At 41.0% G+C, this 70,394-nt stretch overlaps 3 protein-coding genes across 6 annotated transcripts in view; 2 read left to right on the top strand and 1 right to left on the bottom strand.

Moving 5' to 3' along the window:
- Nucleotides 1-11,466: 11,466 nt before the first annotated feature.
- tmem107l (transmembrane protein 107 like) lies at nt 11,467-14,388 on the bottom strand. 2 transcript variants are annotated; one of them, XM_057319688.1, is made up of 6 exons: nt 14,339-14,388; nt 12,769-12,860; nt 12,627-12,694; nt 12,400-12,500; nt 12,155-12,251; nt 11,467-11,884 (listed from the first exon to the last, which is right to left on the bottom strand). In XM_057319688.1, exons 1-6 carry the CDS (start codon nt 14,361-14,363, stop codon nt 11,815-11,817), a joined length of 453 nt encoding a protein of 150 aa, XP_057175671.1. In that variant the 5' UTR covers nt 14,364-14,388; the 3' UTR covers nt 11,467-11,814. The 2 variants fall into 2 exon arrangements, with proteins under 2 accessions (XP_057175671.1, XP_057175672.1); XM_057319689.1 differs by lacking the exon at nt 14,339-14,388 and adding an exon at nt 12,970-13,572.
- Nucleotides 14,389-17,193: 2,805 nt separating this feature from the next.
- Nucleotides 17,194-56,068, top strand: huwe1 (HECT, UBA and WWE domain containing E3 ubiquitin protein ligase 1). Its single transcript, XM_057363197.1, has 82 exons — nt 17,194-17,285; nt 18,729-18,778; nt 19,058-19,127; nt 19,220-19,318; nt 19,700-19,906; nt 20,014-20,166; nt 20,554-20,616; nt 20,858-20,935; nt 21,070-21,117; nt 21,236-21,404; nt 21,540-21,640; nt 24,450-24,600; nt 24,690-24,817; nt 24,931-25,071; nt 25,190-25,295; nt 25,466-25,573; nt 25,657-25,758; nt 25,867-25,947; nt 26,158-26,264; nt 26,568-26,745; nt 26,827-26,918; nt 27,024-27,226; nt 27,400-27,457; nt 27,581-27,757; nt 27,914-28,159; nt 28,384-28,517; nt 28,736-28,839; nt 29,022-29,228; nt 29,318-29,534; nt 29,659-29,781; nt 30,529-30,766; nt 30,840-31,184; nt 31,497-31,619; nt 33,503-33,598; nt 33,758-34,027; nt 34,203-34,355; nt 34,483-34,610; nt 35,101-35,182; nt 35,264-35,440; nt 35,734-35,887; nt 36,130-36,527; nt 36,643-36,838; nt 36,923-37,090; nt 37,220-37,368; nt 38,232-38,298; nt 38,420-38,643; nt 38,828-39,039; nt 39,114-39,296; nt 39,429-39,601; nt 39,686-39,825; nt 39,917-39,992; nt 40,083-40,181; nt 41,717-41,844; nt 41,936-42,095; nt 42,241-42,469; nt 42,589-42,767; nt 42,841-42,930; nt 43,022-43,182; nt 43,359-43,404; nt 44,126-44,482; nt 44,738-44,948; nt 45,073-45,197; nt 45,280-45,503; nt 45,714-46,108; nt 46,234-46,888; nt 47,040-47,715; nt 47,973-48,067; nt 48,157-48,313; nt 48,582-48,714; nt 48,954-49,159; nt 49,334-49,596; nt 50,556-50,658; nt 51,004-51,153; nt 51,228-51,473; nt 51,589-51,706; nt 52,232-52,372; nt 52,725-53,012; nt 53,226-53,331; nt 53,454-53,571; nt 53,668-53,849; nt 54,139-54,329; nt 55,200-56,068. Exons 3-82 carry the CDS (start codon nt 19,083-19,085, stop codon nt 55,300-55,302), a joined length of 13,713 nt encoding a protein of 4,570 aa, XP_057219180.1. The 5' UTR covers nt 17,194-17,285; nt 18,729-18,778; nt 19,058-19,082; the 3' UTR covers nt 55,303-56,068.
- A 6,145-nt stretch (nt 56,069-62,213) lies between these two features.
- The window catches only part of l1cama (L1 cell adhesion molecule, paralog a), a 35,245-nt gene continuing 27,064 nt past the window's right edge, over nt 62,214-70,394 (top strand). For 2 of the 3 annotated variants that reach the window (XM_057320014.1, XM_057320013.1), the window contains exon 1: nt 62,214-62,412. The gene's annotated coding sequence lies outside the window, so the exon portion shown is untranslated. The remainder of the gene's footprint in view (nt 62,413-70,394) is intronic. The other variant, XM_057320015.1, reaches the window with a different exon arrangement.

Genomic DNA, 70,394 nt, shown 5'->3' with positions numbered 1-70,394 from the left:
TCACTAGCTTGTGATTCACTTTTAATTCACGACCCGATCGCAGTGGCATGAATATCTACGTGTATTTATCTGTTGATTTGTTTGAGTTTGCTTGTCTGTACCGACCTCTTATTTTTAGAGATTTAGGTGAAGAAAATCAACCATCATTCTTATCATATAATAATCCTATTTACTCTAGGAAGAAATATTTTGAACGGTTGCGCATTTGACGAAGCGTGCACATTTTTGTAGAATATGACATAGCCCGACAATTTTTTTTATGGCAAAATGATTAGCGCAGCAGATGTAAAACATTTGTTGAATGATACACATAATGGATTAGTTCATTAGTCTTAAAAAATGGTTTAGGGAAGGTGGATAGCTCCGGCATAATTAACATTCTTTGTTGCATAATATTTCTAATTCAGTAATCTGGCATCAGGATGGTGCTTGGTTTTGTGTAAATGGTGTCTGAATTATTCATCCCGTGCCGTCAGTATGAGAATGGTTGAGAGATGGGATGGCTAAGGCCTCAGGCCATGAATAATTGATCATATCTGATTAAAGTTTGCCATTGATTAGTCCTTACCTCCAAGTTGATAAAAAGACACACCTGTGTTTGCTTTGCGTTTGCTTTAGCGCAGTCATCTTCGCCTTTCCATCACCTCTGGAAATACGATGAAGCATATTTTTATTTAAAGCAGAGCATTTTCAATTGTGTCAGTTTTGATTATGGCAAAGCATGACATTTTCTGCTATAATACAATGGCTTGATTCTCCATCAAATTGCAACATAACCCTCTTTACACTTTTTGACCTGATAAGTACAATTTTAAAGGTGAAGTGTGTCATTTTCGTACCACCTGCATCACCAAACTGAATTGGATTATTAATTTAGCAAACATTTTTCAGTCAACCTCTGAATAACTTATATCTATAAAGATCTAACATAAAAATGACACACATCACCTTTAAACAAAACCTACTCTGCTGAAAAAAAATGAAAGAAACCATTACAGAAAATCTAATGGTTTCCATTAAAATACCATTATGAACCATTAACTTTTTCCATCAAAACCATTATAAAATTCCATTTTGTAGTGTGTTTTGGGCATTATTCCAATAGGATTAATCTGCCGGATAACACCCCACATAGTTTTGGGTGAACTATCCCTTTAAAACCAACACAATACCCATAATAACAATTAAATTTTCTATTGTGTTTTGGGCAGGGTTCTATTGTTTTTTTTTAGCAGGGATAGTTACAGATCCCAAATGAGTTTTCAACTAACGACCATATGATTTTTATCACTGCTACTTGGTATACAAATCGAATAAGACAGGTACGTCGTTCCCGCTGGTTAACTCCAGCTGGTTCTCCCACTGTCACTAACCTGTCAGCTCACCCTAAAATAGTGGCCTGGATGCAAATAGGAGCCTAACGCTAAGTGACACGCTGATGGATAACCGCGTTAATTCGTAGCCACAGAATAACTGTCACTTACATGGGAACATTTAGCCACCCCCTGTTCCACCCAATGTTTCACTGTCTCTCATTGGACTCTGCTGTGAGATCACCCCTATCCGCTTGTAACCTTCAAAGCACAACTAAGGACGGCACTTTGATCTGTTTTCTGGAGCTTAGGAATGAAATGCATGACAGAGAGGCGGTGGAAGAGCGAGAGAACGAGGGAGGCAGTGAGAGTGACAGGTAATGACAGTGGCTACACGCACTGACCTTTAGAGCGATCACAGAAGCATGACGGCGAAGCTGAAGGTGACAGAATGAGGAGGGAATTCGGGGTGGCCAGAAGTTTGGGGACGAGCTGGGAGCGATCGGCTGGGGTGAAGGTGCATTGTGGGATGTCGGGGGTGTGGTTGCCGGTGGAGTTATGGATAAAAAAAATTTGACAGTGTGGAAACATTAGCTCAGATCCCAAATCTAGTGAACTGTCTAGACAGTAGGCAGCATAATTACGACTCTCGTTTGAAAACTCAATCCCCCAATTGCAATGCAACAAGATGAAACTGAAAAAGAAAACGGCAGACGAGTTGATGTATTTTACACACTCTCATCATTTTCAGCTATTCAATCATTTGTGTAGACATATAAATAGTGCTTGTGTTTACATTCCTTCGCTTTGTGTAAAAAAGCAGTATAACACACTATAAAAATCTATTTCAACTTAATTCACCTATTTAAACTTTGACTTACATTTTTAAGCTTTACAAGTCATTTGAACTTAAAATATATTCAACTGTTTAAAAAAAAATTCTAGTTATATGTTGAATAACTTCAAGTTATGTGAAATACAACTAGATATCAATTAAGTTCAAATGTCTTGTAAAGCCATTGTAACTTAAAATATAACTTATAAATTTACTTACAAACTTTTGAACTACAGTTTTTAAGTTGAAGTTTATTTTTACAGTGCAGGAACAAGGCAAGACTGCTTACTATTTCTTAGTCTTGGATGAAAAGATGACAGAAAACACCAAACCAATGTAATCTATCTGTTAACATCTTAAAAGCATGCGTTCATTGCTTTCATGAGGAGAGTCAGGGTGGATAAGTGTGTTCGGTCATGAACAAGAAACGGGTTCACAGGTAAAAGTGAGAAAAGATACAAAAGCAAGCGAGATGCAGGAAAGGAGACGGCTTGTCCAGCTGAAGTCCCCAATGAGGGTTTAAATCGCTTGGCCTGCTGTCACTTCTGACAGCCTCAAGCAAACACGCCCTCCCTTCCCCTTATCCCCTTCGTAAATCCCACCACCCCGCTGCTCTCCCGCTTGGCCCAGACCTCAACAGCAGCCCAGTTGTCTGACCGAGCCCATAGAGGCTTCACAGGAGGACGGCAAGAATACTAAAAGAGCGAGCATAGATTTTCTGCTGAAATGAGGGGGGTTGGGATGAGGGGAGATAGAGCTTGGCTACCCACATCAAACTCTCCTCTTCTTTTTGCTCTCCTTCTTCATCCGCCTGCGCTCTAGAGGGACCCTCTGTTTGTCAGCCAACCAGTCGAGCGTCTCCCCTTAACCCCCTCTTCTCTTTCCTTCTTTCTCTTTCTCTCTGTATCTCAGCTTTAATCTGCCTTCACTCTTGTTACGGTTATTAGAGGAAACAGCCTGTTGATAAAGGCAGTAAAGGAGAGGGAGTGATAGGAGCTGCTTTGAGAGACGTGATGGAAGCTAAAGGCTCCTTAACAGACTGGGCAGCTTTACTTCTTTGCTGTGTATAGTAGAAACAGAAACGGGCAAAACTAATTGCACCAAAGAGATGTTCCTAATAAGACAGACAAAGAGTGCGCAGAATTCCAATGAGATGGGTGATAGAGAGCGTGTTAGAAATGAGCAAGGGGAGGAGAAAATAAATAGGAGGGCCGTGATTTGGTGGATAATAAATACGCCAGCTATGCTGGGGTACATTAGAGGAGTACTAGAAAAAGAGCATGTCAACATTAAACAAGTACAATGTACTTCGGTAATGTGCCGTATTTCCATGTGAAATTATACAATAAGAAAAAATTGCAGGATGGGATTTAATCCATCAGAAACTGATTGATAGGATTGTGAAAAGTGGGCAGTACACACCACAATTGAATCAGGTGGTCGGAGGGGATGATTTGAAATTTAGGAGGTCTTGGCGATGTCTGTCAGCCAAGGAAAGAAAATAAAAGCGAATATAAACTGATTCAAAATAAGCTAAAGAACATAGAAAATATATAGAAAATATAAAAAATAAGAATACTTAAAAATTTCACAGTGGGTGTGAATTTCTTCTTCATGGATCAAATGAGTATTGGGTATCTGTAGCACCTCTCCAATCCCTTCTCTTCCCCTGAGAGTAAATGTGAATACCAGTGCATCGATACATACACATGCTAGTGAATTATGGATCTGCACGGCTCTAAGAATCTGAAGTAATGCTTCAATGCCACTCCTCATTTATCTCTAATCAATTAATACATACTGGGAATCAAGCCTTCTGGTTTGTTTTGAGCATTCTGAAGTTTAAAGATTTACTACCTTGTGTATAAAGGTAAATGTTAACTCTGCATATTAAAAAGTTGGAGCGTTCATCCAACATTCATTGCAATCGAAACCAGGATACATGAGTGATGTTACAGATGCTTAGACCAAAAACACACGCTACACATGAATTTAACTGCGTGAGCTACCTGAGCTCGTTCTTGTCCAAAAAGTGTCCGATTGTAGTTTGTACCACAACCCAAACACAGGTTGCACTTTTAGAGTTTCTTCAAGAGGCCATTTAGAAGACATCATCATAAACTGTCTCTTTCTAAGATGGATTTCTCTTTCAGGTAAACTGCCTGTTACGTCCCTGGAAGTAAAGCAAAAGAACAAAAATCACCTATAATTTAAAGCAGCCAATAAAGAACTACTGTAAAACTTTGCTGTAGTTTTGCAGCAGGTTTGCCAGTAACTTACTGTAGATTTAATTACTGCTTAATACTACTTTCATTAGTACTGTTTTAATCAAAGTTAAAACACTTTGACTTATGAAATTCAAAATTAGCAAGAAGAGACTAGCATTAGCAAAGCAACACTTAAATTACGATACATTAACATAACAAGAAAAGTGACCTTATATTTATTCTTGTTTTATGAAAGAAAAATATATAAACTAGGTAAATTACAGCAAAGTTTTGCAGTGTACCTACAGTTATATACAATAGTGTACACAGAGACCCAGTCTGTGTTTGCTATATTACTTGGCATTCATAAGGAAAACAAAATTGTATTCTTTTATAGTTACACTGTAAGGATTAACTCTAACAGCTAATAAATTAGATAACATGAAGTAAACAATTATAAACTTGGTAATGCATTTGTGGTTGTATAAATGAGCATTTATCCCTAATATATCATGAACAATTAACAACGGACAACGTCTAAATAAACATTATATTATCAAATGCCGTAAAAAACATCAGCTAGTGTGAATTTATTGTAAAGTATTTCCTTAGACATGAATTTCAAAATTGGCCATTGGTATTCTGTCATGGTTTGATAAACCACGGCACCAGCTTACTTGACCCTGCTCCTTGAGGTCAGAAGTATCTTCTGGTTTTTCCTCCGGCAAATCTGCTCACCACTGAGATCAATCAATAATCATTTGGATACAACTCATCTAGCTTCAGCTCCTTTAACACGTAATATTGACGGTTTGGATTGTTCGGGACCTGTGACATCGACGGTGTGGGAGTTTGAAGCAAGCGACGGCTCAAACGGATGAGAAAGATTCAAAGCCTTCACTCCTCACTGCTTTTAAGAATGGGCAGACTTTGATTTTTCTCACAAGCTTTGCGTTCCAAAGGTTTATATATTCAAATCTGCTCCTGTGGTCCCTCTCCCCACATCCGCCTCAGCGTCTATCTGACAGGTATGCTGAAACCCCAGGCACCTCATGCCAACCTCCACCTTGCTTCCACTCCTTTCCTCCGACCTCTCCCATACATCGGGCTCTCTCGCTTTTTCCTCCACGCTCTCAGAGGCTCCGTCCAGCCGCCCACCGCTCGCTCCACGCGTGTGTGGGGGGGATTAGAGGCCCGGATCGATTTCTGGAGCTGTTATATGACAAGTCAGGTCTCAGCTCTGCCTGTTTACAGCGCATTCGCAGCAAGCCTTCTCACTTTGAGCAATTTCAGACAAATTGTTTGTTGTGAGCATTTGTACATGTTGGAGTATTTGCTTTGGCTTCCAGGCATGAGTGTGTTTTCTCATTTAAAATCAGCTCTCGGAGGTTTAAGAATATTACTGTATGTTTCGAATTTGTTATTTTGCCTCTAATTGTGGTCGGTTCTGCGTGGCACCCGTGAGAATACCTCTGCGTCTTGAATCATGGTTATTTGCACATTTGTGATGCGGGGGGGGGGGGGGGGGGGGAGTATGTGGGGCTTGTGTTGTATGCGTGCCGGCAGATGGGAAACGGCGTGTGAGCGCGCGTATGTCTACAACGATAGTGTGCGGCAGGGCTATTTTATAATGAGGTGTGTCTGGAGGGGCCCTATAGAGGAAGCTTCTAGGCGTCCCCCAACTGTAGCAGGTGGATCAGTGGCTACAGCGGGGGGCTCAGCACGATCCAGCCTCAAGCGTGCCGTGCTTACATTCGCTATACAACCCCCCCTCTACCCCATCACAAACACACACCCTATTGTTTGAAGTGCCACAGCACAGAGACATCAGCCAGGCCCCGTTGTTAAAGATTAGAAGTGACAATGTAGCGTCCCCCTCTGCCTTTATCAATCAGCCAGTCACCAGATCAGATCTAATTCAAACTGAATGGTGTTGGCTTGAGTGAGTTGTTCGCACCAGTCTTGTGGCACAGGCACTGTGTTGTAAAATACCATTTCTTTGCATACACTGATTGAAGGCGTTAATCTTTTAATTTTGCAAGAATTGTTTCATAGTCCCACTTTTCCAGTATTCATAATTAATAGGGACTCTACAAACATGTCATACAAAAGCAGTGACAGATTAAAGGGAATCATTTGAAGACCTTTTGGCATATTCCTCAGCCCATAGCAAAAAAAATGTCTGACAGGAATCTGGACCGCACAACTGGAAGATCAGCCCTTTATTTCTACAATGAAGTTCTCAGGCCCTCAGGCAGTGCATTCAGCTTTCCACACACATCTCTGTACTTCCGCCTCATCCCTGGGGTTCACGTGTGATGTCTTATTATTTAAAAATGCTGTGACTCCATTGTTGCAAACTTTCTTCTGTTTGATAGAGCGTAACAGTGACCGCCCACCTTTTCAGCAGTCTTGGCTCTGCAAGTTTTTTCCCACATTTCTCATTAAACTTTTATTTCATTAAGATCTGTACAATGATTAAATGTAATACATAAAAGATAAACATAGCATCAAACTATTAAGTATAAACTAAGTTATTGATTACAGGAGGAACATATTAAGGAAATTGCAAAATGTTTAGATAAACAAACACAACAAAAAATCATTTAAGAGTGTAGAGCGAGATGACAAAAACCTTCACAATGCATCAGCCATGTCACCTCTATTTATATTTTATTTGGTTTTTACAACTTCTTTGATTGGTGGATTTAGTGGGAATATTGAATTTCTTACTATTAGTATTTTTTTACTATTAGTATCTAAATCTATCTAAAAACTTTTACTTGATATCAATATCAAAATTAAGTAAGTTTATGCTTAGAACAAGCTAAATGTGGTGTAAAAAATGGGAAAAATAAACTTAATTCAAGTTGATTTTTCTGACCCCTCTGGCAGATATTTATGCCTGTTTTAATATCTAATATGTCATTTTGCTTCTGAAGAAATCTCCATATAAAAAAATGAAATTTTCTCTGTTTCCTGAACCCGAACTCTGTTCTCCTAAGACAGCAGCGTATCAAGCAGGACTAGCTTTTATTTTACACGATCGCAGGGGCTTATGGAACGGCTTCCATCTTTTGCTTCAAGATCCTACAGCGCAGGATCAGAATAGATAATGCGTTTGGGTGGAGTAAAAAAAACAAGCTCTCTCTGCCTCTTAGTGTCCATCATGTGTCATGGCGGCTCCTGGGTTTCATGTTCTGTCTGACTGAATCTCCTGCTCCAGCAGTTGCTGTTGCTTCTCTGTCCCTCAAAGGTAAAATGCTCTATAGCCTTCTCTCTCAGTCTCAATCCAGTTGTGTTCAGACCTACTTTCTCCTGACATCTAACACACCTCTGTTTTGTTGTCTCCACTCATGCTCTCTCTGGTGCTCAGGTGTGGTTGAGTGACGTCTGGGTCAAAGATGTCCTAAGGTGTTCGGACAAGATGCAGACACCTGACCCGAGGAGCCCTTAGTTTTGTTTACTGTTTTGAATGTAATGAAGTTTTTATGGATGAAATGTAAAAAAAAGTGCTCCGTTGTAACAAAAAAAAAAGAACAATGTATATACAGTACAATGTAACTCTATAATTCTGAATAAAAACTGTTCAAAAGCATATAGTATATCTATTATAGACTGACTTCCAAAAATAACCCCACAACTGAAATACTACTTTATGAAGTAATTTTTCTTGATAGTGACAATATCACACACATCTGAAACATCCTTATAATAACTTCTACAAACACTTGCTTTTTAGTATTACTCTCTGGTGGTCCACTTGCAACAGATCCTAACCTTATTGCTCCCTGAACTCTCTGTAAGTCACTTTGGATAAAAGCGTCTGCTAAATGTAAATGTGACCGCTCTCACACAACACTTCACATCCAGCCCCACAGCCTTAAATATAACATTTAATACAGTACACTCTTTGCTCCAATATAAAAACTCATCTTGCAGACTTGTCCTAAATGTAATGCTATTGCTGACATTAAAATAGACACATTTGATATCTCAAGCTTGTTTGATTACCATGGGAACCAGCAAATTCGGACCGACCCCTAAACAACCAGAGGCTGATGAAGACAAATGTGCAAACACAGGTTGGCAGAATTGCTTTCTCGGCGAGTGTGATCGGCCACGCTCGAGAAGGCGGAACCAGGAGTTGTGATTTATCGTTTCGTGTTGTCTCTAGACCACCACTGTCTGCTGCGTCTCCATGCCTTAATTATCCCAACCGTGTTTATTAGAATAGTCACACCACCTATAATACATCATCGACCCTGAGGGGAGTGAGACACGATCTGGCTCTTCTCAGTGTGCTCTTCATATGCATGCCGGGCAGCTATGCTGAATTTCAGACGCCTTAACTAAAGGATGCTACAAAAAGTAACAGACGTCCATGTCAAAGTTTTATAGCCAACAATGCCAAGGTTGGGGGTTTTATCACACAGTAACACCTAACAAAATGTATATGAAAGCAACATTGGAGTTAAAGGCCATGCAAAATGCAAATGAGTGGAAAACTATATTGGATAAATACTAATTCAAGGTAGCATGTAAAAAGTTTATCATGCTGAAATGTTTACCTCTAGTACATTATTGACATTTAAGGATAATCCTCTGTACACATGTCAATGTTCAGTCAACATGAGAGATACCCAGAATGAAGACAAACTATACTGCGACATTCATTGATCCTCTCAGATTGACACTGAATATCTGCCTAATGTCAACAATAATGCAAAATATCTTAGTGTACAGCTTTTATTACAGTTGAATTGCAGCACTATAAAGTTAATCCTTATATAAGGTGAATTAAGATAAATTCGGACACTTTTCACACTGAGGTTCTGATCAAAAAGTGTCTCACTGCAAAAAATGACATTCTTGCTAAGCATTTTTGTCTTGTTTTTAGTAGAAAAAATCTAAAACTTCTTAAATCAATACAATTATTTGACAAGAAAAGTGACCTAAGGTATTTAGTCTTGTTTTATGAAAAATGATAGAAGAATTAAAGTAAGTTTATGGTAAAAACAAGCAAAAAATCCACCAATGGGGTGAGAAAAATAAACTTGAATTTAGTTTGACCTTTTTCTCAAGTACCTAATTCAAGTTTATTTTTCTCACCCCATTGGCAGATTTTTTTGCTTGTTTTTACCATAAACTTATTTAATTCTTATTTTTTTCTCCTTAAAAGGAGACTAAATATCTTATCTTATATATATGGTTTAGATATTTGTACTACAGAACAAGACAAAAACACTTGCAGTGCTCCATTAAGCTGAATTAAACCATTTATATTTCTATAAATATGTATTCTACCTATACATACATGGATGTGTATCTAAATATACTGTATGTATTGGGACGCCGCCATCTAATAAACATGTGCATCAATTCCAGTAATTCTAATCAAAACCAATATTTAAGAATTTAGTTTCCATCTTTGGAAGGGCCTTTTTCTGTTCCGAAATGACTGCACCCGTGTCATTGATGTGTTTGGCTCAAAGGCATTCAGCTAGGTTGAGGTCTAGGCTTTATGCACACCAGTCAAGTTCTTCCACACTAGACTGAGTCAATCATTTCTTTTTGAACCTTGCTTTGTGCATTGTCATACTGGAATAGAAAAGGGTCATGCCACAACTGCTGTAGCAGTAAGATTTGCGCTCACAGAAATGACTAAAGTAGTCAGACCTGTTCATTAGAAGAATTCTTTTGTCCATATACTAATGCCCTCTGCTGTTCATGCTCCGGTAGTGAATAAAGTTTTGTGAATATGCCAGAAACATTTAGCCACTAGGATGATCAAAAATTTTGTTTATGCATAACTTCTGTATTTAGTGGCCTAACCTAACCCTAGCAAGAACCTGCACAAATACAACTGCAAAAACATAATCTTTATAATGTGTTGATTACAATGGGACATTTTAGCATAACAAAAAACAGCAAAACTTGCTATAAATGCTTCAAAATATCTGCACCAGAACTGTACAAAACAACCACAGTATTTTACTTCTTCTAGAACTGACTTTGTTGTCTGTGAGCACCTAGTAAACACAAATGCAAATTTGTGTTTCGCTATACCTCACCAATATTTTCACAATATGTGGAAATGCCGCTTGACATCAGTTCAAAGAAGAGGTCAGTGGGGTGCAGAGTATTAATAGCTCCTGAAGGAGATGGCAAAAGGTCCCAGACAGTCACCGGAAGAGCCTTTTTGTCAAGGTGCACCTTCCATTTAGCCTTAATTATCTTGCCAGAGGTCACTGATGTTGTTGCTGTCTAGTTGACACTAATTGGCCTAAGGTGAAAAGAGCTTTCACTATGCGACAGAAAGTGGAGGGGTCAGAGAATGAGGCGGGTCAAACAGAGACAAGGGCGAAAATAACTACGAGGTGGAAAGCATGCCGATATTATGTGTGGAGACAGTTGCATGAGATGCAGAAGAAATAGGGCTGTGTACACACAGAGAGTGGAACTCATTAGAGATGGGCCAATGCAGCATCTTGGCTAAAGTTGCCTTATCGATTGGTATGGTTTATTTAAGTTGGGATGAGTGGTTGGATTATTTAGAGGATATGAGGGAAGTTTCTTGGAAATAGAGGTATTGATTTTGTCCGAGAAAATCAGGATAAATGAATAGGTGCCACCACAGCAGAAAGGCAGAGCTTGTGTTTCTCTTACAGATGTAATGTATAAGATCGATTCTCTGCATTGGGTATAACAACAAGTCTTTTCATTTAAAGTACATGTTTTGCCAATTAAATGAAACTGTATTTGGCTTTGAATACAAAGGGACATACACAATTTCGTCTGTCATTTGATAATTAAAACAAAAACACATATTGCATATTGGAACAGGAACCTGCAATAAGTTTTTCTCAAGTGAACTACCATTAAGAGAAGCCGATGAGAACAGTGAATAATTTTAGACACTGTCATCGTTTATTGTCACACATTTGTTTGTTTCCATTCATCTTTATGAATCCAGTCCATCTAAAGCTATGCTTTGTTCACCATGTACAGTGTCGGCTCACAGACTCATCACTCCTCTGAAGGATTAACGTCTCCTACAGCAGTTCTACAGCATGTCAGTGAACATCTAGATGTAGTGTTATTTGTTAAGAACAAATATAAATATAAATGTACCCTTTCAAGGGGAATGACTATATCATGTAGGTATTTGGATTCACATGGGTCCTGTTCTTTTTGTATCATATAAACAGTTATTTTAACCCTTAACAGTGTCCTGGTTAAATAGGTAAAAGTAAAAAAAGTTATAGGCTATCTCGTGACCCCACCTGAAAGTTGACTAGTTTTTACTGTGTTTCTGAGATTCACATATGACTGCATGATACCAGATGAATTAAAGCACAAAACACCGGGCCATTGTTTTAGGTTTTATATTTTACCCATGGAAGGACAATATTCACCCTCCCCACACAAAATCCAGAGAAGTAGAGGACAGAAACACTCACAGAGGCTTTCTCTTAAATCCACATACTACAATGAAAAGGATAATTTCATACAGTGCCGGCATCACACTGGAATGTGGATAAAGCAAAAGAGAAAACATAATTACGATCTCAATTCTGAGATCAACAGTATTTCATTTACGACTAATGATATTTATAGTTAAGATAACATTGGCATATGCAATTGTACAAATGTCTGGTGTACAGAGAGCCGAATCTCACAAATGCCTTCATATGCATTTTTCAGATTTAAGGATATATTTATCATTTATCCGTTACTATCTTTCACAAAAAAAGAAAGCTCAAATCAAACTGAATAAAGATTGCAACTTGACTGACCTACAGAATGCAAAGATCCACCAATAGATGCTGCAAGTCCATTGCTCAAACAAAAAAAAGAGCAGAGCCACACAACCACTGGCATGACATCCTATGGCTGAAAAGTCACAGTTAAGGAAAAACTTGTATTTGTTCTCATATTTAAAAAAAAAGTTAACAATTTGATATGACAAAGTCAAACAATCAAGTTTTTCATTCTACAACATCTACTTGAATCTATGCTACAGCGCTACATGGAAGGATACACAGAAGAGCTTGATTGTTGTTGAACAAAGAGACTCCAGAGAGGAACCCCATCAGTTCTATAGCAAACAGGCCAAGGGTCACTGATAATGCCACCACAAGCCTGCTCACAATTAAAATGATTATGAGAATGAGAGATCCACAAGCAACATTTACTGTGTATACCACCACTAGGTAACTAGGTGAAGAATATCAATAACAAAGAATGCAAGTGTTGTGTTTTCTTTACCGCGTGTCCTCTGATCTGTATTCTTCATCACTGTAGTCTAGGGGTAGACAAGCTCTGACACTGTTCTCCTGTGGAATGGTTTGTTAGCTTACACAAGGCTTAATAGCTTATACATTATAATATAAATGCACTGCGTTCTTACCCTAGACCAAAAGATGATTATGACAATTACAAGGTGCGCGATGAGAGTTAAAAAACGGGCTGGCACCAGAATGATTTGCACCGGCATTGAAACTAGAGAGAATTAAATACTCATGTAAACGTTACAAGTTCAAACAAGACATGAACTACTTACTGTATTGGTTTTAGCTAACGTTAATGGTCTAATGTTGAATTTACTTACCGCTCTATAATGAGTTAAGCTTTGCTTAAATTGTTCATTTGTCGAGGTAAAAGGCAGATTTGTCTTAAAATCACCAATGACAAAAGTACAAACTAAAACAAACAAACAGAAAAACTCGACTTTGTGCGTTTGTTTGGAAGTTTTCCTCGCATCAGGTTGCTAGGACAACACTCTTCTTCTACTCAGACCGTTGGTTGACAATTAAAAAGCTTTATGCCGCCACCTACTGGCGGGAGTTGCCCTCTAACTCCGGCGCGAAATGTCCGTTTTTAAAAGGTTATTGCGTTATAACGGTGACAAAGAGTTTGTAACCGTGTGCTGTCTGTGAAACTGTAGCTGTTAGGTGGCACTCTTTAAAGATCAATCACAATTTATGGCCGATTCACCTTCTTAAATCTCGTTAGCAGCCCTTACTTAAGTAAATCTGCAGCTCCATCTACTGGGCAGACCTTTAAGCACTCTCAAAAAGTAACTTTAGCAGCCTTCCATGTACCTTCCATATATCTTTTCTCAGGCCATAAGATCTACCGTTATCGCTTCAAAACACCGTATACAGTACACTACGTACCAAGGGCGTAAATTTGATTTTGACATTGGTGGGACAAATTGGTCTGCAGGAGCCGCACTGTCGCTTAAAATTTCTGCCGTTTATTTGACTTATTAAACAATATAACATTTTAACATTACTTAAAGTAGTTTTATTCAAAATAGTTTTCTACACTGTTCTTCATTGTTATCACTCTCATTGCTACACTGTCTATTGCAGACTACAGCAGGATCAGTTTCCTTAGAAATACACCAGAATATACAATTAGCCACTCAGTATTAACAACTGTATGTTCAACTGCATCTACAGTCTGGCTAAAAACTACTTTTTAATTCTTAATCACCTGTGACCCTGCCTCTGCCTTTTAACCTGGGCTACAGCTTGGCAAGGCTGCTTCTTTTTTTTAATTGCTTAACAAGAAGATACAAAATACCAAATAAACAACAAGAAAAATCTTAACATCCAAATAGCAGCATAACAAAAATAAACAAAATAAAACAAATTATAAAAAAATATAAAATGTATTTTAATAATAATATTAAATAAATAGGCTATAACAAATACAGAAATGCAATACAGTACAAGGGGCTTAATCATCCAAAAATACTTGGCAAGGCTGCTTCTGCCACCTGATAAAATGACACAATTGGTGGTGCATAGCTTCTGATCAATTCAAAGCTCCCATTTTACACACACAGAGAGAAACTATACTGTAGATTGGGGATTGTCATGTTATGAGAAAAACACTGTCCCTGAAACAACATGTGACGCAACTTGTCCCGTATTTTTGTCAATAAACTGTTGGTAAGAATGTTTTCTTACCGGTAGCATGCATAATCACTCTCATCGCGTCTTGTTGACCGAGCTTTGTTTTGGCGCTCTGACAACCAAATCAGCCGCAGCCTAAAACACAAGTAATCTAAAGAGGGAAAAGCCAATCATAAAGCGACGTTGGTTAGAGAGGCGGGACTCAGGAAAGGCAAAGCCAATCCTATTAGCGACGTGAGTTACAGAGGCGGGATTGCGGATTGCAGCGAACGAGACTTTCCATTTGTGTACAACAAATTGCGCTATTTTTACAGAATAAGGTTGTAAAATATGTTTAGGTTCAATTAAATGATTCCTAGATAAATTAATGTTAAATAAAATAAGTAATAAGTAAAAACCACAAGACACCGACATCAGAGGTTATATCAGAGTCAGAATCAGAAAGAGCTTATTGCCAAGTGTGCTTGGACACACAAGGAATTTGTCTTAGTGACAGAAGCTTCCAGTGCACATACAGGTTAAAAAAGTGACAAGGCACAGGTTACAAAACGTTAAAAAATACGTTTAATTGTATATTAATTATTTGATAAAAAATGTTGGTACAGGGACAGGGATCCCTGGATATTGGTAGGGACACCCTACCACCCCTACCCAAATCGACGCCCTTGCTACGTGCAAAATTATTAACACAATTTTTGCACATTTGTATCTGTGCTTGTACAAATATTTTGTTTATTGTACAAATAATTTTATTCTTACACGAGTATCGAATATTGTGTTTTATTTTATATACATGTTCTTTTCTATAATTATATTTTATTTATCTTGTTGTCTGTCTTACTAAGTCTGTTCTCTAGGTCTGGGTCTATGAGCGTCAGCAACTAAAACAAATTACTTGTACAATAACGTTACTTGGAAATAAAAGTTCATTCATTCATTAATTTGCTGTGACAAACACATGTTGAACTTTATATGGCGGTTTCCAGGACAGGGTTTAAACCTAGTCACAGACTAATTAAAATGTTAGAGGTTTCTTGATCGAAAACAACTTATACTGCCATATCTTAAAATATATCAGTGCGATTGTTTTGTCTCAAGATCCACACAGTAATGTTTTTTTGTAAAGTATGCTTTTAAAACAACTTAAATATCCTAATTTAACTAAGGCCTTGTGCTGATTTAAAATAATCCCTGTCCGGGAAACCACCCCTATATATTTTATAATAATATAACTAGACATAGAAATACTATTAACCAAATCCATTTTCAAGGTACACACAGTATGCCAAGAGAAACTTGGCATTTAGGATTATTCGAAGAGATCCATTAAGATACATATTTCCGACGAAAAATGTATGATACTGATATATTTTGCAGGATAGTCTGTCTAGAAGGGGCCGGTCTATATGTCTGCAGCAGGTTACTATTGGAGCAGAGAACACCGAGTGAAATATCGCGAGATTTACATCCCCACTCGCTGCTGTAAAATGGAGAAGTTATGTTGAAGCGCAACCGAGGTAAGAGCTTAAATTAGTATTTGTCTGTTAGATGGAGACGCCAATGGCTTACTCTGTGCTACCCTTAACACCTACAGACCAAATAACTTGTGGTTTTTACGTGTCTACTGTCAGTTAAATGAGTGTTTTGCTTGCAAAGACCGGACACTTTACTAATATATACCGCCATTTTTAATTTGTGGTCAGACTGACGAGCATTGTGGTGTGTTGGATGCCTGGGCGATTGTGCGCGCGCATATTTATATGTAGTCAAATCTGTTTACATTCTTTAGGCACAATGTCTATCATTTACTCTGTATGGGTGTAAATGAAAGGGAATGTTACTTAACACTGACCAGAACGGACTATGTCATGGGATGACTACGGAAGAGGCTATGTGTGATAGCATGTGCTCATGTGATACATTACATGTATGATCTATAATTTTTGTCGCACCATGTCACAGCGTCAATTTTTAAACCTCAGATTGTTCAAAAGAAGGCTTCAAAACACGGGGCGAGAATGTGTTCACTATAAATGATCATGTACTCAAGTAAGGCATACCATAACAGTTTTGGTATCTAAATTCCTCTAATCTGGCCTTTAGGAAATAGTGCAAGAAGAAAATATAATATTGTGGAAGCATTTTAATCTGTCTGGTGTAGAAATGTAATGCTTTCTAACAGAGAATGCACCGTTTAGAATTAGGCTATATATTTTCTAGTGCACTTCAACAGCTTTATTATATGATGAAAACACTGTTAAGGCCCCCCAATTAACGTAATAGTGATGGCTATAAAACATAAAATAGTTGTTCACCATATGTAGTAATATTGCAAACATTTCACACCATTTGTTTCATTTTCTTGATCAAAACAGTTCTAGGACTATTAAGGAAAGGTCATGTGTTAATGCAAAACTACAGTATACAGAAAGGTGCAACTTTTGTGTTCAATTAATAAGAAAAATGATCTGATGTATGACATTAGTCTCTGATGTCAGAATATTATACAGGTTTATAATTTAAAGTAATTTATAGCATCTTTTACAGTAATGTAACATTCAAGTAAATAAAAATAGTTAATATTTTAGAAACTAGATCTTGTGTGTCCTGTCCTGTTATATGCACAATGTTTATCATGAACTTTATCATATAAAGAATAATTAATTGCAAAAATATATGGAAGACTAGATTGGAAAATGCATAAAGTAATGATTCAAATTTCATTCTGTAATAAATCTACTTGAAATTTATTTAATCAACCAGTACATAAGTGATATTTTCTATACATGTATTTTTAACTTAAACTATTCTTCAGCATCATATTTGACCCGCCACGTTCTATGTAGCTGCGCACAAGTGCAGCAGTAGAAAGTGAGAAATAGAGCGTCCACTAGTCAGTGTTATGGTAGGCCCGAGTGGGGAATGATTCAGCGAGATATTCTGCGTTTCTCAGCTAACCCACTAAACCAACGCATGCACGAGCATCAAGTCACCCGCCGCGGTGAGATTCACCGGCCACTTTTTACAGAGACGAATTGATTTCTGAAAATATGTGAATAATATACGCTATGGTACGGCTGTGTCAGTGTGTAAGCGCTCTGACAGACACTGTTTTTGTGAGCTTGAGATCTGAGAGGAGTGAGCTGGTTTGCTGGAGCAGGCCAAATCGAGCCAGGCTGTAGATTAGACCGGAGCATGTGTGCTGCCATCAGAAAAAATAAGGACCCGTATGGGGTAGTTCCTGACGTATTCCGTAACAGTCGACGTCTGTACTAAGGATCTTTCTCATGTTTGTTTGAATTTGTGCTTTGGTAAATATTTTAACCTTGAGTTGGAAGATTGAGGGTTTGTGTTGACATGTTGAGCGGAATTATGCTGAGAGCCGTGTAGCCTCGCGAGCGCAAAGATGTCGCACGAGCGGCTAACGGTCATTTTACACACGGTCTCTTTACTCACGGTCTCCTTGCGGTTATTTCCACACACTTGAAGACTACCGGTGACCGTTGTGTTTTATTTGTGTTATTAAGAAAAGTTAAAAGTTATCATGGCAATGTTTATCTGCACAGCTTAGCTTGCCGGGGTAGCTCATTAGCAAGAGAAAACTAGCTAGCATGTTAGCTATTCTTAGTATTTCAACTTCCTTCTGTTTTCTGTCTTCTTTTCATTAGAAATGTTTGATTATATATATATATATATATATATATTTGGTAATTTTCTTGTTTTCATCCCTTGCTGTTATTTTACTGGTACTTGTGGGCCTTGTTTGTATTCTGTATTGTGTACTTTCGTTTGTGAGGGACGCTCTGGTTTGCTAATGTCATTGTAATTTTAGGTATTCGTTAACTAGCTGCTGTAATATCATTGTGTCGCTTCCTCGACTACAGCATAGTTTGGTTTGCCGTCAACAAACATATTTGTGTCTTAAAACATTGCTATAATGTTGTAGTACTAGAGTTAAATAAAGTTTTTATGTCAGAATTGTAATGGCAAGGCTGTTGACTTATTTCCTATGTCAGATTCTTTGACTACAAGCCAGTGCCCCTCTTTGACCGGGTTCAAGGTCTTAAATCAGTTTGATTTCTCAGAAGGAATGGATACGATTCTAGAAAGCTTAACTTAATATTTACAGCCAATTCAAATGAATTAATTGGATTTACTGTGTGCATGCTTGTTGGATACACTAGACTGCTTGTGCCCCGATATTGTGCCCCAAATCTAAACTAATGTGGGTTGTTGCTTCTCAAACTGGCCTTCTCATTTGGTGCAGACTTTCTGTTTCCTTGCCAGCTTTGATAAAAAAAATCTGTATAGGAATTCAGTTTTGACAATTTACTACAAATTTATTTATGAAATATAAAGTTGATAAAATCTCAAGCTGCATTGTATTTGACAGTAAGGCCGCAGCTATCTTTACTGTGTTTCATTTTCATCTGTCTCCTTTTAGGTTTTGCACATGAAAAATGCCGTTAAGTTGGAATTGCCAAATCATATACCGTAAGTTCTTAACTTTGCTTTCTATGTTTTGAGTTTACCTGTCTAAACAAAGATCTTAATTGTTTAAAGTGTTTGCTTTTATTTCTAAATTTGGATTTTGGGGTGTTCATGAAAGTGCAATTATTTCTCTTACTTAAAAAATAAAACCACCTCATAGATTTTCACTTTACTGTAGCATAGCTATGTTTTTCTAAATGTTACTAAATGTGGCAGGTATTCACTATTCAATTGAGTAAGCTTTTTATTATTCACATTTATGAGTCTGTGCTTTCATTATAGGAACAGAGTGTAGAAATTAGTAACCATGAAGGTTGACAGAAGCAAATTGAAGAAGACCCCAACTGAAGCGGTCAGTATGCCTGTTTACTCATGTACTCAAAAGTGTGTGTGTGTTCTGATGGAATTCCTAACTGTTGACATGTTCATGTGTTCCTCCCTTAGCCTGCCGACTGCAGGACTCTCATAGAGAAGTTGAAGGGATGCAGCGATGAACAACTGTTACTGGAACTCCAGCAAATCAAGACCTGGAACATCGGAAAGGTGGGAAATAGGCTATATGCTAGCTGTTGTAACACCTTCAGCTGTAGTTTTGCTTAATTTTGCGCCTTTTACATGAAGCATTCTAGGCTTTCAAAATATACTCTATTAACCAACCCGGAGTCTGTATGGATGCCTTCGTTGCATGCCCATTATGACTGCTTTTGCGGTAGTGAGTTTCAGGCAAGTGTGCAGGAGATGCGCACAGGTCTGTGCGATAACAAACTGGACAGCATGTCTGTGCGCACTATGTTGACTATGTTTACGGCACGTGTACTGTGTACAAAGTGCAGCGGCAGACGAAAATATGCAGCTTGCTTTTGGTTTTAGTGTTCTTACAATACACACTCAGATATCTTATGGCTGTCTACTTCCCTTTCACAGTGTGAGCTGTATCATTGGGTGGACCTGCTGGACCGCTTTGATGGCATCCTCTGTGATGCGGGACAGACAGTGGAGAACATGTCGTGGTTGTTGGTTTGTGACCGGCCAGAGAATGGGCAACTAAAAGCCTTATTGCTGGCGGTGCTCAACTTCACTGCGCTGTTAATCGAATACAGCTTTTCAAGACACCTGTACAGCTCTATAGAGGTACGAACAACACCCCTGTTTAATAGGGTTGTCCAACACATGGCTCTGTTAGTCTTAATTGGTTTTAATCATGAATTGACTTGGGATTTATTTCTTTGTGTCTGTAGCACTTGACCACCCTTCTAGCATCATGTGACATGCAGGTGGTTCTGTCTGTGCTGAATCTTTTGTATGTATTCAGCAAACGTTCCAACTACATTACCAGACTGGGCTCCGATAAGAGAAGCCCATTGCTTGCCCGTCTACAACATCTGGCTGAGGTATGATAAACTTTTAATCATTTTTTGTCATCAAAGACATTATGTAAAGATACTTTAAAGTGATTGATATGTCAGTATAGAAAGCAGCTGCAAAAGTAGATACTTTATATGCATGTTCTGCTGCACCGGTGTGCAGTATTAGAGAAAAACTCATGTTCTGATTTATAAAACGTTAATAAATTGCATCCTTAATTCTAGTATGAACATTTCAGTCCTTGTTGAAATTGGTTCACTTGTTGTACCACTTTTAACCAAAGCAGCACGATGACCTGGTTCTGTACAGAGAGGTGCTGCCATGGTTTCAGTTTACTGACATTTCAAGGCTGATGGTTGTTGTCTTTCATCCTACATCATCCTTTTTTCCTGAGTTTGTTTTCTCTGTCATAGAGCTGGGGTGGGAAGGAGAATGGCTTTGGTCTTGCTGAGTGCTGCAGAGATCTGCCGATGTCGGTATGGCGTTTTTGTTGTATTATTTTGTCATGCAATACATAATATGTAATTTAATCAAGTTGTGATGAGTTATTGTATCAGGGCTAGTGTCAAACAATTTTTGGCCAGTTGAGTCATTAGCCAGTTCTGTGTTGTCACTAAATCATATGTCTGGTAAAGACATGTCTTTATTCCAAATGCACTTAAACATCTTAATTTCTGTTATGTATTGAACATTGATGCATCAATTTGTGCTTTGCAGAAATATCCACCAAGTGCCACAACACTGCACTTCGAGTTCTACGCAGAACCCGGCTCTGAGATCAAAGTGGAAAAGAAGGTACAAATGGAGTCTCCGTTGTCTTACTCTTGTTGTGTTTTTTTTAAGACCATTTATGTTTCTTTTATCCTGATTTGTCTTTCTGTGCAACCTAAACATTCAACCTTTTGTTCTTATAATTGCCTTTTCAACAGTCGAGCAGCAATACGCTACACTACATTCATATCGAACAACTCGATAAGGTGAGTTCCACTGGTTGTTTTCATTGCCGTCCATTGTGGAACACTTACAAGCATAGGCTTTTAATAGCTATTGATTACACTTTAATCTAATTTCTGCTTTTCCCTGATGCACCCTTAGATTTCAGAGAGTCCATCAGAGATTATGGAGTCTCTGACGACTATGTACAACATCCCTAAAGACAAACAAATATTGCTTTTCACGCACATTCGCCTGGCTCATGGCTTCTCCAACCACAAGAGGAGACTGCAGGCTGTGCAAGCCAGACTGCATGCCATCTCCATACTCGGTAAGTAAATCTTTTGGTACTAACCAAAATAATAACAGGTAGTTATTTTCACAAAACGGCACTAGGTTTTTGTTTTTTGTCTGCTGAGTTTGATATTTTGTATGATATTTATATATATTTGTATATTTTTTACAGTGTACTCCAATGCCCTCCAGGAGTCGGCTAACAGCATACTGTACAATGGGCTTATAGAAGAGCTAGTAGATGTACTTCAGATCACAGACAAACAGCTAGTGGTGGGTGACAGCTAAACCTCAGTGTAATTGTAATTCTTGTATTAAGAGTTAAGAGGATTTGTTAAGTAGTAGCAGTTTTGCATTTTCCATAAAAAGTAAACAAACCAAATCTAAAAATATAAAAAAATTTAGGGATGCACTGAAATGAAAATTCTTGGCCTAAGCCGAATAAAAATGAAACACTTGGCCGAACACCGACCATGGCTTTTCGCATTTCATTTATTTAGCCAATTTTTTCACTATTGCATAAACTGAATGGTCAAAATGTGCTTTTTATATTTTGTCTTTTTTTTCAGTATGCTAAAATGAAACAAAAAAATTGAGCCCTCTCCCTTCTTGAATAGCCTATATTAGACCTATAACTGACTGCTGAAAGAATGTACTGTACTCTGTACCCCTACAGCAAAACACTTCATTAAAAAGTGTCATTCAACATTATAAGAATGTGAATAAACGAAAACTGTTGGATTATTATACGCTACACTGCAAAATGATTTAAAGGGGTCATATGACTTGGCTAAAACAAATATTATTGTTTGTTTTAGATGTAATGCAATTTGTATACATGATTTAAGGTTAAAAATGCTGTATTTTCCACATACCGTGCATGTTTATATCTCCTCTTTGCTCCGCCTCTCTGAAACGCGCAGATTTTTTACAAAGCTCATCTCTCTGAAAAGCGAGGTGTGCTATGATTGGCCAGTTAACCAGTGCGTAGTGATTGGTCGAATACTGCAAGCGTGTGACGGAAATGTAACGCCTCTTACCATATTTGGAACATATTTGGAATTTTGTCTAGAGGTCGACCGATATGCAGGGCTGATATCGATTATTACAGGTCAAGTAGACCGATAACCGATATTTTGAGCCAATATATATATATATATATATGCATATGCGTGTCTGGTGTAAAAATGAAAAATATGTTCAAAATTAAGAATAACAAGAGCTCTGACAAAAACTTTGCCCAAAAACCATGGTTACTACACATTAACTATAGTGACACCATGGTAAACAGTAAGGACAGAAAGAAACAATACTCGTCAGAAAGAATGCGCTCCACTTAATGCAGTCGCTCTTTACATTGAAACCGATTATTCTCGGAATGGAGAATTTTTATTTTTTATTTTTATTTTTTAAACGGAATGTAAACCTTTCCTCTTTGTTTAGGACTGTCTGAAGATCCGCCGCACATGTGCAGCGTGACATCGGCCAAACGCTCAGTAAATTCTAAGAATCTTGCTGTTTTGTTGTGCCATTGTTTGGGGCTTGCGCAGATCACGTGAAATAGAGCGCTCTGGGTGATAAGATAATGAGCTAATGCGGGAGAGACTGTAACCGTCTTTACTTTCATACATGGTACATAATAGGAGATTATTAAAAGTAGACACTTCAAGCTTTCTTTAGACATATGCTTTACGTTTCTATGATGCGTATTCACAGAGTTTTAGGCTGTTTTAATGACGCGTTTCAGAAAGATGCACGCGGAGAGAGATGGCTGCAAGCACAGCCTGTATATTTTCATTCTTTTACAAAAGCAAAACATTTTGTAGATAATGAGTACACACAAGTAATAGTAGACCAATCACAGTTTCGAATCATGTATTAGTCTTATTTGTATGACTAAAATTACAGAAGTATTTAAATCTTTCTCCGCAGTAATAAAAAAAGATGTGGCAGCGCATTAAGACATAAAGCAATAACACTTGTTACAGATGCTGTTCAGATTTATTTACTGAAAACAACCGACTGTGCTTATGTGTATACTCGCCAAGACGGGCATTATAACGTGTGTGTCTGAACATTAATGTGTAATAAGTTGCAAAAATAACTCAATCTGACACTTGTTGCGAGCAGTTTGAGTGGCGGCTTTGTCCTGTGTGCGCATGCATTGCCTGAGTGCACTGACTGAAGATCGTCTTTTGAGATGAGCACGCGAGTACTTGATGCTTTAAAATGGTTTGTATTTGTGAATTTGCATGACTTAAAATAATGCGCAAATGCCTATTCCGTCAACTGATGCTCGACCACTGAAGCAGCTCGAACAAGCAAAATGCTTTCAGTGCGAGAGTGCAATCCTTTCAGTGTCTTCAGCCTTGACAGATAGGTCTGGGTGAGCATTCGCTTCAAGATAGAATGCATCTTTTGTTCCAACACTTTAATTTTTGCAATTTTACATGTCTAATACATGCATGAGCAACGTAAACACTCCAAAGACACAGAATAACACGTATTCGCACCATATGACCCCTTTAAAGAAAAAAAGAAATCCATGCAAGCAATTCTGACAGACAACCATTTCAGTTCACGTCTACTCTCCAAACACCGCCCACAAAAGCTGAATGTTAAGATGCACTCGTGGTCGGGATGCACAGAACATACTTTGACAAGTTGTTTAGTACAGGGAACTGTGTGCACGCGACCACTGTATGATGTCAAAGGATGTCGCGAGCTGCGGGGGCTACTGTCAGACCGCCCGCTCCAGTCTCTGAAGTACACAAGTTACTGATCGGTAAAGACGCTTTAATTCAGAGATTTAGTCCGGCGCAGCAAGTTCCGTGCTGTGTCTTTCTCTGACACTTAAAAATGCTCCACACACTGCCGACATGTTTACTGCATTAATAAAGCGTGTGAGTCGCGCTCTCTCTGCGCTGTTTGCTGCTTGATCATATCACATGTTTTTTGGTATTTTCGGCCGAATATCTTAGGTTGCCGAACATTCGGTGCAGCCCTAAAAAATGTGTTTATCTGTAACATGATGAGATTGCATTCTTTACAATGAAATGATTTGTTGTTTTTGATTTTGCAGGACATCAAAGCTGCCTCTTTGCGCACTTTGACCTCCATAGTTCACCTGGAACGGACCCCCAAACTCTCCAACATAATTGATTGCACAGGAACAGCCTCCTACCATGGATTTCTACCTGTGCTCGTCCGCAACTGCATACAGGCTATGATTGGTGAGGATGTTGACTAATTGTGCTCTGCTTCAGCTCATCTTGGATTTCTAGTTTGGTGATATTCTGATCTTCTTCCCTTGTTGTTTCAGACCCACTGATGGAGCCGTACCCTCATCAATTTGCCACAGCCCTTTTCTCCTTTCTTTATCACCTGGCCAGTTATGATGCAGGCGGTGAGGCCTTAGTATCTTGTGGCATGATGGAGGCTTTGCTTAAGGTTGGTGATTCGCCGTTTTCTTTCCACTTTCTTTCTCTCATTTGTGCATCTGGATCCTTCATTGTTTGAGTTGCTGTTCTGTTGGGACGTGTCATGAACTGTGTCACCTTTAGGTGATCAAGTTCCTTGGGGATGAGCAGGACCAGATTACCTTCGTGACACGGGCAGTGAGAGTTGTGGATCTCATCACCAATCTGGACATGGCTGCTTTTCAGTCCCATGGCGGCCTCTCAATCTTTATCTGCAGGCTGGAGGTACTGAAAGCCCCCCCCCAAACGGCTCGTTCATCCCCATGTTCCTGCATTGACTATGCAGCTTTTTGACCTCTGATCTTTTGTTGACTGAATGTGACCCCATTGTTTCTCCGTGCAGCATGAAGTTGACCTCTCCAGAAAAGAGTGCCCTTTTGTAATCAAACCAAAGATCCAGAGGCCCAGCACAGCTACTGAGTCAGAGGATATGGACACTGATATGGACAGTTAGTAGCACCTCTTTCATGTGTACTATGTGTGGTGGTGTTTATCTTTAAAAGAACAGTTTACCCACAAAAGAAAAGTATGGACAAACTGTATCTCTCCACTGTTTTTGTTGTAATGAAAGCATGGCTGTTTCTTGCCCAATTTGGTCATAATGCAATTGTATCTTTAGTGTCAGAGGTTGCCATGGAGAGCAGTCCTGGCCCTTCCACTTCCTCTGGTTCCAGAACGGAGACAGACTCCCGAGCACAGAGCAATACAGCAAGCGCCCCCAGAGCAGGTACAACATTTACAGTTTCTTAAAAGTTGTTGTAGTATAGAATGAACTCTGGACTGTTGGATAATATGATTGTTTCCTAACAGGTGTGCAGTGCATCCCTCAGAGGGCCGCTCTGTTGAAATCGATGTTGAACTTCTTGAAAAAAGCCATTCAGGACCCTGCATTCTCTGACGGCATTCGTCATGGTATTTAATCCGTTGTTGTAATTGTTATACAACATATTGCTGTAATTTTGGTTACTAGGGCGTATTTTGCTAAAAGTGATGTTCATTGCCTTTTCGTTCTCATTATAGTAATGGATGGGTCCCTGCCTACCTCTCTGAAACACATTATCAGTAATGCAGAGTATTATGGACCCTCACTGTTTCTCCTAGGTAAGCACACAGAGGATAGCACCTTCGGTTTTGCTAATGTGAAATTAACTCCTTCTGGACAACTTGGTGTGTATCAGACTTCAGGGTCACATCATCTCACATGAGTAGATAGTCACATAAAAAAAGACACTTTCATTAGTTTCAATCTTTTTTGTATTCTTTATTAGTCTGGTTTCTGTATTCATTCTCTTTTTCTCTTTTTGTATTCAGCGACAGAAGTGGTGACCGTGTTTGTGTTCCAGGAGCCCTCTTTACTATCTTCTCTGCAGGACAATGGTCTCACTGATGTCATGTTACATGCACTGCTCATCAAAGATGTGAGTCTGCTGTTTTTTGTTTTCTTTCACTTCTAATTTATATGGTTCTTGTTTTCACCCATGCCCACGCATTCCATTCAGTGTATTCCATTCACTCATTTTGTCTCTTTCGTTATCACTCATCTATAATGTTTCTATAACGCTTCAATCCAGGGGTGTAGCAACAATTATCAGTGTCCAAGTGCCCAGATATAATTATAGTTAAAATTTTGATATGCCTGATTGGTGTGTGAATAAGGTTGAGTAAAAGTGTAGCTTAGGATCAAACTAATTTGTTTTGTTTCAACTCTTATGTTTGTGCAGGTCCCTGCCACCAGGGAGGTGCTGGGTTCTCTACCCAATGTCTTCAGTGCCCTGTGTCTGAATGCTCGGGGTCTGCACTCGTTTGTGCAGTGTCAGCCCTTCGAGCGTCTGTTCAAGGTCCTTCTCTCGCCAGACTACCTGCCTGCCATGCGCCGCAGACGCAGCTCTGACCCACTCGGTGAGCACCCCTTATAGATGGCGGCAGTTGTGATGAGAGATAATGGAAATTAGTTGGTAACTGTGTGTTTCTATGTAACAGGAGACACTGCCTCCAATTTGGGCAGTGCTGTTGACGAGCTAATGCGTCACCAGCCCACATTAAAAACGGACGCGACGACAGCCATCATCAAGGTAAAGTGGCTAGTGCTGAAACATTGTACATGCCATCTATAGAAATGCCCTTCGTATGCAATGATACTTCATATTTAAGTAAATTTTTATTTAATTTTTTTATAGTTGCTGGAGGAGATTTGCAACTTGGGTAGATCACCAGAGTATATCTGCCAGAAACCATCTATACAGAAGGCGGATGGGACAGTTACTGTGCCTCCAGCTCGCTCGAACCACGCTGCAGAGGAGGCATCCAGCGAGGATGAGGAGGAGGAAGAGGCTCTACATACCTTTAGCCAACAGCAGGGGGAGCCAGAAAGCAACAGACAGTTAGTACCTCATAACAATACCAACCTTGTAGATCTGCGAGAGCTGCAAGGAAACAATATTTCTTGCTGTCATTGAATCTTAAGCTGTTTTTGTGTGAACATGTGAAGCATCTATATTAAATCAGAGGATATTGAATAAACCATGTCGGTAACAAATGAATGTTCTTTTACAGAGTGGTGGACACAGAGGAGCGAATCCCCATCCCTCTTATGGATTACATCCTCAATGTGGTACGTGCTTACTCGGATCATCTGCATCCTGCTTTATCTCCTTCTTCTGACTGACTATTTAAGAAGCCAGAATTCTTTAGAGATACATGTAAAAAATATATTGTGAATTTTTTTTTTTTTTAGATGAAATTTGTGGAGTCCATACTAAGTAATAACACCACAGATGACCACTGTCAGGAGTTTGTAAATCAAAAGGGCCTCCTACCGCTAGTGTCAATCCTTGGGCTTCCCAACCTGCCCATAGACTTCCCCACCTCTGCTGCCTGCCAAGCTGTTGCAGGAGTCTGCAAATCAATACTGGTGAGATTGAAACCTACTAACAAAATACACCTTAGAATCAGCTGTATGCTAAACACAGGAGTTAGGAATTCTGTTACTGTGGCTGTGCCAGTGATTTCATTATTGATATATTTCCACCTTGATTCAAAATACATTCTCCTTCTCACTGTGGTTTAGACTTTGTCCCATGAGCCTAAGGTTCTGCAAGAGGGTTTGTGTCAGTTGGACAGTATACTGTCTGCTCTGGAGCCTCTTCATCGGCCCATCGAGTTTCCTGGTGGCTCTGTGCTGCTGAGAGAGCTGGCCAATGCAGGCCATGTCACTGATGCCACGCTGTCGGCACGTGCCACCCCGCTGCTGCACGCCCTGACGGCGGCACACGCGTACATCCTAATGTTTGTCCACACCTGCCGAGTCGGACAGGTGTGTTTCATCTTAGGCTTTTATACCTCTCATATTTTATGCTCTTCTCCTCTTCCCTAGCTTCATTATATTTCCCACTGTATAGTGTGCTTATTGTTGGCTGTTAAGGAAAAATGTTCCATTATAGCTAAATAGCTGTAAATATGAATGTAACAGAAACATCTCGGAGGTATAGACTGTCAGTATGTGAGTCATGACAATACCTCTTGCGCTTTGTCTTTCAGAGCGAGATCCGTGCTATCTCTGTGAACCAGTGGGGTTCTCAGCTGGGTCTAAGTGTTCTAAACAAACTCAGTCAGCTCTACTGCTCTCTAGTGTGGGAGAGCACAGTGCTGCTGTCCCTCTGTACACCAAACAGGTCAGTATTGCTCACATCCATTGCACTGGCATTTATAAGTCCAGGCCACATTTCAACTTTGCTGAGTCTTGTGCTAAAATTAATTGAGATTGAATAACTTTCAAAAATAATGTACAGTGCAGAATTGTATTGTCTTATAAGAAGTGTCTCATAAGTTGTTTGTCTGGCTAACTACATTTGTTTCTTTGTTCGTGATTGGATTGGTTGATGTTTTGCAGTTTGCCTCCTGGCTGTGAGTTTGGTCAGGCTGACATGCAGAAGCTTGTGCCTAAGGAAGAGAAACCCTCGAGCAGCACAACCGCAGCTGCCGGCAGAAGAACTGGTAACACAAAAACTGTTTTATTAATTCTGCATGATACTCTACATGTCTTTGCCTTTTTAATTGGTTGATTTTATTTTAGCCAGAAGTATCTCCTTTTCTATTTCCTCTCCTTTTGAACCTAAGATCCCCTTACTAAAGTGTCTTTTTTTTACTGTTTTGCATTTGGTTTTTCTTTTCTAAAGCCCCTTTCTCTCTGCCAGCTGATACGGAGACTCTCTCTGTTGGAGTGGATCCCTCTGCTCAGGGTTTGCTGGAAGGAATTGGGCTCGATGGAGACTCCCTTGCTCCCATGGAAACGGATGAACCCACAGCTGCTGACCCGAAGGCCAAGTCCAAACTCACACCTGCAATGGCAACGCGTATCAAGCAAATCAAACCTTTACTCTCAGGTCAGTACCTGGCTTTTTAGTCTTGAGATCTTAACCTCGTTTTACTTTGCAATGTCCCATTTTGAGCTGGTATGTTTTTCCTTCCCCAGCCTCCTCTCGTTTGGGTAGGGCTCTTGCAGAGCTGTTTGGGTTGCTGGTGAAGCTTTGCGTGGGCTCACCTGTCCGCCAAAGACGTTCTCACCACACCACCAGCACAGGCACCGCCCCAACACCAGCAGCCCGGGCAACTGCTTCCTCTCTTACTAAACTCCTCACCAAGGGCTTGAGCTGGCAGCCACCTCCATACACCCCAACCCCACGCTTCAGGTACTTAAAGTTTCCACTTTGTGAAGAGCACCATATCTTTAATGATAGACCACAGCACACTGAGCACTGTGCTTACTGAAGGTATATGAAAGGATTCTAAATGTGCTTCTGTGTCATGATTCAGGTTGACGTTTTTCATCTGCTCTGTGGGCTTCACCTCCCCCATGTTGTTTGACGAGAGGAAGTATCCTTACCATCTGATGCTGCAGAAATTCTTCTGTTCTGGTGGCCATGATGCATTGTTTGAGTGAGTGGACAAGAACGTCTTCACTGTTTAGTAGACCAGTGCATCTAGAAAGGCCAGTGTCCCCACAGTCGTTGTTGACCGAGAAGGCTTTTATTACTGTTAGGGGTGGGAGAAAAAAAAAAAATAAAAAAATAAATATCTATTCAATCTGCTTGCTATTCGAATCCATTCACAAATTTCAAAAATCATTTTTTTTAAACGTTACTAAAAATATAACGTGACGTCTTTGGAACAAATAAGGCGGAAGTCAACTGCAAGAACGGTGCAGCGCCCGGACCTTTTACAGTGTGCACACCTCACGGGCGGAGCATACAGGAGAGCAGTAGATAAAGAGAGAAAACCAAATACATTCAGCCCTGTAGTACTAAACTGCAAGATAAACTAAATAATTTTTTAGGATGGTCTTTCTCTGCATCTGCTCTGTGCAGTGAGTGAGCGGCAGGGAGAAACAGCGCATTCAATTTACATATACCATAGCTGACCATAGTAAGTGCAAAATAGAGTTTCCCAAAACCTGTCACTGTTTAGACTTAAGAACATGAACATACTTCTGTAAATATGCACAGTTTGTTAGCCAGACGGACACGCTGGGTGCACTGGACTAAAATGCTAATATTGGTAAAACAACCGCTCTTTTAATGAATTATAATTTTGTCATACAATGTGGCAATTCGTTCGTCGTTTAACCTACAGCACTAACGAGTCGTTTACAAGTGCAGTTTCTCAGTTCTCATTTCTGTTTTTCAGGACATTTAACTGGGCCCTGTCCATGGGAGGAAAGTTTCCTGTGTCAGAGGGCCTGGAACACTCCGAGTTGCCTGACGGAACAGGGGAATTCTTAGATGCCTGGTTGATGCTGGTAGAGAAGATGGTAAACCCCAGCACTGTGCTGGACTCGCCACATTCTTTACCCGCTAAAGTGCCTGGAGCGACCCTCAACGCACCCCAGTTTAGCGCCTTACGTTTCCTCATTGTCACCCAAAAGGTATTCATTTTGTTAATCTCTCTAGATTAGATACAATTAGAAAAAAATTCTAATTTGTCCAATCTTTGTTTAGGCTGCATTCAGTTGTATCCGTAATCTGTGGAACCGTAAGCCCTTGAAGGTCTACGGTGGGCGCATGGCTGAGTCCATGCTGGCCATTTTGTGCCACATTCTGCGAGGAGAACCCATCATCCAGGAACGGCTGTCGAAAGAAAGAGAGGGGACCGCCCGGCCAGATGAGGAGAGCAGCTCCTCGTCAGGCACTGCAGGAACTACTGGGCCTCCGGGATCAGGGCCAGTCGTTGCAGAGGGAGTGGCTGCAAGTGCTAATGGGAACGCTGCTGGTAGCTCTGCAGAGGAGGCGACCAACTCTGCAACCCGCAGAGAGCCACAAGTCAATCCGGCTCAGCTCACTCAGGTACCACTTGGACCTTTAACGCAAGTCATATAGTCTTAACAAAAACAACATTTTGCCACACAGTCAAATCGCTAATAGACAGTCGCTAATAGACAGCGGTGGAAACAACATGTTACATAATTTATTTTCTTTAAAGAAAAACTAAATGCATTAAAACTAAAGTGCTCTATATGTTTTAAGTAAAGGTAGATTTAATAACATTAGCTATGTTAAAAATGGTCAAATTAAACTTGATTTAATATGAATCTAATTACGGGCCTACCTGTCAAATGAACCATTACAGTACACTTATTATCTTTGCTTTCTATGCAGCTAATTGACATGGGCTTCTCCAGAGAACATGCAATGGAATCTCTTCTGAACACCAGCACTATGGAGCAGGCCACGGAGTACTTGCTTACGCACCCTCCGCCACTGCTCAGCGCAGCTGTCAGAGTAAGACCCTAACAGTCCTCTTTCTCTCTTACACCGACACACACAAGCATGGGCACAGAGACAGGTTGCACATAGTAAGAATAAGCTGGCGTAGTTACTAGGGGTGGGAAAAAATATAGATTCACAATGAATATCCATTCAATCTGCTAGCGATTCGAATCGATTTTCATATTTCAAAAATCTTTTTTTTTTTAAACGTTACTAATATACTGTAATAACGTGACGTCTTTGGAACAAATAAGGCGGAAGTCAACTGCAAGAGCGGTGCACACCTCACGGGCAAACACAGCGGAGCATATAGGAGCAGTAGATAAAGAGTGAAATCCAAATACATTCAGCCCTGTAGGACTAAACTGCAAGATAAACTAAATACATTTTTAGGATGGTCTTTCTCTGCATCTGCTCTGTGCAGTGAGTGAGCGGCAGGGAATTTACTTGGGATGCAACAATACAGCTCACCCACGGTTCAATACGAACCTCAAATTCTCGCCCACAGTATTCGGTTCGGTTCTGATGGCTTCGGCACAATAAAGTGTTTTTTCATTGTTTTATGCTTATGTGACAGGAACGGTAAAAACTTAAAAAGAAAAAAAAACTATTTTACTGAAATTCCCTTTGTTTTACTTTACGTATTTTATTGTCTTTAAGTAAAAATCAACAAAATTCCTGGTGTATTGAATAAATGTAAAGATTTACACTGGCAGCTCACAGCAGTTTTTGGTTTACTGTTCATCAACATGCCAGTAAAATAAGCTTCTTGAAGAGGTTTTGCGCATCAGAGTATTTAAAAAGACGTAAAGCAAAACTTGCGATTGCTGTAATCGAAGTAAACGTGCGCTCAATGGGAAAGGCCAAAGATAATATATTATAAACGGACTTTGGCATGATGCTGTAGACGCTCTTTCTGCATGTGCTGAGAGCAACGCGAACGTGCTGCTTTCTTATGCAGTGTAAAAATACATTCTTGATGTGCCAAATTTGGACATAATCACTTTAGTACATGGGCATACAATAAAGCCAGCCCGCGTCTGTTCGTCAGCATTATACTCAACAACAGCACATTGCTTCTCGTGTTGCAGGCAGTCTCGCTTCACCGCCTGACCACCACTCGCTATTAGATATTACTTGTGGGGATGCGTTTATCCATCTCAGCATACAGACAAACACGGACAGAGGCAGTTCAGAGTGATATTAAGCGCACAGAAATAATTTAAACACAAAACCGGAAAACTGCAATTCATTTACACGTATTGAACCGTGGAGGTCGTACCAAACGGTTCAATATTATATTGAGTATTGTGGCATCCCTACAATTTACTATACCGCAGCTGACTTGTCAGTAAGTGCAAAATAGCGTTTCCCAAAACCTGTCACTGTTTAGACTTAAGAACACGAACATACTTCTGTAAATATGCACAGTTTGTTAGCCAGATTGACGCACTGTGTTCTCTGCACGGGACTAATACACTAATATTGGTAAAATAAGTGCTCTTTTAATGTATGTGTATGATGATTTTGTCATATGATGTGGCAATGCGTGAAAGTGACTGTCGTTTTATATACAGCACTAATAAGTCGCATTTAATTACTATTATGAACTTGTTTTTATGTCTGACAGCAGAACACGTCAATGAGACTGGCTTTACTGGGCACTCGGTTGTATTAAAATACAATATGTGACAGTTCTAAGAGTAGAAGTACCAACACTACTCTGACTCAGAGCGCAAACGTAAAACGATGACATAAAATCTTAAATATGCTAATTAGTACTACAAGAATTTATTCTGAATAGAATCGTGACCCTAAGAATCGATTCTGAATGGAATCGTGAGGGACCAAACGATTCCCACCCCTAGTAGTTACTGTGAGCTTTGTTTCTGTAGGAGTTCACCATGTCTGAAGAAGACCAGATGATGCGGGCCATTGCCATGTCTCTAGGTCAAGAAGTTAGCATGGAGCAGCGCTCAGACTCACCTGAGGTGGGCATACACACTCATTCTGTTACTTGCATCAGCGAAGCAGGAAGTACTGAGCAGCACAGTTTAGGTCTCACATGTGTACTTCACATTGACTTAGTGAAGCTTTTTTGGCACTTCAGCAGAGCCACAAATCAAACCACTGTAACTTTGTGTCCACAGGAAGCAGCTCGTCGGCGTGAAGAGGAGGAGAGGAGAGCAAGGGAACGTGTGGAAGAGGAAGAGGCACGTTGTCTGGAACGCTTTCTGGAAGCGGAGCCTCTGGACACCACAGAGCTCCATTCGTTTACAGACTCTATGCTACCTGGCTGCTTCCACTTGCTGGATGAGCTGCCGGACACCGTCTACCGGCTCTGTGACCTTCTCATGACAGCCATTAAAAGAAACGGCCCTGAATACAGAGACCTCATCCTCAGACAGGTTGTCAATCAGGTCAGTGCACAAAAAGTGCTTATTTTTACAAAAAATTTTACACATGATGACGGGTAAGCCAATTAATAGACTTGTGAATTTTGGGTCTTAAATTGTATCAGCAAAGCATTTTTTAGGCATCATAGGTGTGCTTTAGACCCTATCCTCACCTGTATTTGTGTGTATATGTACAAAGGTATGGGAGGCTGCCGATGTGTTGATAAAGGCTGCTGTGCCGCTCACCACCAGTGACACAAAAACAGTGTCTGAGTGGACGAAGCAGATGGCAACCCTCCCTCAGGCCTCCAACCTAGCCACCCGCATCCTCCTGCTCACGCTGCTCTTTGAGGTAAGTTGTATTCCGCACACATGACCACCCTTTATAACACTGTTCGCTAAGTACTGCAAGATCTCATCCCGGTTCTGCATGCATAAGTAAACACACTGATGGAAGTTTGTGACATTCTGTGCCGCAGGAGCTGAAACTGTCATGCGCACGTGTGGTGGAGAATAGCGGCGTCTTGACTGTGCTGATTAAGCTGTTGGAGGTGGTACAGCCCTGTTTGCAGGCTGCCAAAGAGCAGAAGGACATCCAGACGCCCAAGTGAGTGTCTGTAATTCCCTGTCTGCATGACTGATCAGTAGTTGAGTTCTCTCTCAGACATCAGCATTCCTAGAAAGCCCAGCCCTGCTGACCCAAGCAAGAAAAAGACTACGCATTAGTTTAGAAGGGAATAATGGGCTACTGGGGCCATATTATACACTCTTAAAGCATTTTAGTTTCTCACATGAGACTACTTGAGTTGTAATTCAAGGTTTCTTGTGCCACAAATAGTTAGAATTTAGTTTTCCCATGACTGTTTTCAACGCGTTTTAAAGGCGGAGCATCATTAGCCGACTCTAAACTGTGTGATTGATTGACTTGCCTTTGTGTACCAGCATGACAATCATGGGTCAGATGTTAATATGCACATAATCATGCTGATTTATGCAGCTATGCAGTTTCCGAAGGCCTGTGTGGTGCATTATTATGTGAATGTTAGCCTGTTTTGTTATATTCACTGTAATGGAACCTTGTTGGGTTTTATCTGCAGATGGATCACCCCTGTGCTTCTGCTTATTGACTTCTACGAAAAGATGGCTGTGTCATCCAAACGTAGAGCCCAGATGAACAAGGTTTGTGCCAGATAGCTAAACATGGGTGATTACGTTTTCTTGTTCTGAAATAAGAATTGCTCAAACATTTTGTCATTTCAGTACCTGCAGCCCAATGGGAATAACTGGCGGTGGTTTGATGACCGCTCGGGCCGCTGGTGCAGCTATAGCGCCAGTAACAAAAGCACTATAGACTCCGCCTGGAGGGCCGGAGAGACGAGCGTCCGTTTCACTGCAGGACGTAGGAGATACACTGTCCAGTTTAACACCATGGTGCAGGTAGGAGACACATCCTGGAGCTGTACCCAACCCTGAGACCTTTCAAGTAACTTTATTGTTTGTACATTATTTAAGACCTGCACACAAAAAACAAGAGATCTCCAGAAAACAAGACCGAAAAATAATGAATGATGTATAACTTGTGGGCTTTTGCACTGCTTTTATCTTCCCATGAAAAATTGTTTTAGCATGCATGAAAGAATGCATCAAGCATAAACAAACTGAATTACCTAAGACATGCCATTGACCATGAATCCGAGTTAAAGATCTCACGCCATGTTTGTCTGCTTCAGGTGAATGAGGAGACTGGAAACAGACGGCCAGTAATGTTAACAGTGCAAAGGGTGCCACGGATGCCAAAACCCTCTAAAGCTGGAAGTGTTACTGATACAGAGAGAGAGGAAGGAGAACAGAAAGCCAAGACTGAGGAGACTCAGACAGAAACTGGTAAGGACACAAGTGTTTTTTTCTTCTTCTGGCTGCTTCTATGACTATTTGGCTCATACTAACAGCCCCCTTAATGTGTGATCTGCCTCATATAAAATGAGACCTCATATCTTGTGAGGGTATATAATCTTAAAAAATATTTTAAAATACTTGGATTAATTTAGAAAAAGTAATTGAAATATATTAGGTGCATTATCTGTTTAGTAGTGCATTCAAATGTTTTTCTTCATTGATTTTTTAAGACTCCACGTCGGTGGCTGTGGAGATGGCTCCCCCTAAAGAAGATCTGGAGCAGAAAGATTCAGGCACGGCAGCTCCTGCTGCTGTTCAGGACCCCTCTGTCTCCAGTGGTATTGTGGTGCAGGGGCTGACAGAGGAGATGGTCACCATCCTGATCCGTGCCTGTGTCAGCATGATCAGTGTTCCCGTGGACCCGGACACTCTGCACGCCACCTTGCGGCTTTGTCTGCGTCTTACGCGCACGCACCATTACGCTATGATGTTTGCTGAGCTTAAGAGCACACGCATGATTCTGAACCTCACACAGAGCTCTGGGTTCAATGGATTCACGCCGTTGGTCACGCTGCTCTTCCGCCACATCATAGAAGACCCAGCAACTCTGCGGCACACCATGGAGAAGGTGCTTAGTTTTTGTTTACTTTTTAATTAAATCAGTATTTATTAGCCTTTAAAGGTGTGTTTTGTCTAAAATAATTTATCCTTTCAATCATAAACTTGTTCCTCTAATTTCTCAGGTGGTGCGGTCTGCTGTCACCAGTGGGGCAGGAAGTACCACTTCAGGTGTGGTGTCAGGCAGTTTGGGCTCAAGGGAGATCAACTACATTCTGCGTGTCCTCGGTCCAGCAGCATGCCGCAACCCAGAGTGCTTTACAGAAACTGCCAAGAGCTGCATCCGTATTGCTCTACCAGCCCCAAGAGGTGCTGGGACCGGTATGATTTGAAATCCTTAAAGCCATGTGTCTCCCACATGAAGTTTAAAAGACAATTAATCTATTGCTTCTCTATGTTTCTCAGCCTCAGATGATGAGTTTGAGAACTTCAGAATTAAGGGTCCAAACGCTGTCCAGTTAGTTAAGACCACACCCCTGAAACTGTCCCCGCTGCCGTCCATTCCAGAGACCATTAAAGAAGTCATCTATGATATGCTTAATGCCCTAGCAGCATATCATGCTCCAGAAGAGGGTAAGAGATCTAACAGTCAGGCTCAGAAACAGACAGTAGAGAGTACCGGTTCTGTTCTATCTAGCTGTCATCTGTCATCAACTTCTACTTGACTCAATGCTTGGTGTCTTCTTTCATTTGTATGTGTAGCAGAAAAAGGAGAGGAGCGGGCGGCAACAGTACCAGGGGGTCAAGACCTGTGTCAGATCCTGCAGGATGTTGGCGATGACGTCTACCAGCAGTACAGACTCACTAGACAGGGCAGTGACTTTGACTCACAGTCTGCCTTCCACATAAATGTAAGAGTCTGCATGTATACTCGGTTGTATCAAATATGTTCTTTTTTTATATTTTTCTTCTACCAAAATGTTACTGTAACTTAACCCCACCTATTGTGCTATGGACATGAATGATTCCCTAAATTCTCTTACTTAAGACGTGCCCTGCTGTTACTGTTATAGGGAGCCGCAGAGATGATTTATTTTTGTATGCAATCCCAGGAAGCGAGTTAGCATTTTAGGACTTCCTTTGGCGGGGACATTATACGTCATCGCGCATAATGCAACATGGGCACCAATCTCTAAAAACGAAGATGCAGATTAATTCACGGAGTAATTATTTACCAGGAAACACGTTATTAATAACGTTTGAAAAAGTTGTCAGAGACTTGGTGGTGGTGACGTTGATATCCTGCGACCATAGTGTAGTCAGTTTATAGCATCATGTTAGCTTTTTACTTCAAAAGTAACAAATGTTGTGTTAATTTGTAAAGATTATCTTGATAGACAAAACGTGAAAACATCATAAACCTTTGTTAATCACAGAGCTTATTTTTTTGCGATCTTCCAAAAGTCTATGGGGGAAAATGCATAGGCTTTCGGTCGAGGGAACCACTGCAGCGCTAACTTTCGGGCTGGCCTACAAAAATACGTCATCTCTGCGGCTCCCTATTATAAGCAGTTAGATATACCAGCATTGTACAAACTGGGTGGACAAAAAGCCTTAACAAAATACTATTACATTATAAAGTGGCCACACACACACACACACACACATATGGTCATGATAATGTAAAAATCTATCGCTGCTTTGAGAATCACGAAGCATGTTCTCTGAAATGTGGGACTCCCTTTAACTGTGGTTGTTAATTATACATCATCAGACTCAGGTGTTTGCCGCAGATGGTGCCGTTGCAGAATCCTCCCAGTCCGGAACTCCTCAAGGAGAAGGTGAGAGCCCCACACACACAAACTTGGCTTATTCACCTTATTGTTTCACTGTGACCAAGCTTTTTTCAATTTCTCTGCTTAAACTTGCCCTTGTATTTTATTTCTCTCTCCTTCTGTATAGCCTCCACGCCTGAGGAAATGCGTGAAGAGAAAAAGGAGCAGGAGGGAGATAAGGGAACTTCTTCAGAGGAGAGCAGAGCTGCTAAAGCAAAGGCCAGCAAGCCCCTGATGCCAACCTCTACCATCTTGAGACTGCTGGCAGAGCTGGTACGGTCCTATGTGGGAATCGCAACACTCATCACTTCCTACAACTACACGGCTGGCCAGTCTGAACTCATTAAGGAGGTGGGTCCCATTTCCATTATGTATGTAAATGGATGTATTCCATTTCCATGAAATTATTTCAAGAACTATGCCTACTTTTTATGTCAAAAATTTGAAGGAGTTGCCTAAACTCAAAAACATTGTTTTGTATTCTAGTTTTTACTTTATCATGTATTGTAACATTTTTGACTCTTTGTGTTTGTAGGATTGCAGCGTGCTCGCGTTCGTTTTGGATCACTTGCTCCCACACACCCAGAACTCTGAGGATAAGGACACCCCTGCACTCGCACGTCTGTTTTTGGCCAGCCTTGCTGCTGCTGGCACAGGCACTGAGGCCCAGGCCGCTCTGGTCAATGAGGTCAAAGCTGCTCTGAGTAGGGCACTGGGCATGGCAGAGGGCACAGAGAAACACGCTCGGTGGGTGTAGCTCTCTGCTCCGTGTTATAAGAAATGAAATCAGAAGTGAAACTGAAGTTTATCTCTCTTTGCAGCTTGCAAGCAGTCATGTGCATCATCAGCACCATTATGGAGTCGTGTCCTTCTACCTCCAGCTTCTACAGCACAGCCACAGCAAAGACCCAGCACAACGGCATGAACAACATCATCCGCCTCTTCCTCAAGAAAGGCCTTGTCAATGACCTCGCCCGTGTGCCTCATAGTCTGGATCTATCTAGGTAGCACCCTCTCCCTGTCTCCTTATTTTTAATAGTTTTGTCTTTTTAGATTTGTGGCCATTTGTATGCTAGTGAATTTATTGTTAGCTTTTTACAATAATGCATCTCATTGGTGCTTTTGGTTTCCTACAGTCCCAACATGGCAAACACCGTAAATGCTGCTCTTAAGCCTTTGGAAACTCTGTCTCGAATCGTGAACCAGCCGAGCAGCCTGTTTGGAGGCAAAGGGGGATCCAGCAAGAACAAGACAGAGCATGACACTGTTGGCACAGTCAGGGACAGTAACGGCAACACCCAGGATCAAGGTAACACTCATATCATTAAGCATTTTAACTCGATTGGAGTCCAGCTGATGTACTAATGCATGTATCGACACATATTGTCCACAGGAGAGGCAGGTGAGGCAGGGCCAGTAGAAAATCGTGACCGTGGTCAAGCCACAGATGGGGACCTGATGGATGGTGAAGCCGAAGGAGACACGGTGGTGATCGCTGGGCAGCCTGAGGTGTTGAGCACTCAGGCCATGCAGGTTAGATGTGCAGCAGATTGTAATACTGTTTTATCAACAGCTGAAAATCCGCCCTCTCTCACCAGTGTTTGTTATTCATGTATGCTTGTAGGTGGAGAATGAGTTGGTGGATTTGATAGATGAACTTTTGGAGAGGGATGCAGGCACTGTCAATAGCACCATCATTGGTGAGTGGTTTGATTCATGGGCAGAGATGCAAGCAAAGCGATACTATGTATATTGGATATGTGTTCCTAAATGGTTTATCTGTAAATCAGTGGGACGTTCTGGAGAGGACGAATCTCAAGAGGACGTGCTGATGGATGAAGCTCCTTCCAATATGAGTCAAGCCTCCACTCTGCAGGCCAACAGAGAAGGTAGGATGTGAATCTTGCATTAAGAACTAAAACTGTATGATGTGACTTTGTAAATGGCCTAGGGGAAGAAACTTGTGTTTTTGGTAGTTGAAAGGACATGAAGTAAAAAAACACAAATTTATCCATAAATGTCCCTCAAAAATGAAACTTTTTCATTTGCTCTCATATTGTAAAACAGTGGTAGATGCATTATGTCTTGAGTATGTGCATTTTATATGCTACAGCTGGCCTTCACACAGGGATGCCAACTTGCCACCTTTCGGTGACATTCGCCGTTTTGGATCCAAAATGGGTCATTATTGTGATTCGTGTAGATCTGATGAGTTTTTGAAAATGAGGGGGGTATGTGAGTGTTTGGACGGGGTCGCGGTGAATGAAATTATGAGAATCATGTGCAGATGTTGTGGCAATGATGTCAAATCACCAGCCAGTTTGCGGGTTATGTTTTGAATGCTGAGCAGATTGAGCGCGCATACTCAACTCATGAATCAATATTAGATGTAGTCGGATTGCGCAGCACCTGTGCATTTCTGACTTACTTCAACACAACCGTCACTTAGCAACAGGTAAAGGTGCGCTGGTTTGTTTGCCTTGAAAGCAATGGAGCAGACCCAAGAAACATATTATGGGTTAAGTGCGTTAACACTCTGTGACAACCGCTATCACCGCATTAACAGAGAAGCCCTGATGTGTAAAAGGTATCGTACTGGACCGCTAGTAGTCTGTCACGTTAAATGTGCTAATGAGTGAACATAGTTGACGGTAAACTGCTTCGTAATGTTTCGCACAGTCGATCTGTCTACACAATAGCTGCAATACAGTATGTGATACTCTACAAGCGTTCATAGACAACGCCAGATTTCTTGTGTAACATACTGCGCGCATGTGAGTGTTGCCTTTGGTGTTTTGTACAGCACTGCAGATAGTATTACACCTAATGTTGTTGTTACAACGCAAACTCGTGCGTAAAAATAAATAATACTTTGTTGATAAATGTGCAGTCTTTAAATTTAAATCTGTCACTATGGTAACAGGCATCCTGTGCAGATTTTATATGTTGTGCATTCCAAGTAATATCATTTAAACAATTGGGTTGTTTAAATGAGTTATCTGGTTTTGCAAATAAGCTCTTCATATGGTTGTCTATCCTTGACACTTTTAGCAGACCATGGACTATTCTGATTATGTGCACTGAATAATATGAAATACAAATTGTAATAATTATTGTAATAGTTATATAGTTATGTCTATAGCTATATATAAAATATGATATCTATCTGTCTATATGTATATGCATTAGAGGTCTCGCATCGTTGTCACCTTTTTTCACCCTGATGAGTCCCCACCTCAATTTTATTAGCAAATTACTTATTAAAACCTGTCTCTGTATAAAGTTTTTGGGAAATTGTCATGTTGTGTGGCCAGTCTCTGGTCCATGCTGGGAATTTCTTTAACCCTTTCTTCTTGCTCCTCAAATTGTGACATCTGTCTTGTAGAAGGTGTTCTTCAATGATTTGCTCTCTTTGCTGATCTAGACTCTATGAACATTCTGGAGCCAGAGGATGAAGAGCACACACAAGAGGAAGACTCCAGCGGCAGTAACGAGGATGAGGACAGTCAGGATGAAGAGGAGGAGGAGGAGGAAGAGGAGGAGGAGGATCAGGTAATAGCTGATTAAAATATAAACGCAACATGTTCTCAGTCATGTGATAGGGTAGAAATGGTCCTCACTAGCTTCTGCTCTTTATCTTCAGGATGACGAAGAGGGCGATGAGGATGATGATGATGAGGGCTCAGAAATGGAGTTGGATGAAGATTTTCCTGATATTAATGCGGCGCCACACATTCGTTTTGAAAGATTTGACCGCGATGATGACCTCATCATAGAGTTCGATAACATGTTCTCAACATCAGGTTAGTCATTAAGGGTTATTTTAGTTTTTAGCCACTAATAAGATTAAGGTATTATTTGGTTGTCAAATTTGCTGGGAATGCCAAAGTATACCTCTTTTTTTTTATTTGATTTAATGTTTTTCTTTTTGTCTTTTGTACATTTCAGCTGACATCCCTCCGTCACCAGGAAATATACCCAGTTCTCATCCTCTGATGGTGCGTCACGCCGACCACGGCTCTCTGACTCTAGGAGGATCAGGCACCAGTAGCAGATTGGCTCAGGGCATGGGCCGCAGCCAACGCTCTCTCCGCCAGCTCACAGCCAACACAGGACACACCATCCATGTACATTACCCTGGAAACCGCCAACCCAACCCTCCGCTCATCCTGCAGAGGTGAGGTGTCCCAAATGAACTGGAGTTTCAGTGGAAACCTGAACCTGAAATTCTGCTTTGTTGGCACAAAAACTGAACCCTACTTCGTAAACAAATTTTGTCATGTGTTTGTGTCTCAGATTATTGGGTCCCAGTGCTGCGGCTGATATCCTACAGCTATCTAGCTCTCTGCCTCTGCAGTCCAGAGGACGTGCCCGTCTTCTGGTGGGCAACGAGGACGTGCACATTATCGCCCGTTCAGACGACGAACTACTGGACGACTTCTTTCATGAGCAGAGCAGCACTGGAGGACAAGCCGGTGAGTCACCCACAGACACGCTGCTTTCAGCTAATGGTTACAGATGCACATACTAAACCCTTCTTTTCTGCAGGCACCCTTTCCAGTATACCAACTGCCTTAACTAGATGGACTGATGAGTGTAAAGTTCTGGATGCTGAGAGCATGCATGACTGTGTGGCGGGTGAGACCATCTCGGAATGAATATAGTACGACACCTGTTGTTTGCCAAACACTCTGATTCCAAATGCATGTGTGGTGTTCTTGTCTCACAGTGGTAAAGGTGCCCATCCTGCAACACTTGGAGAGTTTGCGTGATGAGGAGCTAGAAGAACGCAGGGAGAAGAGGAGGAGACAGTTGGCAGAAGAAGAGGAGACAGCCAAACACAATGAGACTTTTTCAGCAGACGAGGAGACCCAGGAGCAGAGTCTGCAGGTAAGAGAGATTGAGAATTAGAGGAGAGAATGAAAGGACATATTTGCAGCGTGAATTGGATTCCGTCTGTATTGAATTGGGGCAGGGACAGAGATATGAGTCAGGGGACAGGTCACATGCCAAATTTAATGTGCATTTCAAAGCAAGTGTTGATAAGTTGCTTTTATTTCCCACAGGGCTCAGCAATTGGAACCGTAAATGGCGTGGGCGAAAACACAGCAGGTATAGCGTTGCATCTTTTGTGCTTTTGTTAGTGAAGTTCGTGATAATATTGAGGAATATTTCATATTTTTTTTAATGTTTTATTTAGAGGTCAAATCTTAAACTGCTAGAATGAGATATTGGAAAAAATTTGTTGTGTATTAGATGAAGAATTAAAGTTCTGGATGAGTTCTTCTGCGGGCTGTGGGGTGAGGTAGTAGTTTGTATAGTTTTAGGATCACACCAGATCTGGGAGATAACTATACAGTCTACTGTCTTTCCCACGGTAACCGCTCGACAACTGGATGATCTTCTCACCTTCTTCCATCCCTGCGGCAACTGCTGCTAAGCAACAATCAATTGCTTAATCAGTCAATTGTTGCCAGGCAACTGCTCCGTTATGAATAACAAGTGTGTGTGCGCAAAAGGGTTTAATGTTAATGAGTTTACAATACATTACATCAGGTTATTATTTTGCCAATGTTTGTAATTTGTGTATGAATAGTGATTTTCTGACTGAGTGAACCCACAGTGGCTGTGTTGTGGTGAGGTAGTAAGTTGTGTTGTTGTTGGGGATCAGTATCGTGTGGCCCTCGAAGGAGATAACTATACAATTTACTGCCTTCCTCACTGCAGACCTTACACATACAGCCTGTGTTTCAGAGCTGCAGTCACAGTAATGACCTTTATTATATTGATGTAATGTTAATGGCATTCATTTCTTAATTTTCTGTCTGGTCAGAAGGAGAACAAGCCCAGGGTGGGGTGTCCTCCTGTCTGGACCCTCCTCACGCCTCTGAGGGATTTCTCACAGCGCCCCCTTCAGGAGAAGTTACCCCAACCACCCCTGCACTCCACGAGCAAGCCATCGTGTCCCTGGAGACAGCTATCAGTCAGCAGGTGCACCAGCCAATCGCAGAGCTGCTGCTGGCTGACTCGAATCCTGATTCTCAGGGGGCCTTGGCAGGGGCTGGGCTTCCTCAGCTCTCTGCACCCGATAGGCCGAATTGTGAGGCAGAAGCATCTCAGATGGAGATGTCACCTGCACCCACTATTGGTGAGAGAGCAGGAGGAGGAGCATTGGATGCAGTCAGGGAAGGTAGATTAACTTTGAATCCTGTTAAGTCTGAATTCACACACTGTGGTTATGTGGAGTACCATTCATGTCCAGGTGGATCCCATGTTGCACGTCAGTATACCAAAAACTGTTTCTACAAATGTCAAAATACTAGTTTAATCCCACTGCATTCTACATGCAACTACTGCATGTATTTTCCTCATTTTGCGATACTTTTGAAATGTCCTATCAAGTTGATTTATACTGACAGGAGCTTCCCTGCTGTCTCTGTCTCAGCTTCTCTCAGTCCAGATATTGCTGAGAGCTCAGAGCCTGTGCCAGTGGGTGTATCACAGCTTGAGGGTTCGCCCATGGATACGAGCAGTCCTGCCTCAGGAACGCAGGAAGAGCCAGCAGCAAGCTCAGTCCCACCCAATCACATGTCTCAGGAACTGTCAGGAAGTGGTGACAGCGGGCTCACAGACAGGCAGACAGATGCAGAAACAGGGTAAGCCGTTAATTCAAAGTAATTGCGCCGGAAAAATAAAGGGGTTGGATAAGAAATGATAAACTTGGAGTTTTGACCTTTGGAAGAAATCTTTTGGTTTCAACTTTTGTGGTGGTTTTTCTAGCTCAACGTCGGTTTCTTCTCCTGGTGAGACCATGCCTCGAAGTGACAGTGCAGATAGCCAATCACAAGCCATCCAAGAGGAGCCCCTCCCATCCACCAGCAATGAGGAGGAAGACCCTCTGGCAGGTCAGTGATTGATATATAGAGAGCCATTCTATGTATGCCATAGCACCAGACTTTGACATAGTTTTTGGTCACTGCCCTACAGGCATTAACCTGCCAGAAGGTGTGGACCCTTCTTTCTTGGCTGCACTGCCCGAGGACATCCGTCGGGAGGTTCTTCAGAACCAGCTTGGGATTAGACCCCCTTCTCGCCCTCCTGTGGCCTCCACACTCCCATCTGCAGCTGCTGCTCTGCTGGGTGGTGGGCCGGGTGTGACGGAGGTCAGCCCAGAGTTCCTGGCTGCTTTGCCACCTGCAATTCAGGAGGAGGTATGAGAGAATGACAGCATCCATCACATGCGCCTGCTGTGATTTCATGGGGATTAAAAATATAAAAATCTGTAGGATTTCATCCTGTTTTATTTTTGCGTTATGCAGATTATGGTCCCATTGTTTTTTAAATATGTGTATACTACGTTTAACTTATGTTCTGAAAACTTGAAAAAATAAAAAACGTGCCTATGATTTTTCTGTCTCCAGGTCTTGGCCCAGCAGCGTGCTGAGCAGCAGAGGCGTGAGTTATCCCAGCAACCCCCGCTGGGCGATCAACCTCTGGACCCCGTTACGTTCATCCAGACCCTGCCCTCTGAGCTGCGTCGGTCTGTGTTGGAGGACATGGAAGACAGTGTGTTGGCGGTCATGCCCCCAGACATCGCAGCAGAGGCTGCAGCACTTCGCAGAGAACAGGAAGCCAGGCAGAGACAGCTGATGCACGAAAGGTTGTTTGGGCACAGTTCCTCTTCAGCCCTGTCCGCCATTCTACGCTCCCCTGCCTTCACCAGCCGACTGGGTGGCAACCGTGGGGTACAGTACACTCGACTGGCCGTGCAAAGAGGAGGGACTTTTCAAATGGGAGGAAGCGCTAATCACAGCCGGTGAGTTTAGTGAAGATGAATAGAACACACTTTGAAATACAGCCTGAAAGTATTTTTGAATTGATCATGTGCAGTATGTTTTGCAGTGCGTTTCTCATAAACCTTTTGTTTGTTGTGAAATTTAGCCCTTCTAGTTCTAATGTCGATTCGCTCCTGCGCCTTCGGGGACGTCTCCTACTGGACCATGAGGCACTGTCTTGCCTACTAGTGCTGCTGTTTGTGGATGAGCCCAAGCTGAACACCAGCCGTCTCCACAGAGTGCTGCGTAACTTGTGCTACCACTCCCAGACACGTGGCTGGGTTATTCGCAGTCTCTTGTCCATCCTGCAGCGCAGCAGCGAGAGCGAGCTCTGCCTGGAGACCACACGCATAGAAGAGTCCCGTGGCAAACGTTCACTTGCCCAGAGCTCTTCTGGTGGTGGAAAAGGCTCCTCTTCATCCCCGCAGGCAAGTGTAGCATCATCCTCATCTTCCTCTCTAGAGCTGTTGAACAGAGTGGAATCGCGCAGTTCCAGTCAGCTCTCCTGGCTGTCTGTATCCATGGATGCAGCTCTGGGATGCAGGACCAACATCTTTCAGATCCAACGAGCGTCGGGCAGGAAGCATGCAGAGAGACATTCAACGGGAGGAGGCATGGGCTCGGGAGGGCTTGGAAGTGGAGTTTCAGGAGCAGGAGTGGCCTGTTCTTCGGCAGGAGGTGGATCAACGGTTCACATCCACCCACAGGCAGCTCCTGTTGTCTGTCGACATGTACTGGACACCCTTATACAACTGGCCAAGGTACAAGAGCATCATTTAAGCTACAAGCAAAGTGTCAATATCTAATTTGTTACTTGGCAAGTGTTAATTTTGGATGCTTCCTAAAGGAGGCATATTTTGCAAAGGCACTTGCCAATGTATTCTTTTAAAGTGTCTCTCTTATTTCTTTTAGGTGTTCCCTAGTCACTTCACTCAGCAGCGCTGTAAGGACCTGCTGTCCTCTTTGTCATCCGAATTGGATCCACGTCTCTGTGGCAGTTTAACGCAGATTGCCAGCGGAAGCTGTCGATCAGGCAGCACCAGCCAGAGCAATTCCTTAGCCAACCTAAGCAATCCCTCTTCTACCCACAATTCCCTTAGCTCCTGCTCAGGATCCCCACAGTCCCTGGGCATCTCCACTGACTTCTGGGATCTCCTGGTCAAGCTGGACAACATGAATGTGAGCCGTAAGGGCAAGGCCTCCATGAAGACTGTCCCTCTAGGAGGTGCTGGTGAGACAGAAGGGGCACTGTTTAGCCTTGAGGTGTCTCCCTTGGGACAGCTGATGAACATGCTGTCCCACCCTGTGATCCGTCGTAGCTCGCTCCTCACTGAGAAACTTCTCAGATTGCTTTCTCTTATCTCCATCGCTCTGCCTGACAACAAGGCCACAGAGGTTCCAGCCAGCCACCCAGTGCCTCAGGCCCCAACTGCCACCCCCGCTGCCCCTGCCACCCAAGCCACAGCAGGGTCAACCACCATCTCAGCGGCACCTGTTACACAGAGCTCCATGGTATCGGTGCCCTCTCAACCAGTCACTACAGCAGCTGCTGTTGCAGGCAGCACCACCGCAACTAGCAGTTTTGCTGGTGAGCTTTTTTTCCCCTACAGAATTTTAGCAGGGCTTGACAACCTAAAGCAACTGGCATTGTTGTTTTGTTTTGTTTTGTTTTGTAATTACATCGACATTTTAAAGTGACTATTTCCACTGAGATAAAATTGGATGCATTCACAAGAAAGGGGCAGTCATGTCATTCAGTATTCCGGAGTGTTGTGTAATCCTTGATAATCTGCAGCCCAATGTTTTGGTAATACAGTACTTTACAGTACTTTATCGCTATTTCAGCAGGGAAACAGAAACCAGCAGTTAGCAGCACGGACAACGACGCCAAACTGGCCTCTACTGGACTAACCGAGAAACAGCTGCAGCTCTCTGTGGAGGTATTTGATGTGCACATGAGATGTTAATCCTGGGCTCCTTTGGCCCATCTCAGCAGTCTGATTTGTAACTCCTCATGGTTTGTGCCCAGGTGCTGACATCCCACTCGTGTTCAGAGGAAGGTCTGGAGGACGCGGCCAACATCTTGCTGCAGCTGTCAAGAGGGGATGGTCAGACCCGAGATACAGTCCTTAAACTGCTTCTCAGCGGGGCACGTCACCTCGGATACACACTTTGCAAACAAATTGGTCAGTATCACTTTGCTAATGATTTTTCATGTAGTATGACCCTCGTTTTTCACCATCACAGATGCTTAGGAATATTTTCTTCTATGCTTGTAAGCTTCATGTAAATTAGCTTTGTGATTGTTGGTCAAGTTGCTAGTTATTGATATGTAAGTTTGGTGGACATTGTGTTGTCCAAGTTAGAATTTAAGATCGTTTAGAGAAAATACTCTTTTTCTTTATTTGCTTGTGGTCATGCCCTCTGTCTTTGTCTCTCTCTCCCTCGCTGTAGGCACTTTACTGGCAGAATTGAGGGAGTATAACCTGGAGCAACAAAGAAGAGCACGTGCTGATGCTCAGTCTCCTGAAGCGTCTCATGACGACCCATCCATCACCACACGGCTCAGGGGCAAGATGACCAGCAGGTGAGGAGAGAGTTTCAGCCTGTTGTGTTGGACCTTCTACGGTCCTTTCTGTGTCCAATTGTGAAGCAATGAAAAGTGTTTGCTTTTATATTGATCTAATGTTTTGGGGAAAAAAGTCACATTAAAAAAGTTTTTGCCACATTAAAAAAAGGGTTTAAAGCCATTGCAGGACCTGTATTCTTCACAAAGGTGATTATTACAATAACAGTCTTTTGCATTGGGTCCTGTTGGGGTCACAGGTTTGATGGCTCTGAGAGTGTAGTGATTGTGGCTGCTCAGAAGCGCACGCTAGGCGGCCGCGAGCTGCAGCTACCCTGCATGAGCTCGCTCACGTCCAAGACCTCGACGCAGAAGTTCTTCCTGCGTGTGCTGCAGGTCATCATCCAGCTTAGGGAGGACACACGGCGCGCTAACAAGAAAGCCAAGCAGACCGGAGGAAGACTGAGTAAGTGAAAAACACTCTTCAGCACAGGCCTTCTCAAATCTTTTAAGAACATTTCCACGCTTCACATTGAAGCTTTTAGTCGCTGTTCTCATTGAGCCCTGTTGACAGCTCGTCTCGGGATTAAATCTTTTTGCAAGTTCTTCATGTCTCTGGTGTCTCTTCTCCTTTGCGCAGGTTCGACCAGTCTGGGCTCGGCCAGCAGTATCCAGGCTGCGGTCCGTCAGCTAGAGGCTGAAGCAGACGCCATCATTCAGATGGTGAGAGAGGGGCAGAGGGCACGCCGTCTACAGCAGGCCCCCCCACCCTCTTCATCTGCATCCTCTTCCGCTGCTGCTGTATCTGCTGCTGCATCCGCTGCTGTGGCTGTGGCTGGATCGTCTGCCCCCAGTACCTCTGCAACCAACAACCCCCCCGCTGGCACGGCCAGCGCAGCCACGGTTAGCATGGGCCACACTGACAGCAGGCAGACTGCTACTGATTTATTCACCCACACACACATTCAGATACCGGTGTCCAGAGCCTCTAACGTCAATTTATTCACATTTGTTACTAAGGCTGGGCAAATACACGTTTATATTATATTGACTTTTAAAGACATTCACAGTTTATATTTGCCATAAAGTTACTAAAATGTTTTCGAATGTTTAATTTTGTTTAAATGTAACAAATGGCAATAAACACCAAGGGGAGACAAAGGGCACACATCTAACATGCAGCCAAGATCTAAAAAAGGCACATTGGCCAAAGAGCATTCAAATCAAAATCACTGCGGTATTGACAATGTTGCCTACTAGTCATTTTAAATACATCAACAAGCCCTATGTCATGATACAAGTAAGTCTTGTATGATCTCCCATTTGCTTGCAATTCAAAACTACATAGCCTCTAATATTTCTACCTCAGTGCTCCTAATGATCAGACATCTGAACACCGTTTGTCACTGGAGCACAGCTGTGGGCAGTCTTTGTCATAAAACCTACCCGTGACCCTTTTCTCAGCCCAGATCTCTCTGTACTTCCTCTCCACTGCTTTGCCTCACTGCATTGTGCTGCATTTAATGCAGAAAGCCTGTTTTTGTACCAGTGATGGTGCCGTGTTATATTTTGTTTAGTGTTGCATCCAGCTTTCTGAGTTCTCCTCTCTGGCATGTCTGGTTTTGTCATTGTTTTTTTTTTGGCTTGCCGTCAATGCTTCTGTGCATGAGCCTCATTCCAGCCCCCATCCCCTGCTGCAAATCTGAATGTTTTGATGCATGCTACTTTGTCTCCAACCTTGCTTTTGGTTTCAGTCTGGGGCTACCCTATCACACCTCCCCCCCCCCACATTACACACATTACTCTTTTTGTCTGAATGCTCTGTCATGAATCTCACCTTGTTCCTTGGTTCCCCGGTCCAGTCGGAGGTGCACTCTGTTGCTGAGCCCCCAGCAGCCCAAAGGGACGATTCGCCCATGGATGTGGACCAGCCCTCACCCTTAGCACAGGACCAGGCAGCGCTAGGTTAGGCCTTAAAATCAGTTATTTAAGTTGTTTCTCAGAGTAATTGGAACATCTAAAGTTGATTTCATTACATATAATCTGAAATGGAGGACAGTTTCTTTGCTTTATTGTTTTTTATGTTGGAAATTTGTAGTATATGGAGCGGTGTGTATTATACAATAATATATAAATCTAGTATGTGCAGGAGGCCTGTACAGAATTAATCTACATTTTGTTCATTTAACCACATTTTAAGTAAAGTCATGTTTTTAACTGTTTATATAAAACGTCCCATTTACAGTTTCGTATGCATCATTAAAAACATTAAATAGCAGATGTTATAGAGAGGGTGTTTTGTGTGTGTAGGTGAAGAGAGCAGCAGTCAACAGGAACAGGAGGAACGTTTGCCTGACCTGCCACTGTTGAGCGAGCAGCTCTTATTGGATGAGCTCTGGGACATGCTGGGAGAGTGCTTGAAGGAGCTTGAGGAGTCTCACGACCAGCATGCAGTCTTGGGTACGAAATATAACATCTCAACAGCTTGACTAAAAGTAATTATTTGACACTGACAAATCTATTTTCTCCTGTAGTGCTTCAGCCAGCGGTGGAGGCCTTTTTCCTGGTTCACGCAACAGAGCGCGAAAGCAAACCACCAGTTCGAGACACACGGGAGAGTCAGCTGTCACACATCAAGGACGAGCCTCCTCCGCTATCCCCGGCCCCTCTCACTCCCGCCACCCCCTCCTCCCTGGACCCCTTCTTCTCTAGAGAGCCCTCCTCCATGCACATCTCCTCCAACCTGCCTCCAGACACACAGAAGTTCCTGCGTTTTGCTGGTGAGCCAGTCAGACACAAGCTGTCGCTTGCTCCCATATGGAGGATGGAGGAGAGCGGTTGTTGAATACTGATGAAGCCTATCCTCAGTATGAACTCTCTCTTTCTCTTTAACAGAGACACACCGCACAGTGCTGAATCAGATCCTGCGTCAGTCCACCACTCACCTGGCAGATGGGCCATTCGCTGTTCTGGTCGACTATATCCGCATCTTAGACTTTGATGTGAAACGCAAGTAAGACCCTTGATTTCCGAGATGTTATGTTGATTTTTTCTTTTTACTCTTTCTGTCTCACAGTGTAACGTTTTTCCAAACTGCTGCTTCAAAAAATGACTGAAGGGGAGTCTTGCAAAACCTGCTGAGGGTCCTGCTCATTTTTCACCCCTAAAGTCTAAATAAAAAAAAAAAATTTGTACCTAAAGCTCATTTTAGATTTTTGTATCTCATTTTTTAATGTTTCCTAAATTTCTCATTGCTTTTAAATAATTTAATAGAAAAATTTACAAGTTGTAAAGGCGAATTACATAAAAACTACTGAAGTAAAACACATTACTGTATTGAGTCTAGGGGGATCTGTCATGAAAATGCCACAATGCTAAAAAATAAGTATTGGCACAAAATTAGGCTTCTTTTCCTTTATATAAAATATAATCTAAATTTATTTTATCATATGAGGTTTTTCCTTTACTTGGTTTAGTCTTTTAGTCTGCAACTTTGTTTTTCTGGGTTGAGGCTTTATCTAATAAGTGTCTCTCTCAGGTATTTCCGCCAGGAGTTGGAGCGTTTGGATGAGGGGCTGAGGAAAGAGGATATGGCAGTTCATGTAAGAAGAGACCACGTCTTTGAAGATTCTTACAGAGAGCTGCACCGCAAGAGCCCAGAGGACATGAAGAATAGACTGTAAATCTCCCACTCTTTCTCATTTTTTACACAAGCATACACTTTCCTTTAAAGCTGGCTACAAGCAGGCCTTCCATAGTGTTTTTGTATATATTTATATTAATTTATGACACTGTCTTGCAAAAACGGGCATAAACCAGACATACCAACATTGACTACATAGCCATGAAATTGTGAGCCACAGGGAGTTTGCTGTGAATTTCATACGTGTATATAGATATGCAGACAACCAGTGGACCACAGTGGGGCCTGCCTTTACCCTGGACTTTTTTATTTTATCCTTCATTCTCAAAACAGTGGTTTTCATTATTTGTTCTCTCTTTTCATTCTCTTTGGTCCTCTTTGTCTGCAGGTATATAGTATTTGAAGGGGAAGAGGGTCAAGATGCAGGCGGTCTGTTGAGGGAGTGGTACATGATCATCTCCAGGGAGATGTTCAACCCCATGTACGCCCTGTTCCGCACATCTCCTGGTGACCGGGTCACCTACACCATCAACCCTTCCTCTCACTGCAACCCCAACCACCTCAGCTACTTTAAGTTTGTGGGCCGTGTGGTGGCCAAGGCTGTCTATGACAACAGGCTTTTAGAGTGCTACTTCACACGTAGCTTCTACAAGCATATTTTGGGCAAGAGCGTCAGGTACAAGTGCAAGTTATCTTCATCGGCACCAGTTTGTTTAGATTGCTGCTTATATTACTACAATGCAGTATTTAGAAAAATGTGATGTAGATTCTTGGTAATGGATGTTTTTCTTTTTTTGAAGCACAAGATGCTTTTTACAATTAACCTGCAGTTTAAGTATTGCTACTAGTAGTCAGTTAATCTAAACTGTATTTTGAATGTGTCCCGCAGGTATACAGACATGGAAAGTGAGGACTATCCCTTCTTTCAAGGTCTTGTTTACTTGTTAGAGAATGATGTGTCTACTCTGGGCTATGAGCTGACATTCAGCACAGAGGTACAGACTGTATTTGAGTAAAATACCTATAATAAAATATAAAGATTTGCCTGGATTTAAATTTGGGATTAACAGGCATGGTTATTACTATTACTACATTATTACATCTTTTACACTCGCAGGTCCAGGAGTTTGGCGTGTGTGAAGTGAGGGATCTGAAGGCCAATGGTGCCAACATCGTCGTCACTGAGGAGAACAAGAAGGAATATGTGCATCTGGTCTGCCAGATGAAGATGACAGGTGAGTGTACACTTTAACAAACGTCACTTCTGGTAAGTAACGTGGGGGTGTTAAAGAACCTGTCTCAAGAGACTGAAGCATCTTTTTGCTTTGCAGGTGCAATTCGAAAGCAGCTGGCCGCCTTCCTGGAGGGCTTTTATGAGATCATCCCCAAGAGATTGATCTCCATCTTTACAGAGCAGGAGCTGGAGCTGCTCATCTCTGGCCTGCCCACTATAGACATTGACGACCTCAAGGCCAATACAGAATACCACAAATATCAGTCCAGCTCTATCCAGGTAAATCCATTCATATAGCATACATTAGGGTGTGGTGCAAGAGACATTTCTGCACATTCATTCTAAAAGTTATTCATAATTGCTATCAAAAGTTTATCAAAAAAGGCTATCAAAATTTCTCCATTTACAAAAAGTTTCTCTGCTCGTAACTATGACCATGCAGAAGAAATACATATGATTTACAATTTTAGTTTCCTGAAGTTCCAAGTTATATAATTGCAAGTTAAAATCTATAATTGCTAGTGTTATTTGACTCGGTATTGTTTTTCTGTCTTCTCTCTCTGCGCAGATTCAGTGGTTCTGGCGCGCGTTACGATCCTTTGACCAGGCTGACCGGGCCAAATTCCTGCAGTTCGTTACAGGCACATCCAAAGTACCTCTGCAGGGCTTCGCTGCTCTGGAGGGAATGAACGGTATTCAGAAGTTCCAGATTCACCGGGATGATCGTTCCACTGAACGTCTGCCCTCTGCACACACATGGTAAATGAACACCAGTGCCTTGATTATCAAAAATCCGACAAATTTGTTATAGAAGCATGCATTCCCATCTAGGGCTGTCACGATTATTAAATAATCGTCTCATCGCGATTGTTTGACCTCATCGCGATGATTTCAGATCATCGCAATTATTGCACATCTCTATAGAAGACACTAGGGGGAGCTGTAGTGCATCTGCATATTGCAGTGTATGTATTGTTACTAAAGCATGGTAATACTTGTAAAATGTACCACCACAACACAATCACTAAAAAAAAACTAAAACATATACAAATTACCTGCAGTACAATTTAATATTATTTAAGCAAATCTCAGTGTGAAAACCAGTCTACCAAAATTTCATTAACACACAAGTAAAATTTTACTGTAGTCTTGCAAGTGAGAAAAAATTTGAAATCAAATTTTAATGGTGGCTTCAATTCACACCTGATCAATTTACTTCATTTACAAGTGTTTGGTGGTTGTATTATTGACAGTAAAAGCCTAAACCTTAAATATATGATGACCCAATTTTTTCCGATGTATTTCCAAGAAAATTCAATCGCTGAATCAAAAATGAATGAGAATTAAATGTCAAAGCCCTAAAACAGACAATTAATCGTCATAATCGCCAAAGCCCTAAAACAGACAATTAATCGCCGTAATCGCAATGATTTATTAGACAATTAATCGTCAATCAAATTTCATAATCGTGACAGCCCTATTCCCATCTCTAAAATCTGATTGGATGTGCCACATCCTTATTATATATTTAATTTTACATTCCCATAAATTGAGTTCTGTAGTAAATATTTATTAGTGTAAGACATGGCTCGGTGGCTAACTTGGCTTTATTTTACCTGTGTTTCCCAGCTTTAACCAGTTGGACCTCCCAGCGTATGAGAGCTATGAGAAGTTAAGACACATGCTGCTGCTGGCCATTCAGGAATGTTCTGAAGGCTTTGGACTGGCCTAGAGATTCTCCTAATGTCCCCCCCACACACAAACACGGATGTAGACTTACATGTTGTTAACTTATGACACACACATGCATATTCACACTATCAAACACAAGGCCAAGATCTACTTCTAATCCACATAAAACAAACAGTTGGACGGCTAGACGAGTGACAGATTTTGCCTACTACACACAGAGCCTCTCATCGACACACCGAACTGTATTTGGTATGTGTCTCAATTCCTTCTTACATTACAGAGCCTGAGAGCGGATTACAGAGGATATCTGCGGACTAATATAAAGATTTTCTCCATTTAGTTTGGTTTCTCTGTACAAAAGGTTTGGGAGTTTATTATGTTAAATCTTTTTTTGTTCTTCTCTGGCTGTTTAAAAAGGAGAGATGGCTTTTGTGTGTGTAAAAGAAGGTGGTTGCGTCTCTCTGGGAAAGAAAAAAGTTGATTGTCCTCTGATGCTAATGTGTGACCTCACTAGCTTTGCAAATGGGAACTGTAATTTTGGGGAGGGGGTGGACGAGGGAGGGAGGGAGAGAACATGAAATGAGGTTTTGGTGAACCTGCAGACGTGCATGGATTTTCAGAAGGGGGTCATTTTTAGGCAACCTTTGTGGTATTTTTGGAGAGTATCACACAGATTTAAGAAGTGAAGGACTGAGATGTTAAACCGCAGAGGCTCAGACTTGTGCGGTTATTGCCCAACTGCTGATGCAGCCTCTCAGCAGCTAATCAGAAAGTAAATTGCTACATAAATAAATGCATAAAATGAGCCCACTGTGTCCTCTAGTGGTGTTTATGATATATGCCTTACACCATTTGCACTAACATGTAGGAGCAAACATCATTTATCGGTTAAAATATATAAAATAAATGTCCATCGAAACTAACTTCACATGTGCCCAGGTGCTCCAAGTATTAAAAGTTCTGTTCTTCATTCTGAGACGTTCGAGGAAATCTTGTCCAGTTATTGAACACCTGTATGAATCGGATTTATGGCTTTTCACTGGCATTTTTAAGACCTGTGTTCTTGCACTGTTTTTTGCATGGGATGTGTAATGAGTGTGCAGTGTCTCAGACCATCTGGACATTCTAGATGCTAGATTCCATGCTGGGAATGTACACTGTCAACATATGGTTCATCAGCCACTATCATCTCCTCACTCCAGACAGCAGGACTCCACTTGCCTAGACCGACGTCTCAACTAAATGCAGAAGCAAAGGTGAACGGGGATGTTGGAGCCATTTTTTTGTTTTTAATTTCAGAATTTCTGTTCGGAGGTTGTTCACCGTTTTTCAGAATGTGCTTATTTTGCTATGCAGCCCAAAATGATGAAAGTTGTTTTTCCTATGTTAAAGTGCTGTGGTTTCCACCATCACATGAATGCAGATGGAAATTAGATTCAGATAAAAAGCATCCATCTTAAAGTAAATTACAGCGGGTTTGGCATCACTTGCATGCATTTTTTGTTAAACGTGTTTGCTGCATACGTAAGTATGAAGTCTTACCTTTGAAGAGATATGTTTGAGACCATAATGGGAAATTAGGACAAAAAAAGTATGCCCCAAGTTTCACATCAAAGTGTATTTACTGCATGTTCGAAAGAAGCTCAAGATCTTAAAATTTTACAGACCGTTTATGTTTTGCTGCTATTAGATGTTGTGAATATCTGAATGGTTGTCCAGTAGGGGGAGTAACATGCTTTTAGTTTTTACATTTGCATAATTCAGAAGTAACTTTCATCTAATGTAATATTTTCACACATTTCCTGCCGTGTTCAAAATTAATCAGTTATGTGACCTGAGTGAACAATTTTAGATAATCTCAGACCTTGTCTCATTTAAATAATGCAGATTCCTTGTTCCACTTGCATTATTGATGATAAATATTGATTAGTTTATTGCAAAACAAAGTATAACCATTGAATCATTGTAAATGTGTGCATTGCGGATGAATCATAAGTTTTCCATTGACTTAACAAATTATAAGCTAAATGGATCGATCCAGATTTGCCAAGAAAGCTAGAGGAAGTAAGGCATAAGGCCAGTTCTTTATTAAAATGTGTTTTTGAGAAGCAGCCAGAGTACTTTCAGTGTAATATAGTATGCTGCACTTGGCATATACTGTAGTAAATCAGACTTATTATTGATTGTACTAGGGAATAAATGGACTGCTGTATTTCTGAAGCAGACTGAAAGATGATTAACTTAAAATATGCATTCCCATTTAGTCAACTTTTTACTGTGCAAAAACATCCTGTTCAGTGCAGCTGTTATTAAGATGTGAGTAGCTTTATTCATGTTATAACCATTTTGTCATAGGTACCCAGTGCAGTAATGAATGTGTTAACTAATCAAAGCTAGAAGTTTACTTTAAAGTATATGACAGTGCTGATCCATCAAAATCATCACCATTCAAGTACAACGTAAAGACATTGCTAGTAGACAGGATTTAAAAAAAATGTAATTCCGTTTTCTTGCCTAAAATTTGATTAGTATTCACCGGCATGATTACATTGTTACCAATAATAATGGGCAACTTGAATCGTTTTCCTTATTTTACATATTATTTGCATAGTTTTCTGTCATTGTTGGTGTAACACCAGTGACAAATTCCCATTATTTGCATTGAATTTTCTGTCATTGATGTAACACCAATGACAAATTCCCCGTGCAAGGCTCATTTTCACCTCAAAACTAGCGTTTTACAATAAAAACCCTTAATACTGACACAAAACAAAGCAACACAGATGACGCTTTGAGAACCACACCAAAAAAACGATATTTTAAATAACATTTCTAACTTATATCAAGGAAAGGGACACTCACCGTGTGTGTGCTTGAATAGAGCGGCGTCTTTGTTGACCTTTGACCTTGTAAGTACTTGCATATTTTTACTCTTTCAAAATATTATCAAAGGACAGAAATATATTTTAAATTATTTGTATTAATTAATAATTATTTTGGGATGCATTTATTAGGCCCTATACTTGTGTTTAATAGGTTAACTTAAAAAAAAAAAAGGAAAAGGAAATGTTTACATACCACACAAAAGAGTTAAACATACGGAGTGGGACATTCTAATTATAGTTCATTTAGAAAAAAAAAAACTTAAATAACAACCATCATTATAAAAAGGGGCTGGGTTGCGTATTAATGGGTAAATTGGGTGGATTTGTTTTTCATTTGGAAGCTTTTTACATGTCTGTAAAGTGTAGGGACAGGTTTGTGACCATATTTTGAAAATGGCCCAGGTAACATTCAAAACCGTGTATTATGCGGGTCCCTGTGTTTGTCTCTACCAACCAAACAGTCACAAATAATTCTGTAATAGAATTACACTGAGAAATTAAAACCTTATTCAATATAAATATACATTGAAGGTATAAAAATAAAACACAACGGGTCCTTTGAAACTGAATGTTAATTCAATGAAATTGTTCGATTGCAATGTTAATATCATCACACGTCCCACGACTCGAGCTCAGCTCAGAGTCAAAGCGCCGGCTTGAAAAGTTTTCCCGGGTGGATTCAGTGGCTTTTCAGCAGTCTGGGAATCTCTCTGTCTTTGCTCATATCAGAGACTTACAGAACATCTTTCCACAAGAACAGACACAAAGGCTTGCATGACCTCATAGTCAAATTAACTTCTGAACAGACTCTGCATTCTAGCAGTACCATTATAAATCAAACACTGCTGTCTGACTTCCTGTCTACAGCTCTGTCCTCTCATCTCCCTCGCTCCGTTTATTCAGCGCCTGTTTCTTCTGCTGCTGCACAAGAACCACAGACGGCATAGCTTGACCCACTTTACATCCAGAAGAAAAGAGCTTTCTACGAAACAGAATGAAACAACCTCATTCGTGTTGTTTCCGTGTGCATTAGTGACCGCAAGAGTCGATTAACCAAGATCAGTCTATTACAAAACAGCCGGCAGACCTGAACATCAACCGGTAATGCAGACGGCAAAGTCTCTCTGACTTTTCCCAGTTGAATATAAATGGCCGTAGTACAACGTAGGAATGCTTTTGAGGTCACTGCTATAGCCATGCTATTTGCAGGCAGCTAATTGATTCATTGAATTCATTAAATGAGTGTGAGGTCATGCTGATGGTTTGACCTGATATTAATCATTTAGTAATTGAAGGGTAATGACAGAGGCGGAGCTTTGCCTGTGGCTTCTCAAGCTCATGAGGTATTGTTGGATGCCAAAACTCATACTTAACTGCAATAAATAAAGCATTTATGTTAAAATGTTACAAGAATTATGCAGTCAACTGTTGACATTTGTGTTATTGCGGCCAAAAATGTTGCAAAAGCATTATTTAGCTTTGTTAGTTCACAGTAGTTTTTACCCATTTTAAATAAAAGAGAGTCTGACAATCCCATGGGAAATTGGGTTTTGCATGTGCTTACAAAACATGAAAAGGTTTATATCTGGCATGCTTCAAAGCTCCAGTGTATGAAATTTAGCAGAATCTAGTGGTGAGGTTGTGAATCGCAACCAACGGCTCACTCCACCCCTGCCTTTCGAGATGTCATCACGTTTTCGCACTCTGTTTGTCTGTTTAGGGAAACTGTATAGAAACGACATGGCGAATTCCATGCAAGGGGACACGCCCTGGAATAGCTCATTCTAAGGTACCGTAATAAAAACATAACGCTTCATTATGTAAGGTCTTTATACACCTCGGAAGACATAGTTATATTATGTTGCATTTCTGTCAATAGATCCTCCAAAAATTACACGCAGCACCTTTAAATCTATTTCACAGATTTTGTCTTCATTGCCTTTCATTACCAAAACACTACTCATTTACTCTTAAACAGTCATTTTAAGTCATTTATGATTATCCATGCAATGGTTTCATTTACAGATTATCTGCTCTCAGATCTATAGAGTGCCACTTTTTCAGATTAAAGCCCAGCTGTTTCCTACTAAAATTCCCATACCATCGTTCTTTGATCATAACGCTGTAATTTGGTGGTTGACAGTCTATTTGTGGTGCTTGCAAATCGTGCTTATACAAAGCAGTCGTTTTGCATGTGCTTTTGTTATGGCATTTGATGGTATTAATGCAAACTGGCAACTCCCTGCACAAGCTTTTCAAAATGAACCTTCAAGCTTCATTTGTCCTGCCTGATTCCCTGTTTACAGGATGTGCTCGTGGACCTGTCACAAATCGGGGTCCTTTAACAGAAGGCTGGGCAATATTTTTCGGTTAAAGGGCAGCGACTGGTGTTTTTCACCATGTGTGTATCAAGAGACACTGCAGGAATGCCTCTTCCTGTGGGTATTTACGTGTGCCATTGAATACACAGCCAGGTAATGTCATATAACAAAGAGATCGTCTCATTGTAAATTTATTCCGGTACACCTTAAAAACACTGACCTTTACTGGACTGTCATTTCTGCTGTGTGCTTGCATGTTGTGAATAGTGTTTGTTTAGATGAGAAGATAGGAGCACATCTGAGACACTTTGATAAAAAATAAAACCAGTGGTTTTATCTGGAGAAAATGATAGTTGCATTTTTCCACCATGCATGAGAATCTGTGGAAAAATCTGCCATGTCGCTTCGTGTCCCCTTTCCTCGTGGATCAAATTGTGCGTGATTCATTTGCTATTCAACCATTCACTAGTTTGAGGAAGCCTCTTTTAGTCACAATATATCAGGCTCTGCAGTGGCTGAAGAGATTTTCTTTTTAATTTAACATGCCCGGTCAAATCAAACAAGATTGTTTAAAAGTATTTAAGTAAATCAAAGGTTTTCTCTCTCTTGCTTTCTCTGTCTGTCTCTCTGTCTCACTCATTTGTTATCTTTCATCTACAGTACGCTGCCAAAAAACCTCTTCTCCTCTTTTTCCTTCCCAACAGGTATTGTTGTAAAAATGCCCGAAATTCATTTCTCTTTCAAAAAAATGTCGTTTTCCAGTGAAAAAATATGCTAGGAGTTTTAGAAATAAATGTTCTACTTTTTTACACCATTTTGCATTTGTTCCTTAAATTTTTATAAGTTACATAGATTAAAGGGATAGTTCACCTTGAAAACGAATATTTTGTCATCATTTACTTACCCAGATGTCATTTTAAACCTGTGTGATTTTCTTTTCTCTGCAAAACCCAAAAGAAGAAATTTTGAAGAATGTCGGTAACCAAAAACTGTTGGTCCCCATTGACTTCTTTTGTATGGACACAAAACCAATGCAGATCAATGGGGACCAACGGTTTTCTGTTTTTCAAAATATCTTCTTTTGTGTTCTGCAGAAGAAAGAAACTCATACAGGTTTGGCGTGTAAAAAAGACAGAATTTTCATTTTGAAGGTGAACTATCCCTTTAAGTAAATTATGTAGATTAATGCTTAAAACTCAGGCAAAAGCAATTTAAGCAGTTTTCTAAGCACTTTAAGTGAATCTACCTTGTTTTAAGAAATGCTTAGATATTTAAAAATACAAGACAAAAACAGGTTAAGACGGTGTGTTTTTTTTTCAGTCTCTATCCTCACATTCCTGTCTCGTCCGTTGCAGCATTTGATCCTGCTGTCAGGAGGAGGGAGAAGGACAGACAGAAAGCTTTCCCGTACCACCTTACAAATGCTGCATAACAATGCACTTATTAGCATAACATATATTTCCCGTCCTCATTACTTACGCCCACCAAACCACCCGCAAAAAAGCTTTAATGGTGCTGTAGAAGAGCTCTGTGCATTTAACATGCCATCACTCCTCTGCATGACTGACTCTCCCCCCTCTGCTTCAAGCAGATCCTGCCAATCACAAATGAAATCACCGACATTTTTCATTTGGCACCAAGGGAATGCAGAGCGGAAAATAGGATAGAGACAATAAAGAAATGGTCAGAGAATGAAGGCACGGAGCAGGAGGAAAAAAAGGGTGATGTCACTGCCTCCAGAAGGCAGCCAATCGGAGGCGGGGAGAGGGAGCCTGAGAGGGTGTGTTTTCCTCGCACTGCAGCATCAGCAGTGAAGGGAGGCCACAATCAATCTGACACAGAGCAAGAGACACAAGAACCTTCAGTGAGTGACGCAAGAAAACGGCAGACGTTCAGAAGGTCCAGAGGAGGACAGAAACCTGAAGCCGTTTAGGACCTGCAGAGGTAAGAAGAGAAGTTTGTCTGTGAGGAATGTCAATAGCGTTTAGTGTGTGATGGATGTCAAACAGAACTGGTTTGTTTTTGCAGATCAGTGGTGTTGGTAAATGTTCACACCTTTGAGACTTGAGATGCAGTGGGTTTGGTCTGTGATCTTTGATACGGAACCTTTTCCATTTAAATAACTGCAGGAATTGGTGTTTTTGTGCATTTCATTAAGGTGTTTACAGCAGGCGAATATTATTTTTCTGAACTTAGCGTGTTAAATGAGGACGAGGCAAAAACCCAGAGGTGTTATGATAACTGACGATAATTTCTTTGTAGGTGTATTTGCATATGCCGTTTAAAAATACTGCCTCCTTCCCTGACTTGCAGTGTCCCGTAAACAGATACAGTTCTCTTGTGGTTTGTACACATCCCATGTGATAACAGCAACAGGCTCCTCTGTTTTCATCTTTAATGCAAGACTGTTCTAGTGCACGTCTAGCTGCATATGATGGGCAGGTTGCATATTACCGTCAATCCAGTCTTAATATTGACCTTGACGTTATCCAAACATTATCTGTATTTGATTACATTTAATAACGCTGAGATCATACATCCACTGTTTGTTTGGTCCAGCTTATTTTTTAAATAACTATCTAGGAAACTGTACTGTATTATACAGGTTGTCTTTTTTAATTACATTGTATAGAAGTCCATGTTTTATTCGAGTCATTGTCGTATTAATAATGTATGTATTAACACTATGCTATTGGCCCATCCTCCCCCATCATTTTGCTGGGCTGTGTAATTGTGTTAATCACTCATGAGACTATTACGGTGTTGAGTGTTCGGTGGTCTGCAGTGCTGCCCCTCGCATTGGTTGCGTCAGGGGTATGTGCGTTATAGAAAACAAATAACGATGCTTTAATGGGCCGGACGGCAATAGGAAATGTATAAGAGCGGTTGATTTGGGTGGGGCCTGCATTTATTTTCCGGCTCTTTAATGCAGACACACACTCACCTGGCAGTACGCCAGCATGGTTGATTTAGGGTGGGTCTAGTTCAGGTTGCAAACCATTCATTCGGTTAGGAAAGTTCATGCCAATGTGCTTTATGTATTATAGCTTTTACAAAAGAAACATTTTATTTACTGCTCTTTCATAGCTCAGGAGACTAAATTGAATTCCTTGTCATTTTTTAAGTATTGACACTGTCGTAGATGATTCTCTTGATACGATGATTGATGCAGAGTAGGAGATTATTTGAATAAAAAAATGCATGTGGATGGATAAGTAATGTTTGACTTTATTTAGAAATCTCTGTATTTTAATAGTATCTTTTGGTGTTGGCAGATCTATGCACAATTTGAGATTGTTTAGATCTTTTCTGATACTCAAGCAGAGCAGAATGACAAGCAGGAGATGTCTTGGAGAAACAATTGAGATAATAAAGATATCTCATCCATCTTTTATTCTTTCTCACGTGATACCATAGCATCACCATGGCACATATCCTCAGTTTATCACCCTGCAAAGGAATTCCAAGGATTTGCCTGTCGCTATCACCAACATTGACTTTCCAAGATAAATCACTCGGAATTGATTATCGACAAGGTGTCTGTAGACTTCACAGAGGTGCTTGGATCCATAACTGCAGACTTACTGAAATAAATACAGCACTGTTATCCATTCTCTCGGAAACCACATTCATCATACAGTCTCTGATTCTTGCTTTTACAGTACCTCACAAACACTGTCTGCGAAGAAAATTATGATCTGCCACCGTGAAATCTTCTCCGTAGAGGCCCAGGTTTTAATTGAGCTGTGTGCACAGATGGATGGACGATCTTGAGAGATTTAGGAGAGATGAAAGAAGAGAGGAGAGGGTGGGGTCACGTTTGACAGGCAAAGCCCTTGCAGGGGCCGATAATATATGTGCACTTCTGCCGTGTGAGAAGAGGTGAGGATCAACCGAGAGAGAGAATGGGTGCAAGGTCAAGAAGGGAACAGGCTACAGAAACAAGGAGGGGCCTATTAAAAGAATGGCCAAGGAAAAAAACATCACTCTCAACATCCGTCTCTTTAATAGCCTGCATTTGACGGCATCGTTGCAGCATGCAATGAAATAACAGTGGTGTGGAAATACAGCTTTTGGTAAATGCAGAGCATCTGTTGTGGATGAGGAGCTCTGGGGATAAACAGCACAGCCCGTTAGTCTCCGCAGCCACCGGTTATCGCCTGAGGGCCTCGGTGTCGCTGGTGCATCCTGTGCCCACAACACGTGTGGCCTGGAAAGATCCTCTGCTGCCACTTTGCTCACGGGCGACTTCCACTGAGAAACAGACACATTAGTTGAAGTCATTTGCAACGTCTGGGAAGGTTGTTGTAGTAGTGACTGGAGTGCAGATAGCAGTGCAGTGACTGTGGCAGGACAGACAGTCGGCACAAGATGTATTGGGTGATTTAAAAAGCGATGTTGCCAGCTTGAGTCGAATGTGCTATTAGATGGAACTGTGTCTGGAAATCTAGCTTCTGCATAAATGTAAAAATGACCTCAAGACGAGTTGATGATAAGTAGCAAGAAAATGAAAAGGGATAGTTCAACCAAAACACCGTACAACAGCGTTACCCATTTACTTCAATTGTATTAAACACAAATCAATGGGTACCACTGTTGTTCGCTTATTAGCATTCTTCAAAATATCTTCTTTTGTGTTCAGCAGAAGAAAGAAAGTCAAACAGGTTTGACAAAAGGATGAGTAAATGATGACAGAGTTTTCATTTTTGGGTGAACTATGCCTTTAAGCTTGGGTTAAACTTTGATATTCTTTTATCCAATGCATTGACATTAGTTAACAGAATGACCTTCATACAAGTGTTGCCCAACAAGCCAAATATTTGTAATCTTAGTATTCTGAGTGAAGTTCAATGATGGTCAATGATGAAGCCCCACAAACACACTATAAATTATAAATGAGAGAGTGAAGTTCATGTGTAAAAAATGTCAGTTTTAATGTGAAAGTGTTAGTTACAGAACAAAGCCATGTCAAGCTTTGAATGGTCCTCTTTATAACTTTACCTGCATTCGCACGTGATTTTTTTGCTCTCCAATGCCGTTTTTTATTCATGCATTGTCAGGCAGAAATTACTTCTGAACTCTAATCACATAATGGCTTCTACAGAATGAATTGCATTTTTTTAACTCCGCATACAAGCTTCACAAAATGAAACCAATCATGCAATTGAGATGGCCGTGAATGGAGAATATGCTGCCTGAATCAACTACGCTGACGGAGGTCACTGTAAATCTGTGAGATTTAATCACCAAAAGCCAGACATACGTTTGATAATAAATCAAAAATAAACCAACATAGTTTTTTTTATATCCTGGGCCTGACTAGTAGATTTCGACAGCAGAAGTTAACACACTCCTCTATTCAATTCATGTAGGACGAGACCGTCAACAAAGCAAAAAAACTGTAAGAAGAGAATACAGCTGTGCTAAAACAAGTGCAGCTGAACCCGCGTTTCCTCCCACAGTTGGGCGTTTTAAAGCCATGTCTTTGTCTGACAAACACCTCCCCAGTTCCACTTATTATCTCCTTTAAATGAAAGACGCATTATGGACCAAATGAATGTGTGAACTCAACATGAATCTGTCCTTTGTGAGGGGTCTTTGTTGTCTCGTAACGTCAGGAGATGTGTGGTCTATTGAGATGTTGTGAGTAGTCATAAGTTTCCCGAAACAGCAATATTTCTGTGTTTTCCAAACTAATTTGAATTTTAACAAAACAGTAGAGCAACCTTCATGTGATGCCTACAGCTGCAGTTACTCATATTTGTCATATTTCTTCATATGTATGCATCACTGTGATGAGAATCTGGTGTTTAAAAGATTTTTCACCAGATGACCCGCACTGGAGCGGGTGACCATATTGTGCCCGTGGGCTGACAGTCTGCTAGATTAATGACTGGAGGGATATTTTTAAACCAGGGACTATAGATATGTGCCTCCTTCCTCATCATAACTAACAAATAAGAATTGTTTTTGGTCGAAACACAGTTATTAAAAAATGTATTATTTATTCTAATTTTTCTTATATATTATAATATTTTCCCTTTTTAAAGGGATTAGATTTAAACGGATATTTTAACCGATAATTTGTTTTTTATAAATTTCTAATTATCTTACTATCTTATTATTTTAATTTGAACATTTGAAAATAAGATGAGGACCTGATGTATTTGGACTAGGTCTGAAAGATCGTGGTCTCCATGCGCCTAATCATGGACTGGTTCGAGGTGTTGTTTTCCTTTTCTTGCTAGAATTTTTTCCTGATCTTGACACTTAAACTCTTCTTTTCATTGCTAAGACTCCGGTGGAATCTGTGAGCTGCTGCGTGTGGTTTTGTGACACTTTTAGTGTTTGTTCTTGCGGAGTGAAAGCATATATGTCAGGCATGATATATTCATTACTGCTGGATCAGTGCTCTAGAAAGTGTGATCCACATGCACTCCGCTAATTTAATCTCACCTACCGTGTCTTTCTATTTCACACAGCACATGCCAACCATCCAGAAACACACATGAAAGACTGTGCATGGTGGGGCGAGTCGGGACCGATGAAAGACACAACACAGCCTTTGCTCAGATAATCCATAGCGTTCGGATGGTCGATGATTATTAATGGAGGAGAGGAAAATTTGATCACATTTGAAGTGTCTTTAGTGTTTGAATGCATTTGAATGAATCAGACATTAATTGTAGTGTCAATGCAGCAGTTGTGACATCCTGCATGAGTGTCAAGTTCTGTTTGACTGAACCCGCCCACTTTTGTTGCTAGTCAGCGATCCTGCCCACAGATATATAAAAGACAAGCACTGTGATGTATACACTGCAGCGTACAGTATCATTGTACAGCCCTACCCATCTCAACATAAGCAAAACTTTTACAGATAGTTTGTTTACAGTGTTGATCACGGTGAAGTGTTGATTTTAAAATGGACACAAGACAAAAAGTCGACTGGAAATTAATTCGAGTAATATGCTCGACTGTGACATGTGTTGTATACTTTATCACCTCCTTCTTGTTTTGATTTTCACACCAACAACACCAACACAATTCAAACTACATTATGCAAATTGTCCAGTAATCATTGACACTGCTTTGAAAGGTTATTGTCAAACAAAGATGTTAAAGGGATAGTTCACCCAAAAATGTCGCCTTTTTGTCATTTCAAACCTATGTGACTTTGTTTCTTCTGTAGAGCACAAAAAAGAAATTATGGCAACTGCTGGAATGGGTACCGCCGTTGTTTGGTTACCAACATTCTTCAAGATATCTTCTTATGTATCTCTTCTTATGTACAGCAGGTTTGAAATGACATGCAAGAGGGCGAGTAAACGATAACAAAATTTTCATTTTTTGGGGAACTATCCCTTTAATACCGAAACAAGTCCTACGGGCTCTTAAAGCACATAAAGGGTTATGCATTTACTGACATGCGCTCTAATATCTTATTTCTAGCTTATCCTACTCTCCAATACATACATTACATTTTTGACTAGAAACATTATCACACCCTAGTTTGTTTGAGCAGTGTGTGCCGTGTCTCTTTCACAGGTATTTTGATTTTCACCAGCTCCATCTTGCATATCATGTATTCTTGGAGGCAGTAGATTACTGGGTCTGAATTTCTATGATGTCGATTTGCTCCTGCAGTGGAGAAGTCTGTGTGACTGCACTGCACCACTGCAAAATTAACTGCGCTATCTCCGCGTACACTTCAGGGAAACGGAACGCTGATAAACAACAACAAACTTAAGATGTTCTTCCGCATGCATGCTTGGAATGAGAAACAGCAGATGAAAGGGCATCTGCAAGAAGTGAGAGTTATGTTTTACCAAGGAGCTAATGGTGGCAAATTGGGGTATGCTGAAAAAATGCTCTTATTATGGGACGAGGGGAAAAGAAAGATGCAAAGCAAGGAGAGAGATCAGATAAAGGGTCGTAAAGCATGCTAACAAGCTTACAGCGGTAATTATGCATTTGGACAATCGAATGACCCGAGGGGGGAGGGGTTGGGTGGGGCTCAGGATGAAGACACGCATTAAGAATGAGAGAGTGTCATGATGGGCAGGAAATGAGCTGTTTGAGGAGAACAAGGGGAACAGAACTGTGAGGGGGTGACAGGGAATACGTAAAGAGTTGAATGTTAAAAAAAAAGAATGTTAATGTGTAGCTGGATTTTTATTTAAAGATGAGAGAGAGAGAGAGAGAGAGAGAGAGATGATGCCTGTTGCCATTAAAATGTCAAAGCTGACAGTGATAAACTATGACAAACTGCATAGACACACTCACACATGATAACGTAAGCATCCACACGCACACTCCTTGCAGTAAATAACCTCCTGCTTATCTCATCAGCTTCTGACGCTAATTAGAAAATGTCCTTTAGCTGATTGAAAAAAATCTTGCATGGCAAAATGCAAAATATTTACACGATGTAGTCTAACTTCCCTCTCCTTAAGGCTAAAAGAATACCGCTGCGTCTGTTGTCAAACACTCCCCGTTTCCTTCTCACACGCTCACCCTTCCAATATTTAGTCTTGGTCTCGGTTGGCTTCCTTCTCCTGCAGAGATGCGACTGTTGAACCACCTGTCTGGTTTATTTTTATAAGGATTAGACATGCATTTCAGTGCCCCTCTTGTGTACCAGAAACTACAATGAAGTGTAAATTCCTGTGACATGTAAGCTGCTGTTGCTACGGCTGCGGTTCGCACGCTCTGTTAAGCATCGTGGAAGGCTTCCCACTGCAATCTCTCCACCGGTCGAGCCGAAGTGGATCCGTCCGATCGCCTGTCATATAAACCGTGATGCTCGTAACTCGATCATCTCTAATTCCATTGATAATGTCTCTCATTGCTTGGATGTGGAAGTCGGCTAACCTCGTTTTGGAGAATAAAGGTTGACTCCGGGTCGAATATGCTGACCAATCCTGAATCAGGCATCTCGAACAGAATGGATTATGGACCATCATGAAATCTTAATTAAATTAGAGGGATAATATGGCGGTGTTTTCTGGCTCTTTCTTTCTTCCATCTGTTCTCTCGTGTGTGTGGGATTTTTTTGTATGTCAGTGGTTCTACAAAGGCCGGCAGACAGCAGGGAGAAATATTGGTAAATGCAAATAGTGGAGGGTAACTAACCATGTTATTGTGCGTAGTTTGAATAGCAAAATCTTTCAAACACGCTAATGATATGTTTTGTTGCTGACGTTGTCCAGCCAGACAAACTCATGAATTTTGTCAGACTCAGAAAACTCAGTATACAGCATGCCAACCTGACGTTGAATGCCTTCATGCCAATCGATTATAAATTGAAATTAAAATAATTGTTTAATAAGTAATGAATGTTGTTCTATTCCATTCCTCTTGTTTTTGAATGTAAGGGGTAATCCTTTATTACGAAACTTTACAAACAGGGGTCATTATTAATGCTATTTTTTACACGTGTTTATGTAATTAAAGAGATTTTGTTATCATTTTATTCCTATTATGTTGTTTCAAACCTGTATACATTTTTCCTTTTCTTCCCCATTGTAACACAAGATAATAGTTGACCCGCATGCCTTTGTTCCTCATTCAAACCAATTTGAATTTTATGAATTTTACATTGATATTGTAACAACAAAAGGGTGAGCAAATGATGACAAAATGTTTCATTTTTAAATCTTTAATGATTTCGAAAAGGACCTTCATGTTCTTGTCCAATGTTAAATTTAAATTCCAGTAAAACCAGTTCAGACCCACTGGATTACAACTGGTTTCAGATCTATGTAGCCAAACACTCATTCTATGGCATTTCAGCTGGTTCTGCAACGCCCAGGAAAGGTCAGTGCTGTTCCCTTATGTGCTCTCTCTCTCTCCCTCTCCCCCCCTCTCTCTCTCTCTCTCTATTTCCCTCTGTGTTTCTTCTGAGACTCAGCCAGGAATCGGGGCCA

This window comes from Triplophysa rosa, linkage group LG21 (assembly GCF_024868665.1).
Source record: "Triplophysa rosa linkage group LG21, Trosa_1v2, whole genome shotgun sequence".
Lineage (NCBI taxonomy): Eukaryota > Metazoa > Chordata > Actinopteri > Cypriniformes > Nemacheilidae > Triplophysa > Triplophysa rosa.
The sequence above is the reverse complement of the archived record's forward strand: the minus strand, read 5'-3'. Positions and strand labels throughout refer to the sequence as shown.

Excerpts from the sequence above, each read along its gene's own strand:
- tmem107l (XM_057319688.1), bottom strand. The coding sequence starts at position 14,363 with ATGAGAGTGATTATGCATGCTACCG. Across the intron at positions 12,501-12,626 it reads TACAGATCAGAGGACACGCG|GCTTGTGGTGGCATTATCAG; the intron begins GTAAAGAAAACA and ends AATTGTGAGCAG. Across the intron at positions 12,252-12,399 it reads CAACAATCAAGCTCTTCTGT|CCATAGGATGTCATGCCAGT; the intron begins GTATCCTTCCAT and ends GTGACTTTTCAG.
- huwe1 (XM_057363197.1), top strand. The coding sequence starts at position 19,083 with ATGAAGGTTGACAGAAGCAAATTGAAGAAGACCCCAACTGAAGCG. Across the intron at positions 19,907-20,013 it reads ACCTGTACAGCTCTATAGAG|CACTTGACCACCCTTCTAGC; the intron begins GTACGAACAACA and ends TTGTGTCTGTAG. Across the intron at positions 26,746-26,826 it reads ACGCAGCTCTGACCCACTCG|GAGACACTGCCTCCAATTTG; the intron begins GTGAGCACCCCT and ends TCTATGTAACAG.